This window comes from Dioscorea cayenensis, chromosome 5, assembly GCF_009730915.1.
Source record: "Dioscorea cayenensis subsp. rotundata cultivar TDr96_F1 chromosome 5, TDr96_F1_v2_PseudoChromosome.rev07_lg8_w22 25.fasta, whole genome shotgun sequence".
Classification (NCBI taxonomy): domain Eukaryota; kingdom Viridiplantae; phylum Streptophyta; class Magnoliopsida; order Dioscoreales; family Dioscoreaceae; genus Dioscorea; species Dioscorea cayenensis.
This window is the reverse complement of record NC_052475.1, coordinates 16803413-16875501: the sequence shown is the minus strand read 5'-3', so window position 1 is coordinate 16875501 and position 72089 is coordinate 16803413. Positions and strand designations below refer to the sequence as shown.

General features: G+C 34.3%; 7 protein-coding genes across 10 annotated transcripts in view; 5 read left to right on the top strand and 2 right to left on the bottom strand.

Annotated features, from left to right (window-relative positions):
* The window catches only part of LOC120259895 (immune-associated nucleotide-binding protein 9), a 4111-nt gene extending 185 nt beyond the window's left edge, over positions 1-3926 (top strand). The window contains exons 2-7 of one of the 2 annotated variants that reach the window (XM_039267353.1): positions 530-614; positions 916-1151; positions 2154-2431; positions 2579-2743; positions 2837-2971; positions 3512-3926. In XM_039267353.1, coding sequence (XP_039123287.1) covers positions 559-614; positions 916-1151; positions 2154-2431; positions 2579-2743; positions 2837-2971; positions 3512-3760 — 1119 coding nt within the window. In that variant the 5' untranslated portion in view covers positions 530-558 and the 3' untranslated portion in view covers positions 3761-3926. The remainder of the gene's footprint in view (positions 1-529; positions 615-915; positions 1152-2153; positions 2432-2578; positions 2744-2836; positions 2972-3511) is intronic. The other variant, XM_039267354.1, reaches the window with a different exon arrangement.
* A 9946-nt stretch (positions 3927-13872) lies between these two features.
* Positions 13873-20646, top strand: LOC120261400 (survival of motor neuron-related-splicing factor 30). Its single transcript, XM_039269283.1, has 8 exons — positions 13873-14055; positions 15089-15157; positions 15767-15895; positions 16851-16921; positions 17020-17095; positions 18402-18587; positions 19238-19366; positions 20277-20646. The coding sequence occupies exons 1-8, from the start codon at positions 13981-13983 to the stop codon at positions 20445-20447; spliced, it is 906 nt and encodes a 301-aa protein (XP_039125217.1). The 5' UTR covers positions 13873-13980; the 3' UTR covers positions 20448-20646.
* Positions 20647-30735: 10089 nt separating this feature from the next.
* Positions 30736-35538, top strand: LOC120262162. The gene is made up of 5 exons (XM_039270233.1): positions 30736-31185; positions 31434-31504; positions 33515-33620; positions 34122-34254; positions 35179-35538. The coding sequence occupies exons 1-5, from the start codon at positions 31109-31111 to the stop codon at positions 35341-35343; spliced, it is 552 nt and encodes a 183-aa protein (XP_039126167.1). The 5' UTR covers positions 30736-31108; the 3' UTR covers positions 35344-35538.
* A 1132-nt stretch (positions 35539-36670) lies between these two features.
* Positions 36671-41209, top strand: LOC120262438 (RING-H2 finger protein ATL58-like). The gene is made up of 3 exons (XM_039270541.1): positions 36671-37203; positions 37302-37387; positions 40584-41209. The coding sequence occupies exons 1-3, from the start codon at positions 36994-36996 to the stop codon at positions 40936-40938; spliced, it is 651 nt and encodes a 216-aa protein (XP_039126475.1). The 5' UTR covers positions 36671-36993; the 3' UTR covers positions 40939-41209.
* Positions 41210-42128: 919 nt separating this feature from the next.
* LOC120261112 (phytolongin Phyl1.1-like) lies at positions 42129-43172 on the top strand. The gene has a single exon (XM_039268817.1). The coding sequence runs from the start codon at positions 42351-42353 to the stop codon at positions 43071-43073; it is 723 nt and encodes a 240-aa protein (XP_039124751.1). The 5' UTR covers positions 42129-42350; the 3' UTR covers positions 43074-43172.
* A 159-nt stretch (positions 43173-43331) lies between these two features.
* On the bottom strand, positions 43332-46529 carry LOC120261111 (putative pentatricopeptide repeat-containing protein At5g08490). Its single transcript, XM_039268816.1, has one exon. It carries the CDS (start codon positions 46315-46317, stop codon positions 43540-43542), a length of 2778 nt encoding a protein of 925 aa, XP_039124750.1. The 5' UTR covers positions 46318-46529; the 3' UTR covers positions 43332-43539.
* A 7962-nt stretch (positions 46530-54491) lies between these two features.
* On the bottom strand, positions 54492-60881 carry LOC120260721 (auxin response factor 7). Of its 3 annotated transcripts, none has more exons than XM_039268279.1 (14): positions 60282-60881; positions 59788-59903; positions 59498-59593; positions 59334-59390; positions 58896-59048; positions 58721-58805; positions 58215-58305; positions 57936-58100; positions 57519-57638; positions 57347-57422; positions 57039-57207; positions 55585-56290; positions 55273-55495; positions 54492-55117 (listed from the first exon to the last, which is right to left on the bottom strand). In XM_039268279.1, the coding sequence occupies exons 1-13, from the start codon at positions 60307-60309 to the stop codon at positions 55300-55302; spliced, it is 2058 nt and encodes a 685-aa protein (XP_039124213.1). In that variant the 5' UTR covers positions 60310-60881; the 3' UTR covers positions 54492-55117; positions 55273-55299. The 3 variants fall into 3 exon arrangements, with proteins under 3 accessions (XP_039124213.1, XP_039124212.1, XP_039124214.1); XM_039268278.1 differs by having other exon boundaries at positions 54492-55124; positions 60282-60880; XM_039268280.1 differs by lacking the exons at positions 59788-59903; positions 60282-60881 and having other exon boundaries at positions 54492-55124; positions 59311-59390; positions 59498-59512.
* Between the last annotated feature and the right edge of the window lie 11208 nt (positions 60882-72089).

Genomic DNA, 72089 nt, shown 5'->3' with positions numbered 1-72089 from the left:
TTGTTGTATATTCTTTTGTTAGGACAAATATTCTGATTTTTTATCATCTAGGGTTTTTTTTTCTTTTTCTTTCTTGGGAAATTAGGGAAAAAGTATTTCAATAAGCAAACAGTTGAGATTCTTGCGTAGAAGTACTATATAGAAGAGCTTGTGGAAGATTGGGTTGTCCTTTGTCCTCTTTTCAATCATTACTGGGGTTTTAGGTTGAATTTTGGTGGAGATTTCTTATTATTGGCTTCAAATTACTCATCTTGACCGTTTTAATTCTATGCAATTGTTTGCCCTTTGTTGCATCCCTGTTTTTTTGGTTCAATTCAATGGAGGAAATTCCATATTTTGTTTTCCTAGACTTGAGAGCAGTTTTTTGTTATGTTTAATTCATCATTGTTTTGATACTCTTTGATTAAAACAAAAATTCTGATTCAGAAGCATATGTGGTCGTTTTTCTAGGAAAATTGTGTGGAAACTACTGTTTTAAATAGCTATGTAACAAAGTGGTGAACTTTATTCCCTCTTCAATCATATCTAGGTTTTAAGTTGAAATTTGATGGAGATACTATGATGGAGTCCAATCCACTTGTCTTAAGGGGTGGCTCGCTTTTTGTACATATAAAGTATGTGCTTTTAGTTTTTTTCCCCTATGGTTTGATTCGGATAAAATATCTTAGTCACATCATTTCCAGTAATTTGATTGCATCTGTGTTCTAAGAGCAATCTGCCTCTGTGCTTTTTCGTATTTACTAATTATCTACTGTCAAAAAGGTAATTAATATGTTTTTCAAAGAGTTTATTTTAGTGAATGTTGATATGCACTAAATTGTTAATGCAAACTCTATGTCATGAATAATTTTCTTGTTGAATGCTTATATAATTCTATTATCTAATTGTGCTTTTCTGTGATTTATTTAATTTCAGCCGCACAATTGATGAAAGTTACTTTGATGATGATTGGGAAGTTACTGTACCCAATACTGGCAGTACTGTGGTCTTAATAGGGAAGACAGGAAATGGAAAAAGTGCCACAGGGAACAGTATTTTAGGTAGGAAGGCATTCAAGTCACAGGCTGCTCCTTCTGGTGTGACTACTTCATGTGAACTACAGCAAACCGTATTTCAAGATGGTCGTATTCTGAATGTGATCGACACTCCCGGTATATCTTCTGACTTATGCTCTTTTAATTATTTTTGCTGTAGTTTGTAATGTAATTTTACTTCAATTCCCCCTCACCCACCCACCCACACACACACACACACAAAATTGCATGCATGCTCCCTATTTGGGGATTTATATTTTGAGAGATCTTATATTTATTGATATTAGGCTTGTTTTGTCCCCGATGAACTAAGCTTTTTAGTAGATGAGCTTCATCAATTTATTTCTCTAGGATTTTATCATCAAGCTATTATTTGAGGAATGTTTGGGGTAAAATGAGTTGCGCTTTCATCACAAAGTTGATAATATCGATGAAGTGATTTCTTCGGTTATGATGTAGTTAATTTGTCATCTTGTGTGCCATGAAGTTGGATGAATTAGTGTTATCATGCATGGTTACCTAATCCTGGCAAAACTAAAGGAAGTTCTGATATAGGTAAAGTTAATGGGTAATGAGTTGTTAGAAGCATGTGGCATATCTTTATTCATAGCGAGAATGGAGTTGCTGTCATACATCTGCCACACCCTGTGTTATGGAGAGCTCTAAGAACCGTGTTATGGCTAATTGTTCTAACTAGAAAAGGTGAAAAAAATGAAGACTCTTTGGTCATGAAGCTACTAAGATCTGAACAAGAGCTCAAAATTCAGGGAATTTAAACAATAAGGTCAAACCAAGCAAATTTTAGATAGATGCCGCTTGAAACATTTTGCTCTGCTTGGATCGAGACTTCATTCTATCGCAACATATGATATACTAGATTTGATAAGACCTATCCAAGCAAGAATTCAATGCATTACTTCTAGTCGCCCCTCAATGCATCTATTTGTCTTAAATAACTACAGCAATAGTGTGGAATGAGTATCCATTTATTTATTCAATTTATGATTTAGCTACTCCTTGTTCTATGTCCACAATCTTATTTCATACACAAAAGATTGTGCTAACAGTTTCTGTAATTGTGCTTAAGATTTAAAATAAACCCTTGGTATGTTTTTGCAGGACTATTTGATATTTCACCTGAGTCAAGGTCCATGGGTGAAGATATCACGAAGTTTTTAGAGTTGGCTAAGGATGGCATTCATGCTGTCCTTCTAGTACTTTCAGTTAGGTCTCGCTTTTCACAAGAAGAGGAGGCTGCACTTACTAAATTGCGAGCAGTTTTTGGGGAGAGAATAATCAAATACATGATTGTATTATTTACTGGTGGTGATGACTTAGAAGGAAATGATGATACGTTGGAAGATTATTTGGCGCGTGACTGCCCTGAGCCTTTGCAGGTGTTGACATTTTGACTTATCATCTCTTTTTTTTCCCTTAACTTATTCTTGATGTTTCATTGAAGAATTTGGTAACACAATATGCATGTTCTGTGCATGATGAACATAATGTACTAATTCTTTCTTCTTGTGGATGAATCTTTGCAGCAAATCATACAATTGTGTGAAAATAGGGTTGTGCTTTTCGATAACAGGTCTAGGGATCCATCTAAGAAAGCCCAGCAGCTGCATGAACTACTCACTCTGGTAGACTCAATAATAATGAGCAACAATAGGCGCCCATATTCTAATGAACTTTTTGCTGAAATCAAGGTAATGCTGTGGCTTCATTGATATAAAAAATCCTAGGTACTCTTATGGTTTAGTTTAAGTCAATGAATATGCACAAAAACATTCATTTTACAGAAAGAAGCTTTAAGGATGCAAGAGGCACTGAAAGACATTGAATCATTGGAAGGACATAATGAATCAGAGATAAATGGGTTGAAGGAACAAAATAACAAATCTTATGAAGAACAGATGCGTCAGATTTCCGAGATGGTATGCACTTGTGGTTTTTACATTTTGGTTACTTGGCATTCAAGAAGTCATTTTTCTTGCTTCTTATAATGTTTCTGAACTGTGCGCTCAGTTTATGTGCTTGCTATGTATACCTTGTTTTTATGCACAGTTAATTAGATTTTTCTTGAATATTTAATCTTTTTAGATATACATACCGTCACGTGAAACATTTATTTTATAATTACTTGTGTTGCCAAGCTCACGCATCTTTTTCAGTTTGTGCATTTGCACAAAAATGCTTGCAGCATTCCTTAAAATCAGGAGTGTGTAAACTATTCAATCTCATGATTTTCTTTCTTTTTTGTGATTGTGGCAATCCATTTTTCCTTACTCTGCAACTGTGAATTTGCTAGAGACTTTGTTGAAATTTGTTAATTTTCATTTTAACACCACAAGAACAAAATGCAAACCTCAATACAAAATCTACATTTCCATCCTAGAAAATTTGAATTTATGCTTGTCTGCACCTGTCCTTATTGTCCAATGAACTGATCATCATTCTTTTCCAAATGTTTGTAGGTGGATCAGAAGATGAATTACCATATAGAAAGTATCTACAAACTACTGGAAGAGGAGCAAAATGCTCGACGCGAAGTCGAAAGAATTTCACAGGAACTGTTGGCTGCCGAGCGCAAAGAACGAGTGGAAGAAGGAAACAGATCGAAAGAAGAGATCAGGAAACTCAAAGAGGAGTTACAACGTGCTCGCATGGAGAGTGCAAACATAGACATCCGAAAAGAATTTCTTAACAAATGTGCTATCTTGTAATCTTCTTAATAATTTAGGTCTAATTAGCAGTTTGCATTGCTACACTATGGGCTAAAATCAGCAGTAGTTGTTTTTTTTAGCTGTGTGCTTGTTGTGCATAATTTAGAAACAAATATAATACTTGAGAGATACATGCTATATAGATATATAGTGAACTTTTTTAAAATGAGTATTTGTCCTGATTTAGGTTGAATAATGGCTTTGGGCTTCACTTGCAAATGTGCAATTCCTGTTATACTACTGTAAAATCCATCTTTATTTGTTTCTGAGTTAAATAAATGAATATAGGGGTAGTAAATTACAAAGCTAGTTAAATAATAATATTTTTACAGAAGAATTAGAATTCAATGAAATCTTGACACATTATAATTTTATGTCTTTTTTTATAAAAAAATATAATTTTTTTTTATAATCTAAACATATAAACGCTAAACCGAAAACCTCTTCTCGAAACACTAAATTGTAAACCATAAACTTTAGAGGAGGTTTGTGGTTTATTATTTAGGGTTTAGGATTTAGGATTAAGGGTTTAGGATTTATAGTTTAGGATTTACGGTTTAGATTTTAGGATTTTAAATAATAATTATAATTAATTTAAATTAAACAATTAACTTTAAAAATTATTGTATAAGATAATGAATTAATAAGTAACTATAGATAATTATTGTATAAGTAAAAGATAAATTAAACAATTATCGTATAATAATTATTAAATCGTTATAATTTGTATAATTGAATTAGAAATAATTTTAAATAATAATTATTATTAATTTAAATTAAACAATTAACTTTAAAAATAATTATTATTATTAATTTAAATTAAACAATTAACTTTAAAATTTATTGTATAAGATAATGAAAAGAGAAAACCAAGTTTAAAGATGGGCAAAAGGGTAAATTTACCCCACATGAATCAGACTACCCCCAAATTTGGCATCAATGGGACTCCTCTACTATTGGACTTATCAATTCTTGGCCCATTCTATTGCACCCAACCAAATATGTGATAACAGTTGTGTAAGGAGTATCATTACCAATCCTTGGGAGTCAATGATCCATCCAAACGCACCCTTATAGTATTTGGGTTTATGATTTTAGGGTTTTAGGTAAGATTTTATACTTTTAAAAATTGAGATTTTATACTGTTTGAATTTAAAGTTTATAAAAAAAATAACGTGGATGATGACGTGCATACCAACTTGACATCCACATCATTTAAAAAACCAATGTGGTGATTAGGGATATAATCTAATTTGGCGTCATAGTTTCATATAATCCTTGAATACATTTCTCGAATAATGTGGACGTCAATTTGTATCCACGTAGTCATCCCACATTCTTTCTCTTTGTGTTTTTTTTTAATTACCTAGGATTTAAAATTTAAGGTTTAAGATTTAGAATTTAATGTTTAGTATTTATTATTTAGGGTTTAAGTTTTTAGATTATTTGGGTATATGATTTTGTAATATTTTGGTTTAAGGTTTTAGATATATATATAAAATTTATAAATTTCAGGATTTTAAATGTTTAAATTTGAAGTTTATATAAAAAAAAATAACGTGGACGACAAGTTGCCATCCACATTATTCGGAACCATATTTAGGAAATTTATTCTGTAAAAATAGCATCGCTGATATATATAAATTTTATATATGCGATAAGCGCATATACAACTAGAGCAGTGTGCACAAACTAAGAATTTAATTTTCTAGCTCATGCACCCTCACCAAATATTACCAAATTTAGACTGTAAGGTTGCACTGTGTCTAACAAGACTTAAACTCGGGGCTCATGTACCCTTTGACATGTATATATATATATCAATATTTAAAAGTGGAAATTGCCAAAAAAACCCTTTAAGTTTGTAAAATTGCCAAAAACACCCCGTTAGTTTTGCAATCCCCAAAATCCCCCTCCTTTTAAACTCTATGTTTTTCAAACCCCCAAACCCCTAGAACTGGATGTGAACGGAGTGAGTTTTAAATTTTTTTGGATGAAAATGCCCTTGCATGGGGGAGTCGTGGGTCGCAGCCCATCTCGGCGATTTGAGAGGAAGTGGGCGGTTTTCCGTGAGGGTAATCCCTAGAGACGAATTTATCTGAGCCTTTTACTTGCTTTTTTTCTCAACTCACGCCTTCGACTTTTCCATTTCCAAGTCGCCTCCGAAGTTGTCTCTACCGTAAGCCTCCGTAATTGGTATTTCATCGCCTTTTTCCCTTTCCACCCGAGATCTCGAAGGAGAAGTCCCCCAGCAACTAGTTGGCATTTCATCGCTTGCAATCTAAGGTATTGAGTATGGTTTTTATGTTAACTGCTCACTACAAAAGAAAGATTTTTTTCGGTTTTTGTTTTTGTGCTCCCTGCTTTTTGTTGGAAGATATTGAAGTCCTGCAGGGGATTTCTACTCGGGGTTTTGTTTTGTTTTTGCATTTTCAGTATGTATACACCATCGAAATAGTTTTTTTCGATTGTTATGATTTGTGTAATATTTATAATGTACATTTCCCTTTCGCTTTGATATGGTCTGCAGCTTTTACAAAAGGAGGTTAACGCTTTAAGAAATGAGATGTTACAGCTTTAAAAATTTGTTGTCTCTGCTTAAGTATTCTCGCCTCTGCTTAAAAAAAATGGGTCTCTGCTTTAACATTTTATATCATCGCTTTAATAACCGAGAGTTTACCGCTTTAAAACCTTATATTTCCGCTTAAACTTTTGTCAATCATCGCATGTTGAATGTGTTGTTATCGTCCCGAGCTTGTGATTACGAGCGGTCAACCCTAGTTAACGGGCGATGCTATTTGACACCGGTTGCTGGAGACCTTAGTCGAATTGAAAGATAACACGACCCTCGACACTCGGGAGATTATTCAAGGACACCGCTTGCGTGCGTCATCGAGTCGAAGCTATATACCAAGAGAGGGCCCTTCTGATTCTCTTTTGCAAAGGTACGATGGTCGCACTCAATAAATTCAGGATCGGGGAAAGCCCTCGCCGAAGTTTCGGACCTCAAGATGTGGCCCCTCGCTCTTGGTCTCGCGTTACGATGGCGACGCAGCTGGTCTTTCGTAAGAAGAAAACCAGTCGGCGTCAAGGGCGGTATCTATCAAAGACCTACGAGAGACACGGAGACTCCATCAAGAGCACTCAGCGCAACTTGTTCGACTGAGGGAGAAGAAGATAATTTTGTCAAACTCCCGATGGTGTACCTCATGGGGACGATCCCTCTTCCCAAATACATCATGCTCGGTTCCGAATCGGATCGTTGATTACGCCGATGATCTACCGACCCATGGGGCGATACGCACGGGCGCAGCGACGCACAAGTGGCTTATGGAGGATATTCCACAAGCGAAACGCCCGAGTGCAAGATAGATGCGCCGGGAAGAAGACCAACATAGGGTACATTAAGGGTTGCTCTGGTCGCGCTTAACGCTCCCGGGTTTTTACGAGATGACCTGAACGTGGAAGAAAGCCCGCTTTCGCAAGATCCCAAGGATGTCGTGCTACGGTGAAAGTACTTACCCGAAGCAAGCGACTGTAGAAACGAGCTTGTCATCGCTCGATGGAAAAAGAGGTAATAAATCATGGACAATGTTTAACATGAGTCTTTAATGTTTAAACATTTTTATTTAGCGCTTAACTTTAGTATTTACCGCTTTAAAAACTTATTCATACCGGGTTTAAATATTTTTGTTCTCCGCTTAATTATATTCTATAACGCTTTAAATATATAAACACTCTGCTTTAAATATAGTTTTTTTATAGTTTTAAAATGAATGATTTCACTGAAATTGTTTGGTTTACATATGTTAGTTTCCTGAAATGGTTCCGACTGAATCGTCAAGAAGAAATATTTGTTGGGGCCAATCGACTGGATGGATGCCATCGCTCCCGAAAACCACTTGCTCGAGGCGGGATGAGAGGGCGCCTCATCGCGGCGCTACCGGACGCCTGCTCTCCTACTTCCGACCCCACCACGCCGCACGCATTCCTCGACCGGAGAAGCCCTCCCCTACCACGGCAGATTGCAACAACCCCCCCTACCACGACAACGACAGTCCCCGATTGTGGCACCCGACCATGGCGCACCCTCCGACCGTGGCAAAACTCCCATCGGTGACATTAGGCGAAGATGTCACCGCAACTCTTATGCGAGCATGCCGATATTGACGACCGAAGTTTCCTCGGCTTGTCGCGCGTGTCGAGGCGACTGGAAGGGACGTTTCACAAACCGTGCCGCGCCATCCCTCGAAAGAATCAAGCACCCGGATGAACGAGGCGTCGGAATTTGACGACGACGACATCATCGGGAAGGTCATTCCAAGGCGACCACATTCGAAAAGACTTACGAAAAAGAGGAGAACAATATCGCCTCGCTCCACCGCCGGGTCGACGATGAAACAATAGCAACACCATCGGCGGTCGATGCTCGTTGTTGAGAAGGACATCGAGATGATGTGGCCGTTGCCACTGCTGAGAAGGTCGCTCGACTTCTTCTCGATGAAATCCTCGACCCGTGGAACCCGGTCTGCGAGATTGCGTGCATCAAAGATGGACACAATCCCTCAAGATCAAGAACAAGTTAAGGGTGTGTCTCCCAATGATGCTGCTGTCATCGGCCACGGTTGAGAAGATCGTCGAATCCGCTCGCTGCGGGCGTGGTCGCGGCCGACAAGATCGCTAGCCCAAGCGAGGACACAATCCCACCACAACAAGAACCATGTAAGGATGTGTCTGCGGTTGATGATGTCGCCGTCTGCTCCTCGATCGAGCCGAAACACAATCCCACAACAAGAACAACCATGTAAGGATGTGTTCGCAGTTGATGTCTGTCGCCATCGTCCCCCGCGATCGAAGGAAGATGCTATCAAGACCCCGACCGAGCAACGAGAGAGATGATCAAGGCCAATCAAAAAAATTGGACCGGACTGCTCGGAAAGCTTTTTATTCAAGAAGAAGAAATGGGTTGGCCTCGAGTCGTTTTAAATCAAATACGAAAGCAGGAGTTGATGAGGATCTTCCTCAACCGCTCTATGGACGAGTAAGTGTAAAGTTTTTTTATGATATTGTTTAAAGGTTTTATTATAGTGTTTAACTATTACCTAATAGTGTTTAATACCTTTTATGTTATCATTTAATTTGTCTACTTAACGCTTTAATTATATATAATATCATGTAACAATTGATAATATCATTTAAATATTTATAATATGGTCTTATTATATCTCATATCGTTTAACCTCAAAGACTGCTCGTAGTGGAAGAATGACGTTGTCGCGACCACACGCGACAAATTATACACCGCTTGAGGGGAAGGAGATGGTCATCGATGATGTGATGGGACGCTTTCGTATGCATAATACAAAAAGTCGCTGAGCAAAGAGCCATATCCTTACAAGAAGCGCCGCCTCATCACCGGATCGCTTACTGTTTATGTCAAAGCGGGACGACGCATCATGACATAATTATGGCTATGATCGGGGATGTCTGCGCAAAACCGCATGAAGTTCAAATTGTCATCCTCCTCGATAATCATGAATGGCCACTTCCATGTCGTCGTCCCCGGACAATGATAAACAAAAAAATACGACCATTATTCTTCATGTCCGGGAATACGATAAGGACGCGTTGGACATGGTAAGTTCTTTAATTATGTCCGATTAATATCCGTGTGGTATTTTAAATCGGGTATTCTAATCTCGACTTGCATATCTCGACAGCGGAATCTATTCGACATTTGTGTCGATATGGAGTTCGGTGAGTCGGCGACGGCAAAGTACCCACTCGTGCACGACATAGAAACCCCACGCCAAAAACAAGGAAGCGTCGATTGCGCCCGTCTATGTCATGCGGTTTATCGAGCAATTACTTTGGGGTGAGAAGTTACGGCCACTGCAGACGGGAGCGTTCCTTACCTCAGATTAAGGTATGTTACCCGTATACTTAAGGAGGGGAGGGCAGCCGGCGTCCATGACAAAGGGGGGTCATCACAAGCGAGTTAAATTTTGTTTTTGAAGAACATGTCCTGTATATCTGAATGTCAATTTTGTTTTCGAATGTAAATCTGGACAAATTCAATTCATTGTTTTCGTGTTCGAAGAGCATGACTTGTATATCTTAATGTAAATTTTGTTTGTTTTGAATTGTAAAGCAGGTTAAATTCCATTCAGTTTCATTTCATTGTTTAATTTACGTTCTAATTGTGTACATTTCACTTTCATTGTTTAAATATACTATATATCGTTTAAACATCAGTTGAAATATTTCAAATTACAGTGTATCCGTTTAAAATAACAATGTCTCCGTTTAAATATGGAAAGTTGCCCATCAATACACAATGTTTCCCTGTCATCGTCGGCTTATTAACAATGCCTAGTCGGCGACAGTTTCATTGCAAGATCGTCGATTGTGACCGGATCCATGGCAGCGACTGCAATGTAACGATCACCGTCTCTTTCCACGATCGCAATGCTGCCGGGATTTGTCTCAACCACCTTATCCACATACCAAAGCAAACAGTCGTAGCTAGAGATGTCACGCTGCGTCGAGGACCACCCTGGGCATGCTCTTTTTCCCAACCAAGCCTCGCTTGTATGGTATGTGGACACCATGTTCCCGTAACATGTCCTTCCCGAATGTCGATGGCCTCGTATAAGGGACGGTCCTCGAGCTTCGAATCACTCGTGCGCTAACCCATTTTTTGGACGCTTTCGGATGTGACGCTAAACCTATGCCACCACCGCAAGTGTGTGACGGGTTGATTGTCTTGATTCTGAAAGTATTTTTGTTATACTCTTTTTGATGCATGAAGGCGCTAACGACAACCATCGGCAGCAGCATTCCACGATCACCCGATGTTTTTTCGTTCTTTATGAATTTGAAGTCAAAAATTCCTTTTGATTGCATGATTTTGAAAGTACATCCTCGAAATCTTCGACACCGTCAAAAGCGTTGTCCAATATCCAACGACAGCCCTTCAGAATGATCTGACGAGGAAGGAAGACATCCCACACCGTCAGGGTCACCATGGGGATGAATGGGAGCACTCGCAGAATCTGAATTCCTGCCAACACTTCAGTCAAATGAAAAGATCAATATGTTAAGCGGAGAATATAATGTTTAAGTGATAATGACAATATTTAAACGTTAACTTAAATACTTAAGCAGTGACGAACATATTTAAACACTAATGGCCCCAGACAACTGGAACAATTAAAAGAGAAGGAACTTACAACGAGTAAAACTCATTTTCATTAGGATTCGGCAATCGCACATTTTCTGTCTCGACGACAAGATCAACTACAGCACATTTGAAGATGGAGTGCACGTGACACATCCGCTGGAAGTCAACATCGTTTTCTATTGGGCAAACCGTTTTATATCCATCTGGTGTGATGAACTTAACCCTGACAAGAGAAACTTCGAGACCCCATCGCTCACATATCTCAGCTAACACCAACTCCCAAGAAGTCTGAGCCGTGAACATTAGCACTCTTCCCTCCCCGTTGAATCTAGCAATACCACAAAAACTCTCCATAATATATCGGCCGAAAACCAAATCGTACAATTCAAATGAAATGAAGAACAAAAATAAGCCGAAGAAGAAGAAGAAGAAGATGTAAACAACAAAGCAGCGATCGGATAGGCAAAACAAGAAAAAGTGCATATATATATATATCACTCGTCGCGATGAAGACCAAAAAAAGTGCATAGAGGTTAGACTAGACGTGATGTGATTGGGCGGTATTTTTTTCCCTCCATCGGAAGGGCAAAAAAAGGAAAAAAATATGCCACTCGCATGCGATGAAGACGTATTGTCATCGCTCGACATGAATATCTGTTTAACCGTCAAGTTTTTTATGTTTAAACAGATACACATAGTATTTAACATAACGATTACCGGTTTAAATAAAGTCTATATCATGTAAATAATACATAAAACGTTTAAATATAGTGACTTAACTGTTTAAAATATTTGTTATTGTTTAAATTGAATGCTTTCACTGACATCGCGTTGAAGATGGGTACCTCCTAGGTCACTGATTAAACATCTTTACGTATTTTCTTAACACCGTTGTCATTGTTTAAAGAGTAACAGTCGTATTGTTTAACTTTTTCTATTGTTTACAATGACGTTCTTTTGTTTCCCACATTGTTTTTACTAGGTCTCTGTTTAAATTTCAGAAGTTCACATTCAAATAAAACATTCGTTTACAACATTTACAAAACATTTACAAAACATTTACAACATTTACAACATTTACAACATTTACAAGGACTTTGGACACTCACGACTCGACCCTCGTATAACGAAACAAGTGTCTGTACATTCGAATGCTCACAGCGGTTGCATAACATGCGCATCAACTTGAACCTGCACAACATACAACATTAAAAAAAAGGTTAAACAAACACATTCATGAAAACGACTATTAATCAATGTGTCATGGTCGGACTTAAGCGAAGATACTGGTAGTTAAACACAGAACGACATAGTTGTACACTGACGTAATGTTCTTAAACGGTAACAAAAAGTCTCAAGTGATAAATATCAACCCCGTCTTAAAGGATGTTTCCTGACCTCCCTCCTCTAGAGAATCCTCCGCAATCATGCAATACGTGAAAACTTTCTTTTCTTACCCAAGTCGAAAAGCTCGCATAATTGCTTCCCGTCATCCACCGCTGGAGAATCCTCTGCATTCAGGCAATTATGCGAGCATTTCGGCTTGGGCAAGAAAAGATAATTTAACTTGTTGCGTGATTACGGCTGATTGATTCTCAAGATAAGGAAGGAGATTCACGAAACATCCTTTCAGATAGAGTGGTTGTCCATGGGAAGAGGAGGAAGAGGAGGAGGGGGAGGAGGATGATGAGGACGACGAGGAGTGGTTGTCCATGGGAAGGGTTCTTCCTAGTTATTTATGGTGTGAAGTCCACAAGCAGGCTGACTCTTCATATCCGAGAAAAAAGTTAAACGCACAGTGGACCCACATTGACTGATGACAATGAACGGGTGTTCGGATATTTATGTTACCGTGCATAAGAATTAATGCCGTCATTAATTCTTATGCACGGGATACCATAACCTTACCACCTGCCACGTGGAATTGCCAACAATTCAGATCAAACGAAAAAGATCACCGTTTTACGCAGAGACTTTGAGAATTTACACGTTAATATGATTAGTTATACATATAAAGATAATGTTAAACGGAGATGACAATTATTAAACGGATATGACAATTATTAAACATATTAGTAATATATTTAAACGGATAATAGCACATATTTAAACATTATTTAAAATATACAAATAGATAACAATAAATGAGAAGAACTTTACAACGAAATGAACTCGTTTTCAAACGGAGACGACAATGGCACATGCTCTGCCTCGACAATAAAATCGACTACAGCTAATTTGAAGATAAAGTGCACTTGACCAATCCGATGGAAATCAACTTCATTTTCTGTTGGAGAAACCGATTTATATATTTCGGGTATGATAACCTTCACCTAGACTACCACAAATGAGCTGCCATAATAAACACCTGCGGAATGGTCAAACTGATAGCAACGAAGAGATTCTCACCGTATTACGAAACCGGCAGAACTGAAGTCGAACAAATCAAATGAGGAGAAATGAGGATAACAATAAGATGTAATGCAACCCCTAGGCATTGTCTAAGCAAAAAGCCCTTGAAAAGGTTGAACATGATGTGATTTGGCGCTATCCTTTCCCACCATTTTCAAGGCCAAAAATGAGATTTCACAACATGGACCCTTTTGAAGTGAACGGTAGGGGGTAAAAGGGAAGTTAAACACTAACGGAAGGGCTGTCCGGGGTGTGTAAAAGTAGGAGGGGGTTTTTGAGAAGTTTTGAATATTACGAGGGTGAACAGTAATTTTCCCTATTTAAAAATTAAAATTTTATCTATGAAAATTCATTTATAATGAAAATCCTTTTATAAACATAAAAATGCTAACTTTTTTTATAAAAAAACCGAACCGGTTCCAAGCCGCCACGGTTCGTCCGGATCAACTAAACCATCTAGGGTTAATTATGTCATTGCGCTTTCCAACCCACTTCTCCTCCCGAACAAGGGCTTCAATTTCGATTTCGATTCTTATCTTTGGACTCTCTAATCCCTAACAAGTCTATAAGACGAGAAGAGAGTGGGAAAAAAGTTCGATTTTTGTGGAGTTTTTCCGATTAAGAGATGCAAGGAGGTGAGGATTTGAGTATCCATGAGCTTGCCTCGAATCTCTCCGCCTATAAAGATCAGCTCCGCGAGGTATTCATCCTTTCCTCTTGTGATTCCTTTGATGGTTTTGTTGTTTTTGTTTTATTTTTCAAGATTATTAGGTTTTCTTTGCTTCTTTCGGTGATGATTTTGGTGGATTTGATTAAGGATTTGGTTATGGATTATTTGATATGCGGTATTTCTAGGGTTTTTACTTTTTAGGAGGTAGTTCTAATTTTTAATCCTTTTTATTCACTTCGTTTGATGTTTAAGGGTCTAAAAGTCTGTTTTTTTTTCTTCTTCTTCTCTTCAAATCCCTATATTATGGGGCTGTGGGACTGTTCATCATTTTGAATTTCCTTGTTGTAATCTAAGGTTGAGCTGCTAGTCGGTGGTTGGGTTGATTTTCTTGAAGATAATTTTTTTTTTATTTCATGTTGCTATGATTGTTATGTTGGGTTATGATTTAGTTTTAGATTATTTGATGCACATGCATATGGCGCCTGTAGTGCGTTTTAGTGGTAATTTTTGGAGTTGGGGTATATTTTCATTATTTTGTTGTAGTTTAATGTTGGTTTGTTATTAAATTTTGTATAATTCTTGTAGTGCTGTTATGTTTTTGAGTGAACTTGAAAATTGAATAAAGTGTGTTGGGCTTGGTGTGCATGGGCGTAGGATATTTGATGAGCCCCAAATTATGTCCCAACTCTTTGTTTAAGGTCATATTTTGTAGAAACTTAAATCTTTCGTAAATCTTTCCAGCTGCTGTCTTGGTTGTCATTATGAAAAGAATTGTTGCAGTCTGGTAGTCCAGATGATTCACCAAGTATATGAACTAGTAGTTTCATCTTTTTGACTCTCATTGAGGTTGGGTCATCCATGGTTGCATAAGCTCTTTCAAGGAGGCATTGCAGTTAGAAACCAAATCTCATAGTCTACACATTACCATTCCTAACTTCAGACAACCTTGTTTACGGGCATCTGTCATAATGGAATCTTGCCTTGTTGCTTGTGTTATATATTCGAACATGGTAGAAATCTGTCTTTAAGCAGAATTGACTATTTTTAAATCTTTGTGAATCAGGTTAGGAAGCTTTTGGCTGATGACCCCAGAAACTCTGAATATGCAGACATGGAAAAGGAGCTTAGAGAGGTAATTCACACATAGTTTTTGTTTATTTTTAATTTATAATTTTTTTGTTCTGTAGTTTTCAAGACAAAATTGAGCTTTTGGAAATTTGTCAAACCATTGCAACTTATCCATGAAAGGATAATCTGAAATAAAAAAACTGGCTTTGCGTTATGATTTATAAAATTTTCAAACATGGTAGTGCTTCCGCCTTTTTGTTCTTTGTTACAAGGATCAATGAGGTGTTGTTCAAGAATGGCAGCATGACCTCTCTGCATAAATGCAGATGGTTTTCAATGGCGATTCTAGTTTGTTTTTTACCTTGAAAGGTGAGAAGGGTGTTTTTGTTTCAGTGTAGTTCTTATTGCAGCTATTGGAGCTGTATTGGGAATTATGATATTCAGAAAGAAGAACAATATGAGAAAAATGTTAGCTTTGTCAAGGTGCCCATCACCCTTCGTCTTGGTTCCTTTGCAGGTGATATTTGTGTGGTGATGGCTTTCCTGCTCCCAAACTCCTGATTTCCGATCTTCACGCTGAGTTTCTAAGTTTGAAATTAATCTATAGTCCGGATTTTCATGATATTTGTCCATTTTCCGAAGCTAATTACAGTGTAACTGTTTGAGCGTGCAGGTTATTTCTCTTACAGAGGAACTTTTAGCAACTGCAAAACAAAGTGAAATTGCTGGCTTAGTTGATGAGTTAGATGCGGATGCATCACCCATTGAGGGACAGGCTGATAGGAAGTCACTATCTAACTTGGTAATAACCACTCTTAATCATAAAATGCACATTAAAAAACACTGCCATTGGCTCATGAAATCCCCTCATTATTCATTTAATTATAAATGCTTCTTGAAAGATATGTATCATGATTCATTTTGAAGTTTTATGATATGGGCATAATGCTTAAAATTATATAACTGTCTGTTATACTTTTTTTATGCAAGTTTTTTTTTTATTTCTTCTCAAAATGGCTTTGGGGTAGGATAGTCACAGTGAACAAACTAAAATGATGATTAATTTACCTGTTGTCATGAAACATGTCTAGAATTTATGATTTGAGAGATATGGCTAATTTATATATTTGTGGACAGTGATGTCCATATCCATGTGTGCGCATGGCTAATTAAGGTTGAGTTTCATCTTTCATAGAACAAAAAATGTGAAAAATGAAGGGACAAACGATTAGCTTGGCCACTCACAGAATTAGAAGAAATCAGAAAAGCCTAATGTTGAATGTGGTTTCATTCTCAGGTGGATGCTTTCTGGATATTTCCACGAAGGGGATAATTCTTATTATTCTTGTCTTGAGCCAATTTAGATGTTTGTGTTTTCTAGTATCAATTATTAGATGATTAACTATAATTTCAATCAGTGATAATATTCTAAGGAGTTTGCAGTTTGTTATAGCTTTTTGTAATTTGTATGCCACCCGTGTGACTTATGTCTAAACTGTTTTAAATATGACTTTTTCGTCTGAATGCCAGTTTACCAAGAAATTTAGGTTTCATCCTCTTTATGCTTTTAGAACACAAGAGCGCATCTGAATGCCTGAGTAAATTTTGAACCCTGTATTAGTTGGTTCTTATGCATGAATCTGTGTGCTTTATTTGTGTTTATGCTTGAGAGTTTGTTTCATGCTTAGTTTCAAGTAGTCCCAAATTCTTTCTGAAGAAGCATAATCCTGATTTTCTTCATTTGTTAATGCATTCAGGAAACAGGTCAAGATGATAGGTTTCCTGTAGGAACAAAAGTTCAAGCTGTTTGGAGTGAAGATGGGGAATGGTTAGTGAATGAATGATTGTTCAAGTTAAATTGGCAGTTTATGCTTGTCAATTGTTTTACCCTTTCTCTTTTATGTTTTTGATTAGCTGAATGTTTAGGTATGATGCGACGATTGAGGCTCTCACTCCTAATGGATACTTCGTCTCTTATGATGAATGGGGAAACAAGGAAGAGGTTCGTCTAACTTGGCTCAATTATGTTGTACTTAAGCCCGAGAGAGGCCTCTTGTTCTTTAATATTTATGTCCATTATTTTTACTAGAAAATTCAGTAACTGAAGCAACATTTCATGTTTTCATTGCAAAAGGTTTCCTGGATAAGGCTCTGATAGGCTTGCCCTCTCTTACAGCAGTCATGAATATTAATATTATTGTTATTGTTTGTGGTGGTATATTGTCTTGTCACAAGGTTTGGATGGAAGAACTTATTTCACACCTAACTTAGAAACTCTTATTGCCAGATGCTATTCTAATTAGTAAGGGTGCTCTGCTTTTAACAAAGTTTATTATGTAATTGAAATTCAATTGAAGCAGTAGATGATTTAGTCATTTGTCAACTTGCAGTGGTTCATTATTCTCTGATTCTTTTCATAATCTAATGTTGCACTTTTACAGGATATATGGTTGTTGGTCACTCGTAAGACCATTGCACATTCCGAGCATTGATTTTATAGAAATTGATTGCAAGTACACTAGTTTATGTTCAAATACTGACAATAGGACATTTTATTCATGTTTGATGTTTAACTTTCAGAAATAGCAGAGAGGAGCTATCTGTTCTGATCTAGTACTCATTATTTGCTTAAATATTTGTGTGGCTTGGGAGGTATACTTTGTTATCTAGATGGTTTTATTATTTATATTTTGTTTAAACCTAATGTCTTTGGAGAATTAAAAAAGGTTTAATGATTTCATCAAATCATTATGTTGCTTATCTGAAAGAAATTGTCTGAGGAATGTTTTAGAAGCCACATGGTTTTAAATGTTTATTAGGTCATATACCCCGTTACACAGCTGAGCAACTATGCTAGCTCGCATTATTAGATGACTATTTGTAAGTTGTCAGAGCTAATTTTAGGTTAACCCTGCTCACATTGCCAGGTAAATTTCTTCAACACTTTTGGTTTGGGGATGTAATGATTAGAACATTATTATTTGGAAAAGTGGATTGAGGTTTCTTATGGGATCTTGCTTCTTCTGTTGTTTTTCATTAGAGACTGTCATATTGTTCATTATTCTATTAAAAAGTTCCTGTTGTGTATTTGAATGGAAGAGGGCATATAAGGTTTGATGCCATGACTGTTGAGTATCCTAATCACATTCTGCAACTTTTTTTAAGATATTTCTGTAGCAACTGAACTGCAGCAACAGTGTTGAAGTATTACATCACCTCAGATAAACTTTATCCGGTTTTATGGTAGTGATCCCCTCTAATATCACAGATTTCTGAACTAATTTTCATTTTTATCTGTTTTATTTTAGGTTGATCCTGCTAATGTTAGGCCAATTAAAGAGGAGACTGTTAATGCTATGTTGGAAGCTGAAAAAGAAGCTGAGGCAACCAGACAAGCAATTAAGCGAAAGATTGCTCAAGCAGCTGTTTCTGACTTCCAAGCGCGTACCTTGCCTGCTAAGCTTCGTATTGATCCCAATGACCCTGATGATGTGGTAAGTGGAATTTGTTAAAATTGGATTTTTGTCATTGCAAAGCTATGCGTATATAGATCGGAACCAGGCTTGCAAGCAAGTTTGCTTTTATACATTTTTCAGATGTTTGTTATCCATGTTTTATCCATAAACCAGCTGTGCAGCTTACCCTTACTAGTTCGTGTTTTGTCACCCAACAAAGTGGAGATATTTCAATTGTCTCAGAAACTATGTTGTTTGATATTGTATTGGAACATTATGGGTGTAGATTGATTTGTCGATCAGGTTCTATACTTGAAATAATTGCAATATGAAGAACTAGGGATTTTCTATGATAACTTCTGCCGACTTTCCATTTAATACTTCCAACTTAAAATCAGTAGAGATATGTTACCACTTGAAATGCCAACCCAGCCAACCCAGCCTGAAAGGTTTGGAGGGAATGATGAGCTCGAGTCCTCTGTATTGAACATTGATGGTGTTTTTAAGTCATTAGGGTATAAGCACAAAAGGTGGTCATGCAAGGAAATGTTTTGCATTATGAAGTCACTTCTGGAAAAGGAGTTACTGTCTTACTGTGTACTTTTTTCTCCTGATATTTTCCTTGGAATGATTATTATTATTATTATTTTATTATTATTATTATTATTATTATTTTTTATTTTTTGCAGAAAGCTGCTAAAAAAAAGAAGATACATGCTTTTAAGTCAAAAGTCCGTCTCGAGCAGCAGGAAGTAGTTCAAAATAAGCGGCAGAATGCTTGGCAGCAGTTTCAAACAACAAAAGGGAAAGCTAAGAAGGTAATGCTGACAAAAATTCTTGCATTTTAAGCATGAACTTTTATTTCCAAGTATATGAGATACTATTCAATCCTATCCCAAATGCATTCAGGAACTTAAATATTGTTTATATCCAGTCATTTCATGTCTCCTTGCTATTGCCATGAAATGTATTTTTGACATTTCACATGCTTTAGCTTCAACTTATGCATGCATTCTTCATGACGCTCTAACTTTGTGGCAAGTGTGATGTAGCTGGTACCCCTAGTGCCCTACTGTTTGTATGATGTTTCCTGTTTACTTCCTTTTGTTACTCGACCATATGATTTAATTAGACAAATTTGTGTTGTCAAACACAGAATTAGCTTAGTTTTTACTCATTAACATGGCTAGTTTTTTCTTTGCCAGTGAAACCAAAAATTGTAGACAGTGATATTGTAGATGATTTTCTGCTCTAACATTACTCAATGAAGTTCCGGTTTGACAAGTTATTGCCTTGACAGTGAATTCTAAAATTGTAGACCTAGTGATGGTGTGTATTGTAGATCTGATCTTAGACCTGTAGGGAAACTTTCCTGTTAAAACAGAACTTTGTGCATTCTTCTTGAAGTCATCATTAAAGTAATACCTATAGTTGTGGATTAGTCCTCGTTATCCATTTGTCTTAATTAAAACAGTTAAATATTTTAATTTTGATGTGAATCACTCCTGGAAATTGGTTTACCATTTGAAACATCTGCCATCTTGTTATTGATTACTGTGAGATATATATGGCTGATGGATGAAAAAAGCAATCTTTTCCTTCATCTCCTAAATTTATTCCGAAAATTCCTCACTTGCCCAAAGCACAAACAAAACCCGAAGCAGATAAACCAAATGGCAGGTCTCATTTTGCCTTTTCTGATAATTTTTCAATCTTTTGTGATGACAGATTGGGTTCTTCTCCGGGCGCAAGAGGGAGAGCATCTTCAAATCCCCTGACGATCCAAAGGGAAAGGTTGGTGTCACAGGCAGTGGGAAAGGATTGACCGAATTCCAAAAGCGAGAAAAACACTTGCATCTCAAGGCCGGAGGATCGGCAGACACCGAGGAAGAAGAATAAACTTGTGTGTCATTTATCGCTTAAATCACTTGAATACATTTGATATACTTTAGCTTTGAATTCTGTACCTAAAGGTTTTACAAGCAGAGTATTTTCTAATGAACTGCACTATGACTTGAAGGTGATCTGTTGGCAAATTTTTGTGTCATGTTCTTCTTTTAGTGACTAAAATAGAAGGATTACCATGTGCAATTATCAATTTTTCCAAAGCTATTAGTTTAGCTTATTATCAAATATATGTTTTTCTTGGATGTTTCATGGCAGTTGCAATGTTCTTTCATTCAGGTGGTGCCCTAATATCAATTTAGGTTTGAAATTCTCAACTTTTTTCACTTGCCCGTCCTAATTTTAGTTTAATATTGTTTAAATAAATTCCTTTTTCCTTAGATAAGATAATTTTAAAAAAAAAATTATTATACCCTTTCTGTCTTTCTCTTTGAATATTTAGTATTTATCAAATATACCTTTTATGGGAGCTGGCTCTTTTTATATAATTTACTATATTTTCATTTTTATATCCATTTCTATAAAAGTTATATATATATATATATATATATACTCTTCAAACTATAATTCTTCCCGAGAAATCCTCACAAAGAATTATTAAATAAATGTTACTCAAATTAGTTGGTAATCTAAATTTTATAAAAAATTGTATTATTTTTTTTAAAATTATCTTTATTTAAAATATGTTTTAAAAAATATGTAGTTGAATGTAATTTATTAAAAATTATAGAGGTATATAAAGGTTAAATTAAAAATATATATATTTAATATTTTACAAATTTTCTAAATAAATAAGTAAAAAGACCAAAGGGAATATTTCTTATACATGCTACTATATTTATTGGCATTTTGTTGTTTTATGTTATCATGATTCTATATTTACAAAATATATACAAGAACAATCAAATTGTTAATGTGATCTTCAATGTTAGGGATCCACAATCATTTCATTATTTTATCTTAGTCTCACTGTACAATTAAAATTTTAACAGGAGGTTTATTTTGAGAGAACTAAATGATCATTTTTGTAAATAATAAAAATAAATAAATAAAAATATATATTCTTTTTATCAAGAAGCAACCCTTAACCTTCTCAACTAAAATTTGAAATCTCATGTCCCTTGTTAAAGCAAATGTGCATTGGAAGCCATCAATATTCTTATAATAATAGGTTGGATAATTATCAACAAGTCATACACCAATTTAACTTGTCAATTAAGCATTATCAATTTCAGTGTGTGTTTGGATGGGGATAATGGAATGAGGGGGAATGAAGTAATGATAGAGAGGGGAAAAAAATGGGTAGGGGATGATAATGAAAAAAGTGTTTGGTTTGAGGGTGTAATTCATTGGGAATGAAAAAAAGTAAAAAGTGGAGTTGTGATAAGATTATATTTTTACCCCTAATATAAATAAATTATAGTTATTTCTAATAATTATTATTTATAAATAAGTATAACATAAATATTTATTTTATTATTATTATTATTATTATTATTAATTAATGTTTAATCCAAAATTAATTTTAAATAAGTATTCATTTAATTCTGTAATTAAAATTAATTAATGAATTTCAAATGAAATTTATTTTAAATAACTATTATGTATATAATAATTAATACATAAATATTTATTGATGTTTAACTAGAAATTAATTTTAAATAAATATTAATTTCATTCCGTACCTTATATATTTTAATGATATATATGTAAATATTTATTAATTATAAAATAATTAAAACATAAATATTTATTTTATTATTATTTAATGTTTAATTAGATATGATATTTATTTTAAATAATTATTATCTATAAATAATTAAAACATAAATATCAATAGAAAATAACAATTTTAACATTTTCACGCAAGTTAAAATCAAACAAGATTGTATCTCTTCAATATCTCAAGAAAATAACAAATAAAAATCAATTTTAACTAATTATTCATCATACAATTAACCATTCAAAACAACAACTACAACACATCAAAAAAGAAATCTAAAAAATCACCTCATGAACAAGATTGTTCCTCTTCAATATCTCCACAACAAAAACCTCCACAATCCTTAAATCAAGAAATCAAGAACCCAAGCAAGCACCTTAACCAAAAAAAAAAAAATCAAGAACTCACCATTCATCATCTTAAACACTTGAACTACAACAACTTAAAAACCAAAAACTAGCTCATTGTTTTTTCAACATGCATTCACAATACTAGCTGATTGTTCTTCAATGACATTCATATACCTTTAACATTTGCATGGATTTAAAGGCTCATCACTAATGAGCAATTAAGAAGAAGTTGTTGCAATTTTTCAACATGCATTCACAATACTAGCTCATTGTTCTTCAATGGCATACATAAAGTAAAGAATACTAGAAAACATCAATTAAAGCAAAAATTCCAACCAAATTCCAACCATTCATTATCTCAACATGCATTCACAATACTAGCTCATTGTTCTTCAATGACATTCATAAACCACCAAAGTTGCTCAAACAATTCACCAAACCATAAATAGTAAAACATCATAAACGTCAACTATGATCATAGGTCCAAGACTTTCGGGTTCTTCCACAAAGTTCTATTCAAAATGATAAGTAGTACCAACATAAAAACCAACTCCTTTCCGTACTCGTCTCCTCATTCTAACACTTGTCTATCAAATGGATAAACCTGCAAAAGCACAATGTTAAATATACATGTAATGAACACTAATTAATCATCAAAGTTACATTGCTAAAATGTTAAATTCTTACCAAGATGAGTCAAGCATTGGGTGGGCAATATGACATCCTTGACAAGAAAACCCGGCAAAAGCGCAATTTTCTTTCAGCTGGAAGGTCCCAAAATACTGTCAGCTGATCTTCAAGTTTAAAACATTGACTTATAACATCATTTGTATTCTTGGCAAGACATCATAGAATAATTGACAATAAGTTTGAATATAAATTGGCAAACATAGACTAACCATTCATGTTGATATCAGATTGCCAGTGAATGAAGGAATAATGATTTTGTGCATATGTTTAGACATGTTCATCAAAAGCTCTCACACTCACAAAGCACAATAATTGCACAAGTGGTGATTCACAGGGCATTTCAAACAGAGGCAGTGCAGGTCATAATGATGAAGCTATGATAAGGAGGAGATTAGCCTGTAAAAATTGGTAATTTGATTGGCGGAGCAACAAAAAGATGAGTTAGACAAATGGTTGGATCTGGGAAAATGCAATTGAATCATGCATACAACATAAACTAGCTGTAGTTGAGGTTTACCATCCCAGGGAAAAACCAAACTATCATAACAATAATTCAAAAAAAAAAAAAACAACAACACTGACACAAGAATGGTGACCTAATGGCGGCGTTGGTGATGCCGATGTCGGACGGACACTCACCAGTGATGATGACAAGCGCAGGAACCCGAGCTCAAGAGCCTTGCCAACAGGGATGTGCAGCTTCTCAAAAGGATGATGATGGCAAGCTTCCATGGGGCAAGGGTTTGGTTATTTAACTTTTATAATGTGTCTTTTTTTTATTTGTCAAAGGCAAAATAGTTATTTCGCAGGGGGGAATGAACCATTCCCCCATATTGGGGGAATACTTTATTACCCTATGGGGGTTAATAGTGACCCCCTCAAGGTAATGGTGACCCCCCAAAAAAATTTCCCAAACAAAAGCATGGGAATGTGTAAGTAATGGTTCCCCTCTTGGGGAGGGGAACTATTACCCCTATCCAAACACACTCATTTTGTTTGTTTTTTGTTTTTTGTTTTTTTTTTCCTTTTGTGTTTGGAAATAATTTCTTTTGGAAATGGATCTTTGAACTTGTTGCAATAACAACTCTAATTTTAACACTCCTTTAATTGCTAATGCCTTACTGATATGAGCAAAATAATTATTTTTAATTTTAAAATTTTATTAATTTATCCTTAATAAAATTTATAATGACCAAATGGAATATATTGATCAAATTGTTCACTTGTTGATGGACAACTAACATAAGATGTATGAAAAAGAATTTTTTTTATCTTTATACTCTTGATAAAATAATATAATTACTTCTGTACCCTCAAAAAGCTGAATACCATATGTACCCTCAAAAAATCCATTCAAATGCATCATTAAAACATATTATTAATTATATAAATATTTATTTGTAACAATAAAAATAAAATTTATTCAAATTCTTAAGCAATGTTAATTTTTATTTAAATATAATGAAAAAAACTAATTTAAATATTTGTAGGGATATATATGCAAAAACATTGACTAAATCACTATTAGAAGTTTTTAGAATTTAGATCTAATGCATAAAATTAGTTTTTCTGGGGTATATTTGTAAAAAATATTAACTTATTAACTTTTAGAAATTTTTAAGCACAAGTTTTTTTTGGGAAAATTATTTAAAAGTCCCTATGAAGTTTTATTTTTTCTCTGCAGTCCCTCTGGCATTTGCACTTCCTATGTAGTCCCTCCTTTTTAAACATATTCCTTATAAGTCCCTGGCGTTACAGATGTTAGTGAGTATTCTCTGAAATGCCAGAAATGCCTCTCTCCCGCCCAATCACATCAGCCTTTTTGGGTAGGTGATGGCAGAGATCTCCATCCCCTTTTAGTGTACTTCGTCTTCTTCTTCATCTTCATTCTTTGTGTCTTGTTCTTCTTCTCCTTGTCATTGTTCTTCTGCCAGAAATGCCTCTCTCCCGCCCAATCACATCAGCCATTTTGGGTAGGTAATGGCAGAGATCTCCATTCCCTTTTAGTGTACTTCGTCTACTTCTTCATCTTCATTCTTTGTGTTTTGTTCTTCTTCTCCTTGTTCTTATTTTTCTTCTTTGCGACCTTCTTTCTATCGTTCAGGTAAGCAATATCTTCATTCAATTTAGCTTACTTCCTCCTTTGGGGCTTTTTTTAACCTATATATGGGTTTGTCCACTGTGTACGCAGGTGTTAGTCATCATGGAGACATATTGTGCTGTGGCTCATTTCAAAGGCGACGGACGGCTACTCCAATTCACGGTCCTCACTGCATGGGAGGTTGTTATGGCCGAGATATGTGAGCGTTGGTCACTGGATGCTTCTCGAGTCATTGTGAAGTTTGTGACACCTGATTTATACGGCACGGTTTGCCCAATTGAGTCAGATGCTGATTTCCAACGTATGTGCCACATACACCACACTTATAAGAAGAATGTGGTGGACATTATCTTTGAAGAAGTCAGTGGGGCAACGGAAGCAACCATTAACAACTCCTTACCAACATTGTAATTCAGCGACATACACCACACTTATTATGTCGTGTGTCGTCCTGTATATTATCTCTAATTTTCCATGTAGTTGTATATGTTTCTGCGTATTACAATATCTTTCATGTGTATTATACGCGTGTTCTGTGTATTATATTGATTTTGTGGGTATTCATTTACAATATCTTTCATGTATATTGTTCGTGACTTGTTTCCTACCTTATGTGTTGGCATCTGCAGGGAGTCAATCTCAGAAAGCCTGAATGCGGACATGGGGCTGTTTCTGTCCGAACATCATCTTGTAAGTGCGCTTAGTATTGCTTTATGTTCACAAACATCTGATGGACCGACATTGCAAGTAGGACACACAGTTCGAGAGTGTGGATAAGTTCAAAGATGCATTGCGCAACCACGCCATACGGCACAATTTTGATTTCACATTCATAAAAAATGACAGACTTCGCTTGACTGTGAGGTGTACTTCTCTGGATTGCCAGTGGTGTGTCCAAGCATCTAAAGAGAGGAATGATGAGACGTTCCGAGTAAAGACAATGCAAGCGACACACACTTGTGGTAGGGCCATAGGTACGACAACCCACCAGAAAGCCAATAAGAAATGGATCGACGACCGTAATATACAGAGACTGAAGGAGCGACCATTGTATCTAGCCATTGATATATAGAAAGACATCCTTCGAGAACACTACGTACGATTACCATATAAGCTTACATGAATGGGTAGGAAGGTTGCTCGGTTTACTATTCATGGTAGTAAGGTGAGTAGGTACGATTTGTTGTTGTGGTACGCCGATAAGGTGGCGAAGATGAATCCCGAAAGCATTGTGGCAGTTGAGAAAGACAGAGCGATTCAAATGCTCTTTCTTCTCTTTCCATGCGTCTTTGGTTGGTTTCTAAAAAGCGTGTAGACCATTGCTATTTGTTGATGGAACTCATTTGCTCTATAAGTACAGTGGGATTCTATTGGGGGTAACCGACAAAGACGGGAACAAGGGTATCTTCTATGTGGCATTTGTTATAGTCGACAACGAAATAGACGACAGTTGGACCTAGCTTATCACCACACTCGATGGGGCAATATACGGTGAAGACGATTATTGTGACATTATTACTTTCATATCAGATCGGTTGAAGGGCCTTATAAACTTGATTGCGAGAGTGTTCCCGTCATCGCCGCATGGTTATTGCCGCCGACATTTGGAGTCAAACTTCATGAAAGTAAACGCTAAACTTGTCAAAACATTGCGCAAGTAATATTGGGTTATAATTGTAAGAATTACATACGCTTACACAGGTAAAGAGTTTGATAACACCATTACAAAACTTGCGATGACATCGCGGAGGCACATAATTGGTTACTATACAAGTCTGACGTCAATCACTGGGCTAATTATTTATTTAAGGATATGTGCTGGTGTGAGATGTACTCCAACAATACAGAGGTATTCAATGCCTGGATCAAAGAGGCGCGTCATCTACCGGTGACAAGCCTAGTTGACTCAATAAGGTATGCTTTCATGTGTAATTCTCCTTACTTCCCTTGTATTATATTCTGTTGTGTGTGAAATCATGACATTTATGTGAATTAGGTTTTATTAATCGTGTAACATCGTCTTTGTTGTGTATTATTCTTTGATTTTTGTGTAATATAATTGATTTTTGTGTAAAATAATGAAATAACTGTGTAGTATACATATTTCTGCACACATGGATTTTACTAAGTGAGAGTGTATGTTTACAAGTTCAAACTAATGAATATGATGGTTAATAGATGCGCACAATCAAACAGGTGGGATACGCATTTTTGTCGGGAGATACACAAAAAGGTTGAATTGATTATTGAAGATAGAAGGTTCTTGAGGGTGGGTCGTTCAACGACTAACACTTACGAAATAGTTGACAATGACACCAATGTTGTCAGTCCCCTTCAATCGCTTGTTCACTTTCTAACGCGGCCGCCGGCTCTTGCCCCTGGACTTCTAATTGACCTTTTGTTGGCATTGCAGGATCCGGGTACTCGGCCTCAGTCGCCGTCTCAGGGGTTGACTTGTCGGCGCTGTGCTGTCCAACAATCTTTCGCGCCACCCTTTTGAAAGGCAAACCCGACCGAGGACGGGTACAGGAAGGAGGCGGACAGAACTCGTCTTCATGCCGGTTCACTACGTCTTCAACTGGCGAGGTCCGCTCGTCGGGCTTATCCCGCCGAGCATCTTTGGTATCACGCTCATCCATACGGGCGCGCGCAGCACATCGAACTCGGCAAGTAGGCGATGAAGTAAACCATGCACATCATCATCACCGCTCGGAGCATCAGCAGCTCTGTCAGGCCTGTCGGTCGTCGACTGCGGCCGAGACCTTTTTGGGAGATTGACTTCGGGGGAATGGTCCTCATCCCGTTTTCTGACACCTTGTCGGCTCTTCTTCTTTGGAACCTTTTCTCTATTTTCCGTTGTTGGGCCTGCTTGTTTACTTGTTGAACTCCTTGGAGGGGAATGCCGTCGGACCCTCTTCTTTGAGTCACCCAATTGGGACGACCTCACAAAAGTTTCCTTGGTCGTTCCTCCTCCATGGCCAATAAGTGCAATTTCCTCATCATTGGCTGGGACAAGAGCATAGATTTGCAAAGCAAGCAGGAGATAAGATGTCAACCTAACAATATATTACACATAAAGCTAGTATGTTAGACACTACTAGAGTTTATTACACAGAACGACATGATATTACACATAAAGCTAGTATATTACACAGTAATAGAGTATATTACACAGAATGGGACATATCTTGAATAGGAAGTTAAATATATTACACAATAAACAAGATATTACACAATAATTACAACAACAAAATAGACAGACAGTAAACGGGGTGTCCGACCAACAAATTAGCCAGCTTCAACATTACACAAGATTAAAAGAAAACCTTACCTCTTTCCCGTCGAGGGATTTTAAAAGCGAATCGATTGATGATGCTTTGATGAATGTACTCTCCCTATAACACAGAATACAGGGTGTCTGACCAACGCGCTGCTTCTTCACGTTTTCGATTACCTCGTAGAACCAGATAATGAGGGCGATTGAGCACCCTTTCAGGTATGCGGCGCTGTGGTACTTCCCCTTACAGCGCAGCTGCACCTGTGCGGCCGTTTTGGGAAGATCGTCCATCAGCCACCTATGGATGGCATGCGCCTAGGCGTAGTTGCCGATAGTCTTCAGGTTGTCCGCATACCTGGCCAAGAAGGTGGGCGCATTGAGAGAGGTGTTCGGGAAGAAGACGGTGGTCATGAAGAACACGACGAGGAGCTTCACAAAAGTCTCCTTTGTTCTGGACTTCCCTCGAACATGTTTGAACAAGTTATCCTTGATGGTATCGCGATGCCGGTTGTATATTTTGTTTAGTTAGGCAAGATTAAATTCAGATGAGACCCCCTTCCCCTCGTACCTGAAGGAGACAATCTCTCCCACGCATGGGACGCCCATAACAATGGCGACATTCTCGGGCCTAAACGGTAATATGTTGTCACCAATCTTGAACCTTTCGGATCAACCAACATATATACGGAGCAGTGCATCCACCACCCCCCTTTCTTAGGCCACGGCTGCCAAGTCCATCATGTGCGCAAAAAGGGTCCAGCAGAGGATCTGCCAGTGCGTTTTGTTCATTACTTTCTTCAATCCCTCTATCATCTCCACAACATGGGCTAGGTAACACTTAGCATTGACCAGAGTGGTAGCCATTTCTGTATTCAATTGAAATTACACAAAATGATCACATTTTACACAAAAGAAGGATATGTTACACAGGACATAATGTATATTACACAGAAAAAATCCAAAAACCCAAAATAATACACACGAAAGCATGAAATCCACACCGCCAAATGTCAGATTCTACACATGAAATCCACAAAAACACACACGAAAAGCACACAAAAGTCGACCGACTTCTCCTTACCTTTTTGCTTGTGTTTTTGTTTCCAGGAAGGCTCACGATTTTCTGGGAAGTCGAGAGTGCGAAGAGAAGAATAAGCTCGTCGGCGAACGAACAAGGAGAACTCAGTCCTAGGCACAAGAACAAGAACAAGAAAGGTTTACAGTGCGACCACGCTTATAAGAAGAACACAAAGAGTCACCTAGTCGGTTTACAGTGCATTAACATTTGGTTTCATTGAAACGCATGCTCATAGTTAGGTGAATTTTCAAGGTTTTACGCCCGACCCTTGCTTTATTTATAACCAATCTAAATGATTTTTACTTTTTGTGTGTGTGTTTTTTTGTCACCTAATTAATTTAAAAAAAAATTATTTTATCTCTTATTTTTAATTTTTTTTATAATTTAATCACTCAAGTATATACGATTAATAGCTATCACATGATGCCAGTTTTAAGAAATAAAATATATTATGTAGTATATCACATATGATAGTCATCAGCGATGTATGTTTGAGTGATCAAATTACAATAAAAACTACAATTAATGATCAAATCATAATTTTATAAGGCTAAGTGGCTTGAATGTTAATCACACAAAAATGTTGAGAGTTGTTTATCCTATAATTTTTTAAAAAAAAATTGTTAATTTTTTCTTTGACGATTGTAGTGCACTAAAAAGTAAAGTTTTCATTACTTGTTCTAATTTTAATATCTATTTTTTGCAATGAAAGTAAAGTTTTCATTATTATTGTGGTGCAATAATAATAATAATGAAAAACTACCAAAAAAAAAACTCATTGCACATTTTGATTTTGTTCACTTCTCACTCTTTTATTTACTTTTCAGCTCTTCTTTTTTTATTATTTATTTTTAACCAATCCTGTGCTTTTTTACTCCTCATCAAAGTTTATCAAACTCCAAACTTGGAGTAGTTTTTTTTAGAAATCAAAATGAGTTAGAGGGACCTTCTCCTACTTTCCTTTAAAAATACATAAAAAAAGTGCATTTTTATATAACACTTTGTTGGAATTCTAATTTTTTTTCCCAAAATAAAATCAAAGATATATTCGATGGATAAAAAACAATCCCTATAAAAAAACCATCCCTATTTCTTGCTCCTGGCTGGATCTCAGCTCTTGAAAGAAAACACGCAAGCGCCATTAATGGCATCCTTGGGAAAAAGAAAAGCAAGCCAGTGAGAGAGATCAACCGATTCCAGTTCCTTCTTTGAGAAATCACAACTGGGAACAAATTGGAGTGGGACGCACCGATCATTCCAATCCAAAGATCGTTGTTTTTATCTTCTTTTTCGTGTTCTCTTTGCGTTGATTCAGTGCTGGATTGAGATTCAGTAAAAAGCGCCGATCTTTTCTTTGATTCAGCCTTTGTGGTGAGGGATTCCAGCCTCAAAATCAAGTCTTGAGACTTTGTTATTTGGGGAATTTGGTGTGCGACATGGCGATTGGGAAGTCTGGTCTACTGTCTTGGTTCAATAAGAAGGTGATTGATCCACTCCTGCTGATTGTCAGAAGGTAGTCCTTTCCCCCTTGTTTTTCCTTTTTTTATTTGTTGTAGGATTTCATGCAGTCATATGATATGCTGGGAGATATATAAAGTTTTTTTTTTATATATATTTGGTATGGATTTGAGATATTTATAATTGGATGTAATACAGTGGTGATGATCCGAACTCCATGTTCTCTGCTGACTATTCAAATCTGTAATTTTTTTCCTCATTTATCTTTCTGCTGAGTATTTTTTGTTTGCTTTTTTTGTGTAGGGGTGCTGAACCTAAGCAATTGGCATTTTCTACTGCTCTTGGATTTACTTTGGGTGTGTTCCCAATTTGTGGTATGACGACTGCAACTGTACTGATCTTTGTGCTTATGGAGTGAATTATGACTTGTTTTACTTCTGTTTTGGTTGGGGATGATGAAGCTGATCTCTTGGCTGAGTTTATGAGATGTAGAATTTTTTGGAAATTTAGCTTCTTGAAACTTAGGTTGTGCTTGAAATTAATTATTTTGAAAACTTTGGGGGATGACAAAGTGAATTCATGCATTGCCTACACGTTCTGATTTCAGCATCTTTTACATCTATATGTTGCTCTTTCTTCCTATATTTTCTCTTTATTTATATTTGTTCAAAGCCTTTCTTTCTTTGTTCTTTCCTTTACCTCTATAGTTCTATCTCTGTTCCTTTTCATCTTGTTGTTCTTCTTATTGGTTTTTGCTCAAGTAATAGTTTTGTCTGGAGTATATTCTGTGCTGTCTCTCTCTTTCTTAACTTATGGTTTAGGTTAGAATGTATTCATGTTAAATTTTCTCTGCTGTTTTCTTCTAACTTGATCTTTGAACTTATCCAATAAATCAAGATTATTGTTTTTATTTTATTCTTGGCATTCTTGTTTAGGTTACATATGATGAAACTTTTGTTTAAAGAATGTTTAGTTCTTTACCATTAAAAAGTGGTGCTTTTGTCACAAAAAGGAGATTGAGTTTACAATCTGAGTCAAGGGATTCTTCCAGCATATCAGTTATTGTCTTTTGAAAGACTAAGTTTAAAACTATACAATTACTAAATAATTTTTTCCAGGTGAAATGACATTTTTAACTCTAAAGCTATGTTTGGGTTGTGGGAAAATAGTGTTGAAGAGGAGACGATGTGGAAGATTGTTGTCTTCTGGTGTTTACAAATGCTTATACTTAAACAAAAAAAATGGAGTAGTGAAATCTTCTTTTCTTTCCTCTCGACATTTTCCATTCCTGGCTTTCCTTCTATTTCCCTCATCTGAAACATTCTATAGAGCATGAATGCAGATTAGTATACATTTTATTTGGTTTTAGTGTATTCAATTAATGTGAATGCTCTCTGGGGAAAAAATAAAATTTAAGAGGGGCATAGCATAACTGGCATTTTATCCCCAATTTAATAGATTTTGTGGACGGGTCTTAAAACTTTACTACCAATACATAATTATATTGCTAAAGTTTCAGAGCTGGACCACTTGATGATTTTTAACCAAGAGTTGGTCATCAGGCATTAACTTCCAATTAACAAAAATTGAAACTTATACTCCTCTTTTATTTTATACATAAAATTTTTCCCTCATGCTATTTCCTAGAGTTTTGGAAGTTTCTAGACCATTTCCAATTTGTGGTATTCCAATAACCTGACTTTTGTATCACTTTTAAGTGGAATGTTGCAGGCGAGTATTTCCAGAAGGTCCATTCTCGGTCAAATAGTAATGGTTTAAAACACTTCATTTTACATTACGTTGTTTCAAAAGCCAAAGAATTCGATCCAATGGGCATTTAAGACTTAGTATTTCCAATTCTAGCAATTGGAGGCATAAACAAGTCTTGTTCCCAATGTGTATTTTTTTTGTAATTTAAATCTTCTTTTCCCAGTTTGTAACTTATTTAACTTCAATACCAGAACTCTCCAAGTTTGTCCTAGATACATTTTCATGCATCAAAGGCTTTAACAACCTTGGAAATATAAATCAGTTTTAGAAGAAGTTTAAAATGCTGTTGGTCCAGGTCCAAATTTACTGGATTGCCATCACTACTTACAAAAAATAATTATTAATAAAACCATATTCATATGGAAAAACCAATTCTTCTCATCATGAAATTTTATTTAGGTTTACAGTTTATTATTTAGCTCTTCCATTCTTTTCCTTTCTTGTACTTTTATGGTGATGGATTCTTCTCCAACTGTGATTTACATTTCAGTAAGCGGAGTAAATATGAAGAACATTGAGCAAACATTTAGTTATTAATTTTTACATGCATCTGTTTTCCCCCCTCCTTCTTAAATTTTAATTTGGATTATTTATTCTTTTTGGGTCTCTGACAGGAGTCACTGTTATCCTATGTGGCATGGCTATTGCATTAATTGGAAATCGCTGCCATACTCCAAGTGTGATGCTAGCAAATTTTGTTGCAACTCCAATTGAGTTTAGGTAATTCTGCCTGTGTATCAGCAAAATGTATCACCTTGTTCCCTAAGTGTGCGATATATTTTTCATTGTTGATGATAGCACGAAACCACATTTTACAGTTGCATGCCATGACACTGACAATTTTTGGACGACTTATTTTTTCAGATATTATTTATTTTCACCAAATTTGCTAAGTCTGTGTGTTAAGAATGTTGAATTTTTCTTGTTAAATCCTAACATAAAAGATTTTATCTAATGTTGAAGAAGCAGATTTGTCAATGACTCTGTGAATTTACTACAAAGCAGTTTATGCATAAAATCTGTGCAATTGTGTGTTTCTTGTGTTCTTTGAAGTCATGCCTGCTAATTTTATTATTTCGGAGTATCATCATCCCTTTAATGCTTTTGAATTTGATGGCCAGTATTTCTTGTGTGGTGTGTTCTGATTCCTTTGAAATTTGAGTTTGTTTTAAAAGTTAAATAAATGTCCTAAATGTTTTCTGGTTGTTGGATGTTGAGTAGTCTGGTGATACCTTTCCTGCGCTTGGGTGAAATCATTTCTGGAGGGCCTCATTTTCCATTAACATCGGATGCACTGAGAAAGGTTTTCACAGGCCAAGCCACAAGAGACGTACTGCTTAGTATCTTCCATGCGGTTGGTTCTCAAAACTCAGATTTTGCTTTCTTAACTTCATGTGATCCACGCTTTTGCAAAAATATCGTTTTCACTGATATTGTTTCACGAGGAGTTAAACTTCAATAACGATGTAGTTGTTTTATCATCAACCCACATGGGATCATGATACTAGTGGGCTTCCATGAATGCATATTCAAACATGTAGAATGGGTTTATTGAGTTATGTTGAATGGAAGGTATTAGTGCACTTTTGGTCCTTGAAGTATACCCAAGAATTCATTTTGGTCCTCATAATTTAAAAAGAAAAAAGGTTCAGTCCATTAATTCTTCTTTCCTTTTATTTATTTATTTATTTATTTATTTGTTGAATGAGGGCTCAAAATTTCTGTCATAGTTCAAACATAGGATATAAAAGTATAGATCATGGTCCAAAATTGCAGTTTTACCTAAATGAAACAATATAACATGTTTTATTTAACTAGTTGTATTCATTTTTTTTTTAAAACACCTCCCAAAGCCCTGTTTCACAGGGACATTGGACTGTTAATGTCTTCCAAGTTCTAAACTTTGATAAGGCTGTATTTTGGTCTTTGCCTCTATTATTTTCTATTCAGTGATTAGGATACATCTTGGTCAATTAAATAAGTTGATATATCACTATATGAGAGTTTTTGTTTAAACTCTCATAAGAATATAAACATATTCCATTTTCTAACTTTTTGCTATAATCCATCATGTAATTAATGTATGTGTTAGAAGTTGTTATCTTTTATCCCTGAAATTTCTGAAAACATGCAATCATATTGTTCTGACAATGCTCTCTATGTTTTGCTCTAAATTTCCGTATTTTCTTATTGAATGCATACAGATTATCGCTACTTGTGTTTATCGTCATCATTTAAACTCTTCACTATATCATTCTTATCACTTCTCATCATGCAGTTATTAGGATGGTTTGTTGCAGCACCATTCATTCTCGGCATACTTTATGTTTTTTTCTTGCCATGTTTCAAGTTCCTCATTCAGAAGTTCAGTAGTCTTCCGCCCAGCCCGAAAAAGCCGGTTTATCCTCAGGCAGAGATCAAGGTTAAAATGAGAAATGTGTAGATTTCTTTGCAGGAAGATGATGACTTTTGTTGGCAAATTTGTTTTACAATATCTGTAAATATTCATGCATCATTTAACGATGATATGTTGTTGTTTACTCGTGTTTTTCGTTTAACATACATCATCGATGGTGACATAACGATGTTGTGTTAACAAGCTTAATGCACTAAAATCCTTTGTTGGTATGTTTATGCATACTTTGATCTTAATTTGTTGGTTTTTATTGTGAAAATAGGCTTGTTGAGGACATGTTTATGTGTTAGTCCCTTGGTAGCAAAATTTTTCTGAATGGTTTATTATAACTCAAGTGAATTTCGCTTTACTATTAACTAATTGACCTTAAAAAAAAATAATTTTTTTTCCTTGCGTGAATATTTACTTTATTCTCTCAAACATTTATTTGTTTTAATATTGACGTAGAGAATCCTAAGAAATTGTATAATGAACATAGATTAATTAATACTTCATGATTATCCTTAAAAATTATTACTTCTTTTTTAATACAGTATGGTGAAGGTGACATATTTATATATAGGCCCAAAAATGGAAGACCAATTTTTAAATAGTAATAATAAAAATAAATGCATAATTATGTATATATTTTTTGTGGTTATAAAAAACCATCCTTTTTTTTTTTTTAAGTTTTATTTCATTTATTATAAAGTTTACATATACAACCCCATAAAAATTCCAAACCACCATTGCTTACATATACACCCTTGTGACAAAAAAAATAATAAAAAAAAATAACAAAAACTTTTTTAAAATAACTTTACCCTCATTTGATTACCAAAATTTAACATAATAGAAAATAGGATGATAAATTAAGATTTATTTTATAAAATCCATAAATATTGATATTTATTGCTCAATCACACAAAACACCACTCAAGTCCAGTCATTAATTCACCTCAATAAAAAAGATCACCCAATAAAGGTGTTTGACTCCTATTCCCATCTTAAAACTTTATTAATCTCTTTTTAAAAAAACATTATCAATATATTTTATTTCAATTATTTATAAATATCACTACAATTATTAAAAAAATAATAATAATAATAATAATTCCACATTATTCACCATGCTACATCTTCAGACAAAATATATAGAGAGAGTGAGAGCAACTGATCTCAATTAAAATAATAATAATAAATAATAATTCATAATAATAATAATAATAATAATAATTGGATAACCGGAAATAAACAAAAATCCTTCCAAAGTTCAGTATTCACAAAAAAAACCCTACTAATAATAATAATAAACTTAATATTTTTCTTAAAAATAAAAAATAAATAGTAACCAAACACAAATCCTGCTAACAACAACACCTCTTATGTTCCAATCTACTGACAAAAATCTCTTTCACTTTCATCTTCCCCTTTTTTGGCAATCTGATCACTGGCACTCACTGCCATTGCTTTTAGCAATCTAAGATCTATTGCAAAATTACCCCCTTTTTTCTGTTCAATTTCATGCTTTTTATGTGTTTTTCTTCAAGATGCATGAGCACATTTGTTGTTGTTCTTGTTTAGTTTCATTGTTCTTGTAGTGCAACTAATTGTTTTGCATTGCTGATGATTTTTGTTGTTGATTTGGTTCCATTGTTTGTGCTTTTGTTTATACTGTGAGATTCAAGAAGATTGGTGATGTCTTGTAGTTCTTCAAACCCTCCTAGCCATTGCTCAGCTGCTTCACCTGAGCTAAAGCTTTACCAAACCTTCATCTTTTCAGTTCCAGTTTTCTTTACATTTATACTTCTTTTCTTGTTCTATTTGTTCTATTTGAGAAGAAGGAGAGCAAACTGGCAGTCTCTGAGGATGAGAGCTTCATACTTGAGCAGAGCAGATGCTCCAAGAGTAAGGGTTGTTGATGTGGATGGAGTTTCATAATGTTCTGTTAATTTTTCATCTCTTTGTTTATTTGTTTATTTATTTATTTGTGAATGGAAGTATAGATCTCAGAGCCAGGCATCAAGAAGGAAGTCAGGGAAATGCTTCCGATTGTCGTGTTCAAAGAAAGCTTCTTGATTAGAGAAACACAGTGAGTGATCTTACATCTAGATTTATTCATGTTTATGTCTTGCATTGAATGTGCTAGGTTTGTTTTTACTGCTTTGGCAATGTGCACTTGTTGTGTTTTGAAAACTTTAATCTGTTTGTAGATGATGTTGACCTCATCTTTTTCTCCCTTGAGCTTTGATGGGGATGTAAAATAAGTCTTTGCTTAGTTCATGCTTGTTTGTCACTTAGATTTGGATAAATCTTTAAGGAAAGTGAAATTATGGCCTATTTCACCATCTGCTAGTATTTCTTGTACTTGCGCTGACTATTTGGGGATAATTGTTAATGTTCCATATTAACGCCAGTGATGCTATATCCAGTTAATTTTCCTTCCCACCTTCTTAAAATGTCATCATATTTAACTTACCTTCGTACTATCAAGAGTTTTTAAATGCATGATGAAAAATTGTCACTGCATACTTGCATTATATATTAATATTCTATTGATTTCTTTCAACTGACTAATTTAATTTTGTGTTCTATACTCAAATGATGAGGCAAGGTCCATAATTGTATCAGGAATCAAGAGAGGATAAACAGGTGCTCCTTGTGTTGTCCTGTATGTCATATTTCCCTGCTACAATATCTCTCTTATCTGTTGGTATATCCTTAGACTTCCAACTCGGCATAGAACCAGATCTTTTGAAACACCTTTTTTTCTTGTTTCTTCTAACAATTAGTTGTATGTATGCTTTAGGTCTGGTTTTACCTATTCCTTTATACATGTTCATCTGATTCTGAAAATGATCATCAGTGATGTGAAGTATCATTTGAAATATGGGAAGGTTTTGATCTGAGAGTTTCTATGTTGCCGTGGTCAGATGATGAGTTATGCCCAAAGATAGCCATTGAAAATCCTAGCTAAATTACTTTACCTGTTTAATAGAACCGATGTAGAAAGAAAAAATAGAAGCCTGTCATTTATGCTTGAAGATTGTTAAAAAAATTTTGCTTACAAAGAGGATTTTGTATCAAACATTTTGCTCTTGGACTGTTTTGGATACTTCAATGTGTAACAGAATTTAAAATCTTAGCCTTTTGTTGTAAATATGGCCATATTATTTGTGTGCAAGTCTGCCTTTGTTTGTATATTTATTCTACTTTGACTGAATGAGGTTTTCATAATTTTCAACTTATTAAGAGTATGGTTGAAGAGTGAGTTAGCATTCATAGTTTCACAACTTCCCATAATATTCACGTACAACAACATAACAAGCCGTTAGTTCCAACTATTTGGGGTAGGCTGCATAAATCTTTCCCTTCCATGTTACTTCATCAAGGGCCAAAAGACTAGATCAACGAAACTTAGATATGTCATTTTATAAAGTTTTTGCTAAAACGCTTTTTACGTCTTCTCCTACGACCATTCACTTGAAGAGCTTCCACCTTACTTATAGGGCATCTACCAGTCATCTAAAGACATATCCATACTATCTTAAGCAGTTCGTTCTTTACTTGTCAGTAATAGGTATTGCTCCTAACATATTTTAGATAAATTCATTCTTTAATTGGTCCTTCCTAATAATGTTTGTCATCCATCTCAACATTCTCATCTCAACCATGCTTATCAAAGTTTCTTATCCGCCCAACTTTCTGCCTTGTACATCATAGTTTGCTTAACAACAGTTGTATAAAACTTACCTTTCAATGTAAGAGGTATTATGTAATCATGTAAAACTCTAGAAGCTCCCTATCATTCTACTAGGCTTACTTTAATACTATTTGTGACATCTTCTACAACTTCCCTGTTTTCTTGGATTATAGAGCCTAGGTATTGGAAATTTCTACTTCTATCTATCTCAGTATCATCTATCCGAACCCTCCTTTATTCTACTTGCTTTGTTACTAAAATTATGTTCCAGATATTCTATCTTTACCCTACTTAACTTGAACTCTTTACTTCTAAAGTGTTTCTCCACATCACTAACTTTAAGTTGGCACCTTCTCTACTTGCATCAACTAAGATCTCATCATCGCCAAATGGCATGTGGGTTTTGTTATTTCTTAAGTATTACTTGCTATAATTTAACACATTTATGTAACTATGAAACATGGTTTTCAAGACTCTTATTTTCATGCAATCATCTTAAAAAAGAGGTTTAGACTGTGGCTCCATGTTATTGGTATTGAAAATATGTACTAGACCGTTTTGTTCAAACTTCAGAGCACATATATATAAAGATTCAACAAATTGAAGATGGCTTTCTCCAAAATAACCTTTATTTCTGCCATATCACACTGCCTAGATATATAGTAGTTCAGAGCAGACTCCATGAGGCCAAAATTGAAGTGTTTGAAATGTTTAATGTGAACTTAAACTAGAATACGGTTTGTAGGGTTCCTTATGGAAATATAATAAATGGTTTTCATTATTTTTATTGTATTTAAGTTCATGGAATTGAGGATCAGTAATCTATGTATCCAAAAATAACAGTCAATCTTATGATTTTGCATCTGCATTATTCTGTTAGGTTTTATAGAATGGATGTAGAGGACAACCATAATTGATAGTTTTATGGAAAATATTGGTTTCTAATTGTTTCTACTAGTGAATATCTGGTTGCTGTTATTAGTGTTTTAATTCATCTTCTTTTTAATTCATTGCCACTAGTAAATGTTGGCATGGATATAAAAACACAATTGAGAAGTGTTTAATCGGATGATTTATAAAACATAGGTAAGATGGATGTGGTATCTCTAGAGAAAAGAGAATGTCTTAACATTAGATGATAGAAGCACATGAAAATATGCAATGTTTGATTATGGATGTCTTTGTTAGTTCCACCATCGACCCAGTTGTCATTCTTCATTTGTACCAAAATGAAATTGCCAATTTATTTGAGATAATAAATGATGCCAAATTTCGAAGTTTTGGATAAAGACTAAATTTAGAATCAGTTACCATACTTCTATACTTTTCAGATAGAGTAATTGTAGTATGATCGAAGATGACTGGTATGTTTTTTGTTGAAAAATACACACACAAATGTATCTACATATAATCAGCTGAATTTATTGTAACAATCTCATCGCTTGACGTGAAGGAATAGAACATGGCCATCGAAAACCTTTTATCATACCAATCAAATATGACAATTGCCTTTTGTATTCTATTCTGTTATTCTTTATCGCGTAACGAAATCTTTTCTCCAAAGAATTAAACCACTGTTTTTCAGATGTTCTGTCTGCTTAAACGACTACCAATCAGATGAACAGCTTCAGAGAATACCTCATTGTGGGCATACCTTTCACGTGGATTGCATCGATCATTGGCTCACCGCGAATACCACGTGTCCCCTTTGTCGAGTCTCTCTTCTTCCAGAAAACAAAACAAAAGCCGACCTCACAAACAATGAAGGACAAATCAATGCGGTGACAGAAACCGAACAACAATCCTCCGAAAGACACATAAACGACAGAGTTCTGCAAGACAACCAAGTTGGCTCTGTATCAATAAGAAGAGAAGTCTCCGAGTCAGTTGTTATTGATGTTGAAACCAGTGATGCTGCTGAGGTGAACCAAAGAGTGTAAACAATCAGTTACCAATTGTAAATTCTTTAGTGTCATGACTTGCAAATGACTTGGTTTACTTCCATCTATCGGCAACAGCTCTATATCATGTATTGCTCGAAATACTAGTGTCGAGTGTCGTGTATGTAAATAAGACCATGTTTGTCTGATTTTTTTACTTTGCGAGGCGATTTTCTATGTATAAACAGGTGTGAAACTGCAAGAAATGTCAATACAAAGACTGTATCAAACCTGCATTATGCACGACAACGATATATTGAATTTTCTTATCGATTGCTGTTGAGTTTTTTCTGTAAGATATTCATTCAAAGAGTTAATAATTTTGGCTTCACTAGCAAAGTGTCGAACTTGTTTGTTTGATATCAAACAGTAGACGGAGAAGATTCCTTTATTCATATCGACATTATTGTTCGCGAACTTATCGGTTAATTTGAAAGATTGTTTGTTTCTGTCTGTGATGCATAAATTAGGTTTTGTTGCTATCAGTGGCATAAAATATGGATCACTGTCTTGCTTGCTTGTGTTTATTGCATACTTTATTTTGACCAACTTGTGCTTCATTCATACTCATTCATATTGTTAGATTTTGCACTTCCATTTCATCCAAGAAAATGAAAAGATATAAATAAAATACAAGTACTTACAAGTACTAATAAAAAAATTTTATCAGTTCTTTTCTCAATAAATAAAAATAGGAAAAAAAAAAACTTTGATTACTTTGTAGATAAATTAACCAGTGAAAGAGAAATGAAATATGGACCCCAAATCTCATAATTTCTATGAATTTTTAATAATTTTATTCTCAATAACAATCACTAATCATAATATAAAGATGAGATAATGACCTATCTATCATTCAAAAGCATAACAACATTTCATTCATTTGAGAGCATTTTTAGAATTTACTGAAATTATTGCTCTATTTAACTAATCTTGCTTATTTTGACATAAATTCACATTTTTAACTTGCATGAATTTAAATTAAATTTTCCATTAAATTCACAACTCAATTGATCAAATTAGATATATATCAAATAACAAAGTTAATTATATCTTGCTAAAATATATATACCATATATATATAAATGAATTAATATTATTTTTTAAAAAATAAATAAATTTGCAGCAATACCCCCAACAATCTCAACTATCTACAAATACACCACAAAATTATCTAAATAATGAAAAAGAAGCAAACAAAGCGAAGCAATACCAGGCTTCATCTTGGCTTCCAATGGATCTGATCTGAATCTCCAATTCAGCGATTCCAAACCCTAACCCTAATCCAAGAATTCCAAACCCTAGAGATTAGGTTTTCGATTTCAGATTGCTTCCACTGCGAGCTTCTTTTCAATCCCTGGATTCGGATGGTGGTGTAGGTCCAAACACTATTAGAAGAACTCTGAGCGGCGATGGATAAGGCTCCCATGGCGTCTTCCATACCCACCACGGTTTACTGCTCCGTTTCCAAGGCCGGCAAGGTCCTCTACTCCTACAATGGCGGTGACCGTGAGCTGGAGACGCTCGCTGCCCTTTGCCTTGAGAACGCCCCGAATTTCCATTCATGGTACTCTCACACTGTCGGAAACCGCACCTTCGGCTTCTTGATGGACGAGGGATGCATCTACTTTGCCATCGTCGATCCCTGCGACAGCAGCGCGAGCGTTCACCGATTCTTGCAGCTCATCCGGGATGGATTCAAGAAAAACTCAAAGAATGGATTGCAAGATGAGCTTTTTCCGATTATCCGCCATTTAATGGCGTCGCTGGAGAGCGTGAATAATCCGGTGGTGAGTGCTGAGGAACGGTCACTGGAGGTTTGGGTTTCCATTGATACATCGCCGTCGACGAAAGCGCCGTTGTTGGGGAAGCATGATAAGAAGGGAAAGATGAAGGAAAGAGTGGTTGAGGTTAGGGATAGTGAGGAGGAGCATGTGGATAGAGTGAGGATTGATTCATCCCCGGAGCAGCCAGTGCATGGGTTTTCGCTGCAGAAGAGTGCGTCAATGAGGGCAAAGGGGCAGAGGTTGTGGTGTAGGCATGTTAAGATTGTGGCTGCCATTGATGCATTCCTTTGCTTGTTGCTGTTCGGCATTTGGCTTGCTGTTTGCCGAGGTTTTCATTGTGTTTCATAAGAACAGTCTGCGGATTTGCTTGTATATATATACATATGCTGTACATCTTGCTTCTGATTTCCAACTTGATGTTGCTGCTCAGTGTTCGTTTGAATTCAATCTGTCTTTGTGTTACATTGTTCATGTTGAGTGCTGGCCTGCCTGGTTTGAGATTAGCTAACATTTCTAGCAGCATTGCAGGCGATTTGTTACTAGTTATGAGTTGCAGCTGAATTGTGTTGAAGTTTGGTATTCATGGATGTTCATTGGATTTCAACCAGGTACCAGGTACCATGAATTTCAGCAGCTTCTCCGGGTGTTAATTTCTGTATATATATATATATATATATGTATGAGTACTTTGATGATTCGAAGATTTAGTCTCAAATTCACAACTTGATGTCCGGCTTCAAGTTCAACTGATTTCAGGATAAATATATCAGGACGAACCTTTTGCAACATTTGATCTAGTAGATGTTGAACCAATTCAGAAAGAAGGACAACCATCTATTGCTGATGAATATAGTTCTTTGATCTGTTGATCCAGAGTTACAAGAATATCATAAATGGAGGACCTGTTTGGATGAGAGAGATCAGCGGCCACAAAGACATGCCTTTTGCTATCAACTTCAATCCAACTGCACCCCGCTGGTTTCTTGAGATCCTTGGCTTTCATCATCTTCCTCATCTGCTCAACACTGTTCCATTTCCCTCCTGCGGCATATATGTTTGACATCACCACATAATTTCCGATATTTCCGCCCTCTACATTAAGTAAGTTATCTGCTGCAAGCTGTCCAACCTCAACCTCTCCGTGCATCTTGCAAGCACCCAGCAGACTGCCCCATACACTTGCATTCGGCTTGCAAGGCATGTCCATTATGAATTCATAAGCTTCTCGAAGCCTTCCTCTCCGAGCAAGAAGATCCACCATACATGCATAGTGCTCCATTGTGGGCCTAATGTTGAATGTCGTATCTATCGATCTGAAAAGTTTGCATCCTTCATCCACCAAGCCAGCATGACTGCATGCTGAGAGTAATGTTGTGAAGATAACATGATCAGGCTTTATGTTCAACTCAAGCATGTCAAAGAAGATAATGAGTGCTTCTCCTGCCATTCCATGCATGGCATAACAGCCAATCATCGCAGTGAAGGTGATTAGATCCTTTTGAGGACTTGTATGAAATAGCTTGTATGCATCATTTACACTTCCGCATTTTGAGTAAGCATCAAGCAGAGCTCCTTCTAGTTGAAGGTCATCAAAAGAAGCCCTAGCTTTGTACCCATGGCATTGCCTTACTAAGCAGACGGAGGCTAATCGAGCACAAGCAGGAAGGATGCTCATAATGCTGACTGTATCAGGTCTCATGCCTTTGGCTTGAAACTCCCTGAACAGACATATAGCTCTATCATTGAAGTCATGTTGAGCGTAACCTTGAACCATTAGATTCCAAGAGGTGAGATCTCTGTCACACATATCATTAAATATCCTCTCTGCATCATCTGAAAAACCATGCTTCAAATAACCGGAAATCATAGTGTTGCCTGTTATCACATTCTTTCCTGTCAAACTCATGAAGATTCTAAATGCACTCTCAATGCTACCGCACTTAGCATATGCATCAAGTATTGCATTTCCAACAGTTAATTTGCTTATAATACCTGTTCTCAAGGAATAGCCATGAACTTCTCTAACCTTTTCAATACCAAGAAAAGTGCTTCCCTGAAGAACACTTAGTATGGTTACCGAGTCAGGTTGAACTCTTTCATTACTCATTTTATTTAAAAGTTCTGCAAGCTTCTCCCATTGGTCTTTATCTGCGTAAGCTGTCGTCATAGAATTCCATGATATCAAGTCCCTCCTTTGCATCCCCATGAAGGTCTTTAGTGCGTCATCTAGTTTGTCGCATTTGGCATAAAAACTAATGAGAGCATTTCCTATTGATGTTTCTAGACAGAGCTTTGGATGCTGAAGAACATAATTGTGGATTTTCTTTCCTTCTTTGACATTGTGCAACTGAGTGCAAGCTGAAAGCACACCTATGAGAGTGATTGAGTCGGGCTCCATCCCAGTTAAAAGCAATTCATGAAGCAATCCTAGTGTCCTCAGTGGGTGTCCATCCATGGCATATCCAGTGATCATAGTGTTCCAAGACACAAGATCTCTGACTTCCATGTTCGCAAAGATGGATTCAGCAATACACATATCTCTGATTTTGGAATAATATGTCAGCAGTGCATTGTTAGAGGAGAGATCATTCTCTAAGCCAGAATGCAGCACATAAGAATGGATCTCCTTTCCACAGAGATAGCCATTCTCTACAAGTGCACAGATGGGAAGAATAGTAGCAACTGTGGCATGATTAGGCTTGAAACTGCTGGAGATCATCTGCTTAAACATTTGAAAAGCTTCAGCAAAGAATCCCTGTTCAGAATACCCAGAGATCATGGAATTCCAAGAGATGACATCCTTGCAACCAATGTGATTAAAAACATAATGTGCCTCGTCTCTGACACTGCCGCATTTTGCATACATAGACAAGAGTGCATTCCCCACCAGTGTCTCAGATTCTAAACCAGTTCTGATAGCATAAACATGGACAATTTGCCCAGACTTCAAACTCCTCATCTTTGCACAAACAGGGAGAACAACCGCAATGGTTATCGCAGTTGGCTTAGCATCTTCATCTCCTTGGGCATGCATCAAACAAAAGAGATTCATCACTTGCACATTAAGCTCGGCACGGGCATATCCAGATAACAAGATGTTCCAGGAGACAGAGTCCCTCCAATCCATTTCAGCAAATAGCCGATGAGCATCATGCAACTCATCAAACCTGGCATACATATCCATCAGTGCTTTCGCAACAGCTGCAATCATCACATAACCACCTTTAACAGCAAATCCATGAAGGGACCTTCCAAATCCATGAAGCAAAAGCACAGCAGATGACTTGACAACTGCGGCCAACGCAAGACAATCCGGTCTTACCACATCACAATGCATCCGGTGAAAAACTATAACCGATTCATTGTATTGATGATTCATCGTGCAACTCCTAATCAATGCATTCTGTGCTCTATAATCTCGGTCAGGCATTTTACCAGGCACCTGGTATGCATCCAAGTCATGGTGCATGTCTTTGTCTGGATGATGCATTTTTTTGAAAGATTCATGGGTGCATTTTAGAGCATGGAAGGATGAGAACTTGGAATTCAAATGTATGATGGAGATGAGTCTTAGGCAGGTGTGTGGAAGCATCAAATTGGGAGGAGAGTTCAACAAATGGGAAGGGATATGTTTGAATCTCAATTCAATCAGAGCAATTGAAGAAGAGTCCTTGACAGGGAGTTGATGTTTTTCCCTTTGGGGGGGGGGGGTTGATTTGAAGGTCTTCTGGAATTTTTGCAATAAACCCCCTCAGTTTTGCCTATTTTGCATGATTCCAATTAGGGTTTTTTCTTTTTTGGGCTTATATATCCTCTCAATAATAATAAATGTTTTGCATATCCTTAAAAAGATATGTATTTTTATCCTTATACACTATTATAATATATTATTATATATTAATTGATAATATATATATAAGGGCCATGTATTCTAGGAATGTGCGTAGATTTTGAATCTACTCACATCTTTAAGGGTCATTGGATTAAATCCAGTGACCCTTCTATACGCAACATTTTTCTTCTCCTTTCTCACCGATCCCTCTCAAATTATTAAATGCCCTCACCTATCACCTCTCCCCTCAAATTAATTCTTTCTTTTATTTTTTATTTTTGGGTGGTCATCATTCGCAAACGGTGAATTGTAATATATGTTCATCTGCATTGTGATATGTATATATATATATGCATGTATATCTTAAAAAAATTTGTAATGTTATTAAATTAATATTTTTCATGTACATTCTTAAAAAAATAAGTTGATTTTATTTATTATATTTAAATTTTAAAATTTTTTAATAGTGATTTGAAGGTCTTCTGGAATTTTTGCAATAAACCCCCTAAGTTTTGCCTATTTTGCATGATTCCAATTAGGGTTTTTTCTTTTTTGGGCTTATATATTCTCTCAATAATAATAAATGTTTTGCATATCCTTAAAAAGATATGTATTTTTATCCTTATACACTATTATAATATATTATTATATATTAATTGATAATATATATATAAGGGCCATGTATTCTAGGAATGTGCGTAGATTTTGAATCTACTCACATCTTTAAGGGTCATTGGATTAAATCCAGTGACCCTTCTATACGCAACATTTTTCTTCTCCTTTCTCACCGATCCCTCTCAAATTATTAAATGCCCTCACCTGTCACCTCTCCCCTCAAATTAATTCTTTCTTTTATTTTTTATTTTTGGGTGGTCATCATTCGCAAACGGTGAATTGTAATATATGTTCATCTACATTGTGATATGTATATATATATATGCATGTATATCTTAAAAAAATTTGTAATGTTATTAAATTAATATTTTTCATGTACATTCTTAAAAAAATAAGTTGATTTTATTTATTATATTTAAATTTTAAAATTTTTTAATAGTGATTAAGTCAATATTATTATGTATATACTCTAAAAAATTAATTATTTTTATTAATTATACTTAAATAAAAATTAACATTTTCATGGAATTTTAAATTTCTATTTTTATTATTATAAAAAATCAATATTTTTATAATTTATAATTTATAATATATTTTAAAATGGCCCATGGATATACATCAAATTTTCTTGGGTATACAAGTAAAAAACCTTCATGAGTTACTATTGTTGTGGACATTTACAATAGTGCACTTTGGTAGGGAGATATCCATTGTTAACATAAATCTCTCTTGATTATCATAAGAATTTATTTTGCATAATGAAAATAATTAATTAATATTACTATCTAGTTTGACAATATTAACCACAAACTAATAAATGCTTGATCTTTTTTAAAACAAATAAAATAAAATAATTTATGATAAAGTAAACATTATTGTTGAGAAATACAGGGTATTTTTTAGATTCACTAATAAGGAGAATTTTTTAAAATATAAAGGGTATTTTAGTCCATAAAAAATATAAGTTTCTCAAAATCTCCCTAACCCACCACTAGACCTGTCCAAGGGCCGGGCTACCCGCCCAAGCCCGAAGGCCCGTCTGAAAAATGGGAGGGCTTGGACAATATATAAGGCCTGATGTGTGGGCCTTGGACAAAAAAAGAAGCCCATTTTAAAAATGGTCCGGGTTTGGTTTTCATAATTAAAAGCCCGACCCGGCCCGGCCTGGACCGAATTATAAAATATATTTATTAATTAGTTTTGTATATACTTATATATAATTGTTTGAATTTCCATTGATTATTTATTAATTAGTTTTATATATACTTATATAATATATATATATTTATTGTTGATTGTCATTGATTATAATGGTTTGAATTTTAGTTGTTGTAATTGTATAAATATTTGCATTTGGTATTTTAATTTTTAAGTGTTTTGTAGAATAATATTTGGTCATATTCATATATTAATATTATTTTTAAGTTTTTTTTATAACTTATATATTATTTGATGAAAAACCTATTTGGACGGGCTTGGGTGGGGCTTGGGTAGAGGTCATTAAATTTGGGCGGGTTCTGGCAAGGGTTAAGCCAGATTTTCGGGCCGCGTCAGGCTTGGACAAACTTAAATTTTAGTAATTATGGATAAAGTCTGGCCCGAATCCGGCCCGGCCCGGCTCAGATCTACCCACCACTTCAGAGGGTTGAGAAATGGAGATTAAATAGAGGTTTTAAACCTCCATTTAACCCCCTAAACCCTTATATCTCTTAAAAAAAAAACATCCCTCCAAACATGGATTTTTAAAAATCTTTATCTTACCTTACCTCCAAACAAGCATACTCTTATCAACTTTGTAAATAGTATGTTATTAAAGCCTTAGATTTTTATTTTTTTTAATGCATAAATATCACATGAATATAGCGTTATAATTTAGTTTATCAGACTGGAATATGAAGACAAAAAATATGAAATGATTCTTTTGGGTTTTATCCATATCTCTCCCCCAAAATCCAAATTGTCATAATTTGCATGTTGTCTTTTCAAATTTTCAAATCAAAATAATTTTTATTAATTATTTTAAAAATTATATCCTCATCTTTTCAGAACCTCATTTCTCTAACAAGCTCAATTGTATTGCAAGCTCGTTTATTAAATAAATAAAAGTCATATGAAAAATAAGGATTAGAAAAAAGAATTGAAATTTTCTAAAAAGACTTATTTATTTTTCAATAAATATCAAATCTAAGTCATATTATCATATATATGGGTGAGCTGGCCTAACCTTTAATTTTAATTCCGAAAGACCCCTAAATCTATCCAAATTCACAAAACAGGCCATAACCATGAAGGACCCATATCCACATGACAGGTTTCCATTGCTATCAACAAGGACAGCCACTTTTCCATTTTTACCCCTATAATTTATCTTGGTTACAGGCACACGCAAACAAAAAAAACCCGAATTATTTAAAATTTGAGAAACATTTTGTAAATTACTTTTAAAAAAAAAATAGATATTTATATATTTTATCGTTAACTTAATTTATATATATATATATATATGAATCATGCGTTTAACTCAAATTAGTCTTCTAAATTTTTACTTTTAAAAAATTAGCATAAATAATTTAATTATAAGTATACCCTATAGCACAAATGACTTGAAATAATTATGTCAATATTTAGTAATAGTCAAACTCAAACTTAAAGTTTTTACTATGATAGCATGCTTTGTTGTGTCAGGAAAAAAATTATTTTTCATTTGAAGATGATATTTAGATTTTCTTAGAAAATTCCTCAAATTTTTAATCATTTAATTTATTGGGCAAACAAGGATAAATAATTTTTTTTTAACTAAATAGACAAAGTCACCATAAAAGCATATACAAACTTTTTAATTATACCACAAAATCTTATCATTATCTTAAGACAATGAGGACTATGGCCTCACTCATGTTCAGGGGACCCAAATGCCATTAGACCAAGAGGTATTGGCAAATCACTCATGTTGTAATTATAATAAATAATATCTCGATTTCATTTTTTTTTTAATTTATGCTCAAATTTCCTAAACAATTGAATTGGGATTACACAAGCAACTTATTTTAATAATGGCCCTCTATTTTTTTTATATTTAAATATATTAAAATTAATGGTAATAACTCCCTTCCTTCGTAATAAGAGGTCAATAGATTAATTCCCTCTCGCAACAGTTGAGATGAGTGACTTATTCATTTTATCCAAAAAAAAAACACTAATAAAAAGTGATCGTATAATTTTTTTAATCAGAATATTTTTCGGATATCGAACAAATGTTTTTCTTAGGTATGCTATGCAAAAAGCTGATCAGTGATCAAATAATAGATCAGCATGCAATATGATATAATGCAGATATAGATAATGTATCATTAATATAATATTACTAAGAGGATTTCTCATCGTTATTAGGTGTATGTATGATGTATCTAATAAAAATTATATATGAATATTCCCATAAATAAAAGTTGGTGTTTTTATGAGAATATTTATACATGTATGAATTTGCATCGGTATATATATATATATTCAAATTTGCCTATTATTATTGTAACCAACAAGATTTAACTACGTATTAAATAGAGATATAATGTTTAATAGATGGAATCATATTACAATAATAATAAGATATTAAGAATATGTAATGTTAAATAAAGAAAAGGAAGATGATTGAACATGCAACCACTCATTTGTTTAATTAATGTAAAATCAAATCAGTCATTTATGATCATCAAGTAATTTGCCTTCCCTCTATCAATACTACAACAACAACAACAACAACAACAACAACAGAAATGGGTGTTCATTATCATCATGTCTCTGTGGGAACACCTCTTGCACATAAAACAACCAACAAAGTTCCAAATGCCAGATGAGCTTGTGTTGTCCAAATATGATTGTTAAACATTAAAAATTAATTCAATAAATAAATGGTCTATATATATATATATATATATCATTCATGAGATAAGGATCATTTTCCAAAATATGCAATTATGATGAAGGCAAAAAGAGTAAAAGAAATAAAAAAAAAGCAAAGAGATGTAATTTTCTTTTTTTTGTCTAAAAAAAAAATTGTTGAATTATCAAGAATGGTATCAAATCAAATATGTTGCCTCTACTCCTCTAACTACGGCTATCAACCTCATCACTCCTCAGCTAGAATCCTAAATTGTACACGTAGCAATCTCCCAATCACCTACTTAGGAGTACCTCTTTCTGGTCGTAGACCCAAACGTATCGATTGGGTGAAACTCATCAACATGGTTCGCTCCAGGCTCACCTCTTGGAAAGCGAATTACCTTTCACTTGGTGGACGCTTAACGCTCATTAATTCTGTCCTCTCAACCGTCCATGTTTACTGGATGTCAGTTTTCAAGCTTCCCACTTGGGTGATCAAAGATATTGATAAAATCCGGAGAGATTTTCTTTGGAAAGACCCCAATCTGGGACCCAAAGGAGTCAGATTGATTGCTTGGAGTAGGATCACTAGACCGCGGGATATGGGAGGCTGGGGAATCCTTAACCTTCAGACCTTCAATAACGCTTTACTTGGAAAGTGGTGGTGGAAATTAACTTGCAATCCTAATAGCAGTTGGGCCAAAATCATCCACGCTAATTATTCCATAAGTGACATTGTTGGAGTCCTCTCTCATACCCCACCCAGAAACAAGTCCTTCTTTTGGGCAGGGGTGACTTCCACATTATCTCCCTTCCGTTCATGCATCACGAAATCCATCAGAAATGGCCCTAACACTTCACTTTGGTCTGATCGTTGGCATGCTGGACTTCGTCTTAAAGATTGCTGGCCCGATCTATTCAATGATTGCATTGCTCCATGGATAACCATCAGACAATTCACTCAGTATCTAAACAACCCCGAACTCTTATTTCCTACTTCCACCCCCAACATGTTATCTGCTCTTCTTGAAATTATCCCTGATTGCTCCCAGACTCAAGATGATGTTCACACTTGGACCCTTGACAAAAGTGGCACGTTCACTGTTAAATCCTTTTATAAATTTCTCATTGATGGTGGAACACGCAGCTCGCTTTATCCCCTTTTCTTGAAAAATCACTGCCCAAGCAAAATTACTCTCTTCTGTTGGCTTGCTGGGGAGGACAAAATCCTCACTCTCTCAAATCTCTTCAAAAAAGGTTACAATTTCCAAAATTCCACCGACAAATGTGTCCTTTGCCACAATGCATCTGAAAATCTTCAACATCTCTTCATCGACTGTGAATTTTCTAAACGCATCTGGGCACTCTTTTCACAAATTTTAGAAGCAAACTATCTTCCACAGACAATTCCCTCACTGTGGACCATTTGGATACCATCCTTAGCCCCTCAGCACCGAATCCTCTGGGACCTCACGTCCCGTGCAATCCTGTGGAATATCTGGCTTGAAAGAAATATTCACATCTTTCAATTGACTGCATCTTCGCATCTCAATATTATTCATAAAACTGCTAACATGCTTCTTTCCTGGTTCTCAACAACAGCCGACAGACATCAACAAAGCCTCAATGAAGCTTCACAATCAATCAAGCGCTCACTCAACTTTTTTAGCGCTAGAGCCTCAAATCCTACTGGCGATCACGACCACGACACTGCTCCGGCATAGTTACTTCTACTACATCTCTAATGAGGCCTGAGATGCCAGACGACAACTTCCGCCTGATTAGACTTCCCTCTACTTTCTGGCTCTTTGCTTTCTCCTCTGTACTTTATCCCTCTCACTTCTGGTGAGAGGATTTAGCTCTTTGTGCTTTTGTTCCCCTTTTAATAAATCAGTGGTTTATCCACTTTTATTCAAAAAAAATATGTTGCCAAATGCTAGTGACCGTCAAACTTCTCAGTGATTTGCAAGCCATAGGAAATAAAAAGAGTGTTGTGTGCTTGTGAGACTTTGAATTGAAAGAGATGCTTATGGTTCTGATTTTAAGAATATTTTTTTCCCGTAAAAGAAAGAAATTTCTACATATATATATTTATATATATTCCCACAAAATATATATATATATATATATATATATATGCTAATTCAAATCTTGCAAATTGATTGACATTGAGAGACGTTTGCAAGCATTTAGTTTTACCACATAACAATAATTAATAATAATAATAATAATAATAAAGTGTTTAATGTATATAATAAATATTTTTATTTTTAAAACATGGTAGTACGAAAGTATTTATAAAAACAAATAAAAACAAAAAGACAATAGTTTGTGTTTTGTTAAAAAGCACATGACATATGCCTTGTTTGGATTGGCTTTTGGAAAACCCAAAAGTGTTTTTTTATAAGTTAAAGACTTTTGGGTTCCAAAAATGTTGTTTGTATTGGTTTTTCTGAAAAAGCAGAAGATGTAAAAAAAACTGAAGAATAGCTTTTTTTTAAAAGCTAGTCATAACCAGCTTATGAAAAAAACTGTTTTTTAGCTTATTTTTACAGTTTCTGCTTCTACATAAAAGCTAATCCAAACAGAAAATATAAAAGTTCTTTGGATTGGCTTTTGGAAAACCCAAAAGTATTTTTTTATAAATTAAGCACTTCTGGATTCCAAAAATGTTATTTATATTGAACTTTTCGAAAAAAGCGTAAAAAAGAAAAAGAAAAAAAAGCTAAAAATTAGTTTTTTTTCAAAAAATAATAATGAAAAAAAGTTGTTTTTTAGCTTATTTTAACAATTTCTGCTTCTGCATAAAAACTAATCCAAACAAAAATATAAAAAGTACTTAACGTACTCTGGAGAAACACTTTTTTTAAGAAGCACTTCTACTAAACTAAAAAAACACTTTTTTAATAAACCAATCTAAACAACACCATTATCTTCCTCTGAAAGCGCTTTTAGGATGACAAAAGCACTTTTTTTTAACCAAAACACATTTATAAACTTAGGTAGTTGATCCTTTTGTTTTATTGACTGGATTTTTTTTTCTCTTCAAAATTCTTGAAATTTATCATAATTTTATATGAATAAAATACTGGAAGATGCTCCACAAATTATTTTTAAAAAAATACATAAAACTAAAAAAAAACTATAATTCATTAAAATAATAATTCAAAAATATAATTCCAACACCTCAAATACTACAACATGCATACATCCAAATAAATCTAACAAAACAATAATACATTTATATATGTCCATTCAAATATGCAATATCTTATTTTAAGTACCATAGTAGTAGTATATAACCAATTATCCACTTCTACAAGGCTATATATGCAAAATCACAATTTTAAAAAAAAACATCAACAGTCCCACCAAAATAAATAAATAAATAAAGATTAGACAGCAAGCTCAATCAAGATAAGCATCAACTCAAAATAAAATAACACAAAAGCTTCCAGATGATGCATCATTTCATTATTCTAAAACCCCTTTTCAACTCAAGTCAGTAGCAAAACAAACAAACACATTTAAATGTTTTCAGAGTGAACAACAAAATATCACTTCCTCCCTCCCAAAAACAAAAAAACAAAGAAAAAAAAAAGAAACTAAACAAACAAAACAAGTTTGCTTGTTTGACAATTCTACAACAAATACAACATCATATGGCAGTAATACACTATATAAACATCATATACTACCTTTAGCACAAAGAAATGGGAATTAACAATGAGTAACTGACAACAAAGGGGATGTTGTGATACCATGCACACACTCAATTCTCAAATACTTGAATTGGAAATCAAAGAAGACTCCATAACCAGCCACAGCCACAGCCACAGCCACAGTCAAACCTTTTTCCGGTCAGCCACGCCACTCGTTTCCTTAGAACTGGCCTGCCTAACAATAAAAGGGAAAATGGAAAAGAAAATGTGATTGAAAAGACGCAACCAACTCCATATGGCCACATGCACATTCATATCTCCTTCACCAACATCACTTTCTTGCTTAGCCTCAATTGGCCCACGGCATTGCAAGGAACCACCTGATCTTCACACCATCAATGTCCCTACAAGCTTTTAGGAAAGCAAACTTAGGTAGCAGACATGAATGGTCCCAGCATTGCACACGATAATAATATCTACGTAGTACGATAGAATGAGATTTCTTTTTTTTCTTTTTTCCCCCTTTTTTTTTTTTTGGTTAAATCCTTTGATTGCTTACCTTTTTCTTCCTTATTATATTATGAAGTCAGCTATCCTTATCTGCAATTGAGACTTGGTCATCACCACCATTGCAAGTGACATCTGTAGTGTCAGACGGGGCTTCCTTGGAGGCTTTAGATTTGATAAGCTTGCTGAGGACAGGCAGCTTGGCCTTCGGGGACAGCCTCTTGGCCTCCTCGCATGTGTAGATGTGGATCTTTCTCACAACATTGCAGAATTCACTGTTGAAGCACATATCCACAATAAGTAAATAAGAAATACTTAAGGTAGACTTCAAAAATTAATTTAAACCAGAGCTTGAGAGCATTACTGCCAGTGATTATCGCCAACCAGCATAATGTCATCCTCATCATCAGTATAGACCACCTGCCATTTTTTTATGGACCCTGTTAGCTCACCGGTAATGCTGAACATCTCCTCCAGTTTTCTAAGGAGGTCATCATAATCCTTCAATCGTGTCAGGTCTACCGCCCTCCCAACTGCCATGCCTTGCATATGGACCTTAGTGCAGCTTCTAAGCTGCCGGCTCTGTGTCTCTTGGGGGGACCTCAAGCATGACTTCTCAGGCTCACTGCTGACTGCAGGGGCTTCTGATTTATTGACATATGATGGCTGGGACTGCCGATCAGAGTCCACATCTTGGGATGGAGCTGGTTGATCCTCTGCGCAAGCAGAAACAGCCACCACTGGTGAGATTTCCTCTACCACAGAACTTTCAATCAACTGGATCCCAAAGAGTCTATAGCCATTGTTGCCTGTATCTTGTTTCCTTTCATTTGGTTCCTTATTAATGCATGGAGAGTATAACTCATCCTGGTTAGCTGCCTTGATTGGCCAGTAAACAGGATTACCAGTGAGAGCTGATGGTGTGCTGTTTCCATTGAATGCAATGGACCCAGCAGTAGATGCAGATGAGAACAAAGATGTGGGGCTGGATGAGCGATACAAGTCTTGACCATGATGCATCCCTGAAAATGAAAAAGTTTGGGTGGCCTCCGCCGGAGATTTCCAACGACCTGCCAAATAAAATGTACGTTAGGGTGCTAAGCGCCAGAAATTTAAGGAAACGGTGTAGGAAATATCAACGCTGATAATGAAGAAATATGCAGCATCATTCAGATAATTAATTAGTATAGGTGGTTGTCCTCTTGATGCTAACAGACTTTTACTGAAATGGATGCTATCCGCTAAAGAGAAAGCTGTGATTTATTAAATGAGATGTGCTAATTGATAAAATCTCTAAATATCCCACTACCAACGTAAGGACCACCAACTCCGATAATAATTTCAGCCATCTAAATATCGATTAGGTTCCAAGAGCATCTAATTGATAAAAGATCTATATATCCCACTACCAACATAAGGACCCCCAACTACGATAATAATTTCAGCCATCTAAATATCAATTAGGTTCCAAGAGCATTATTTTTAACAGCAAGCATGGCAAAGATAGGCATGTAACAATAATAACCAACAAACAACTTCATGTGTGATCTGATCTAATCCAAGAAACTAGTGATACCATTCACGGGTTGGTATAACCAAGTATGCCATAAAGGATGTTACTGTCAAGTCACAGATAGGCCTTGAGAGGTTCTCAGAGTTGGAGAAACAATCGACAAGCAGCAAATGATGATTTGATTTGTCATTCAAGTAGCAGATCAGAGTTGTAAATGATAAATTAAGAAGTGGAATAGGAAGCAAATGGATATGTAGAATCCATATAAGATCATTCATAAGGGAAATATAAATAAGCATTCATACCAAACATTTGAGGAAGATTCGGTGCTATGGAGGCTGAAACTGGAGGCCTTGCTCGCTTGTTTCGTGAAACTGGATGAGTAGTTGCAGGAGTAGATGCAACAAGTGGTTCCAATTCCCATGGTGAAACCCTATCCGGCCTTGGAATAGATGAAGGTTCATCCCACTGAACCTGAAGATCAAGCCAATATCCACGTGAGATTATAAAGGGCACAAATATCTAAAGATGGAGAATAGAGTTGAAAACAGAATTCAAAATGATTAATACAAACTAAAAGAAATTATTTAAAGCAGTAGGCAAGATAATCGACCTTCAAAGATCTCCATTCTGAATCTGCCCATCGTGATGATCCTGTGTCCACGGTGCCAATTATAGTACCATTAAATCTGTAAAGTTGCATAAAATAGAATTATGGATTCATGACAGAAGAGATAATAACAACAATTTCTACATTCAGTTCTTCAATAATCCATCAAGCATACCTCCTCTCTGGGGCTTCATCACCCTCAAATCTCATTTTAAACCTCATCCCCACAGATAATTTGTTGTTCCTCGCTTCAAGATACTTGTTGACACTTACTATAAACTCAGAACGGCTTGTCCTGAGATAGCAGGAGAATAACTTAGATTTCCACTCGGAAGCAAATTTATGTCACATGATAAACGAACTTGAGCATTACCCGAGAATAAATAGTAAATGTAAATCAACAAAAAATATACCAAAAAACTGGAAAGTCAGCTTTTTCCAATAGCATATACTTGTGTCTAGTTATAGCAGATGACGTTGCGAAAGAACAAACCCTTAAGTTGTTTAGTACTAGATGAATCCTATAAGTGAATACAGTACACCAAAGTCCGTAAAACACAAATAGCAAAATTAAGTTGAAGTAACAATTTACCTTGGCTTGTAAAAGACAGAGAAGAGAGTCCCAGTGGATATAGCATGGGATGCAGTTGCTAAAACCCCAAGATGCATGCTGTGGCTGGATATTACAGATGACGGCATATTACTCAGTTGTCTCATGAGCCGCCTAACACCAACCCGCAGTTCCCCATCCTCCCCTCTACAAAATGTCACAAGCAGATGTTTGTAAAAGCCAAAACAAAGAGAAAAAAAGGAGGATCTCAACCAAGATGAAATCAAGGGAAGAATGGATCAATTCTATCACAAGACAGACCTCAAAAAGATAAATGCATCCCCAGCAACAAGTCTCTTTGAGCTAACAAAAACACTCCACCCAGTCGTTAGAAGATGCCGCCTTGGTTGCCCTGTGAAAAATGAGTAAGAAAGAAGTTAATGTGTTTGCGATGAGCATCTAGCTGTGAGTGCCATTCATAAGAAAACTGTATGATATAATCACTTGTTTTATTCAAAAAAGGAGCCCGATGTTTTGTCTTTGCATCTCATGATACTTATATGTCAAACTTCTAGAGCTTTGTTAATGGGAAACAGCTTATAACATCTCATGGAACTTACATATCAAATTTCTAGCAGCTTTGATAATAGGAAACACCTTATAAAATCTCATGAATTGATACGATAATGACGATGAAAGCAGAATTAATGTATTTACCAGGAGCCATCCAATTCTCGCAGGATAGCTACCCATTCAGATCATATGAGACTGATCAAAACAATTTTGAACTTCAGAATAAATTAGAAATACATTTCAGAAAAACACACCTCGAAATATATGACGGAAATGCCATTCATTCCCATGAAGATCAGTGGCAACCAATTCTTGCCAAGGTGGATGCTGGGACATATCCTGCACACCGAAAAATGAATCAGGATAGGTATGATATGAAGAAGTTGAGATGATGAGTATAGGATTAAATGCTGAAACTTAAACCCTCACCAGAGGAGGAAGGCACTCATCTGCATGCCTTCTCAAAACCGAGAATCCACCATGGGTGCTTGTGTCTGATGCAGTAAGCGTCTTGCAAAAGGAATGAACAATACATCTCTCTGGTTCCGGAAGTGGAGGATCTGGGCTAGTGATTTCACCTTGCTGGTAAAATTACAGAGAAAAGGTAAGCAACATAAATTTAAAGGTCTGCAGCAAAGTAGACAAGCAAGTAACATACTATTGTTTTGAACACGGAGTACACAAAGTTTGTGCTAAAACACTCTTCGACAAAAAACTACAACAACTCTAAAACTCCGGGTATAACATTAAAAAAGAATTAAATTTAAAAGAAAAAAAGGACAAGTATTTGTCAAAAGATAAATCTGACAGCAAATTGCCCAAGTAACAACCAAATTTAACATACATAACAACTCAACATTGGACCACCTCGAGCTCAGGCTGTAGAGTGATCTGAGCATATACTTCATCAGTGTCTGGTTCTGCCTGCAAGCATCCCAAAAACTACTAAGCATACAAAGGATGTAAACAAATCAAAGACAAAGGTATTAAGAAATAGTAGTTAAAGCAAGAAATGGTCAAGAAGGGCTTACTCGAAGATCAACATTAACTACCCTGCAGAGAATCTTTGATGGTAGATTGAATGAAGGCACCTGCTGGTCCAGCCCTTGATGAGTTGAAGCTTCAAGCTATGGAAAAACAAAAGAAAAATTATATCACACTATGCATCACCCAATTAGTAGATCCTATAGGAAATTAAGTTTCTTAAATTCCTATTCTGGTTCTATTATTGGAAGATAACATCTAATATTTGCAAAATCTGCATAATTAGAAACCATGCCAAAAGAACTCCATCAAGGAAAAGATGAAACACATGGAATACCTGCTCCATGTGACCTTGAGGAAAGTAATAAACCCGTTCGCCTTGGCGCGGCACAGAGACCAGTGGTCCCGCACAGGCATGCCACAGCTCCCTGTACAAGGCATCCGCGGAGGCACCTTAAGAGTAAAAAAGAATCCCAAGTATTAGTCCAAAGAACCTTGGTTATCTTTTCTCCAACTTCAAAGGTCAAAGCTTTCAAACATTTGAATGAATTTATCAAACCCAAGCTAAATCCTTTTCCAAAGCACCAGATCAAGCCATAAAACTCTTAAAAACCAAGTAAAGATTTTTTCCCCCAAGAAGATCTCTCGCTTTATTGAAGACCCAGATCTCAAAGCAACAAGGCCCAGATACAAAACTCAGAAACGCTTTGAGCCAAAACAAATAATTTAAGAAAAACTCAAACAAGCATAACAGGGAAGAACAACAAACCGTGAAATTCTGCCATACAAGGGCAAAAAAACCAGAATAGATTTCACAGACAAAACACAAACCTGGACGATTCGGTGGTGCAAGCGCCATCGAAAGTGAAGGGAACTCCTTGCAAGCTCCAAATCCGCCACCGACGAACTATAACCAAAAAACCAGAGCTAAAATCTCTACATGACCTCAACTACCCCATTCCCCCACCAATAAACAACCCAAAACTCAAACTTTCAAACAAATTATACAAAACAACACCGCAAGATCGCCTCAGTCTCTCAAATCCCCAAAACCATTCCGATCCACGCCCCAACACCACCACCACCACCACCTTCACTATATGCGATACCCCAGAAAGGAAAACAACCAATAAGAAGCCAAGATCAAGGCGTAAAAAAGCCTAAACACCCAAAAAAACACCAACCCCTCTCACTATCCCACCACTCCTCCCAAAAAACCACTTCAACAACTCCAAACACGCAATTTCCTCCCAGATCTCCACCGATCTCAACCTCACCACCCCAAACTCCCTTCAAGAACGCCGTCCAGAGCCCCCAAACCCTCCCAACCGAGCTCCAGCGGTCCAAGATTCGAGTGCTGGGGATCGAGAGACCAAGAATTCCAAGCAATGAAAAAAAAAGATGGGGATGAGTGGAAGGTGTTCGCCGCTTTGCCAGGTGAGTTTAAGCTTTTACTGCTTTCCCAGCCGCTCAGATCTCGCTTCTACTACACCTTCCCCACAATTTACCATTCCCTGTTCCCACACCATCCAACGGTCACGATTCACTCTATGTTTTAACCCCTGTTGTCTTATTGAGACTTTAGATCGGTTATCGTCGTCCAGCGGGTCAGGGGACCTGGTTTGGGATGGAGCGGTGCACCGATCCGTAGCGCGCCCTGAATTCCCTACAAGCTTCCCTCGCTTGACGCAATATAGAAAAAAAAAATTAAATAATTACCCCGAGATTGCCCCTGGTTTGGCACTTATTTACGATACTGCCACTGGATTTTGTATGAAAAAATCAAGTAGGAATTGGAATGGGGATGGACAAGACAGTCAAAAGTGAGTGGGTTGGCGGGACTTTTACCAATATTCTATTTGAACAAATGACCCGTTGACGCGTGTTTAATGTTGGTCTGTGTTTGTCGTTTAAAACGGGTTTCGGACCTTTTACGAGGGTCCGAATCCGATAATCACTTTTCAACTGATTACACTAAAAAAAACTATGGAAAATAAACCAGTGGACTCAGTTTAGTTATACTCCCTCCAATTCTTTTTTACTTATCAAATTCATCTACTTTACCCCATTAAAAAAATCAGTTAAAGTTTATTAATAATCTAAATTTTATAAAAAATTCTATTATTTTTCAAAACTACTCCTATTAAAACTCCACTAAATGGAATATATTCCTTCCGTTTCTAAATACATGTCGTTTAAGGATGTTGCACAAAAATTAAAGATGGCATTAAGGGGCCGTTTGGTTGCAAGGAGTGGAATGGAAAGGAGTGAAAGAGTAATGAGAATGAGAGAGATTGGAAAAGGAATGGGAATGAAAACTATGTTTGGTTGGAAGGATTAAAGAGGTAGTTTATTGGGAATGAGAAAAGTAAAAAAAGGGAAATATGATAAAATGACTATTATGCCCTTTATACAAATGAGTTGTGAGGATTATGTTTTTAAAAGATATTTAAATATTAAAGTAAATTAATTATTATAAATAAATATTTAATTTTAATAAGTCACCAAATCTCAAAATTTTTTTGTTAACATCAATAATTAGCAAATAATTAACTATAATAATTAATTAATTACCAATTTTAATATACTTTTAAATAAATATATTATGAATAATAATTATTATTTTTTTAGCCGTTAATATTGATTAATTTCCACATTTATTATTAATATTATAATAAATAATTAATTAGCTAATCTATATAACCAATTATAAATTGGAGATATGTATTTACACAAGGACAATATAGTCATTTCATGAGTAAGGAATGAAGAATCCCCCCATTTTTCTCATGATTGTGAATACCCCTCCACAACCCCTTCACTCCTTCCTCAATCCTCTCCCACTCCCATTACTCCACATCCAAACAAATGTTTACCCAATGTAAAGAATCATTCCCACTCCACTACTCCAAACCAAACACCCCCTAAATTATCTAAACTTTAACATAAAAAACAACCAAATTACTAAACTATATCTCTCTTGAAACCATGTATTTTTTTTTACTATAAATATTACTCTCTTCATTTATATAACTTAGAAAATTGAAGATGAGTAAAATTAAAAAAAAAAAACAAATATTGCCTTGATATTGTAAAACGACAACTACTTTTGAATAAAAAAAATTTCTTAAAACAACATGTATTTTGGAATGGAGGGAGTATGGTTTAATGCTTAGTTAATTGTAATCTATTGAAAACTATACAAGTACATTAAATTAAAGGGTAATTTTGAAGAAAAAATTATTTAATGATATACAAAATTTTTAATGTGACAAATAAAAAAGAACTGAAGGAGTAACTATCCCGGAGCCAGTAAGTGGCTCTTTATTAACCATGGATTTATAAAATTTATTATTGATTTATTTATTATATAATATAGGTATAATACCCGAATTGGTCTCTCTATTTTTCTCTCTCTTCTCTTTTGGTCCCTCTACTCAGAAATGCACCCCACTAATCCCTCTACTCTTGAAAATGACCCAATATAGTCCTTCTACTCTTAATCTCTTCCATCTAGTCCCTCTACTCTTAAAAATATAGCCAAATAATTAACATATTTTAGAGTAGAAGGGACTAAATAAAACTATTTACGAGAGTAGAGGGACTACTTGGGAGCATTTCTAAGTAGAGGACCAAAAGGAAAAGAGAGAAAAGTAGAGGGACCAATCCAGGTATTATACCTATAATATGATGATATGTTGGTAATTATATTAAAAGATTGTCATTTTTTATTTTATAAATTATTAAATTAAGGAAAATCTAACATGTGAAAATGAGTCACATCTCGATTTGTAGTAACCAGGATTTTTGCTAGTGGGAAAAACATTTTAACTATGTATACAATAATGGTTTTAAGGGGATAATGGATTTTTTAAAGTTTTAGTGGGGGCAACTGTCTCCATTAGCTCTCATATAGATCCATCTTTGATCATAACCATTATGAAACTTTGTCCGTGGGATCATTTCTCCTTAACAAATGACATGTATGGTTGAGAAAATAAAAATATATTAAAATTTCTTTTAAATGATAAAGAGTTTAATTTAGTTAATATTTTTTTAAAAATAGTGATCGTTATTTTATTGTTAATATTTTTTTAGAAAAATAAATGTTAAATATTTTTGTTTAAATGATTGTTTTTTTATGAGATAGTTGTATAGTGCCTATCCACCCAAATAAAGTGTTAAAAGGATGTTTAGTTGAAGGATGATAATTTTGGGTAAATGAATTTTTTTAGATGTTTATTTGAGTTGTCTAATGTTGAATTTATTGATACTAATAAATATTAATTTTTTAAGTTAATTACGGTATATATACTTATTTTAATAATTATATATATATATTTATAAATTAAAATACCATGTGATGTTTGTTCTGAAAAAGTGGTCACCTCAATCAAATATGGTCAGAGGGTACAAGAATCATGTGATTTATTTTTATAAAAAATCAATTTTTATTTTTTGAAAATGGACTCAAACGTTTCTTTGAGATTTAACAATAATTCAAAATAATAAACAATAATCTTCATAAATTTTTTTAAATGAATAAATAAATTTTAAAAAACAAATGACTTTAATATTATTAGAAATAGAGATAGTCTATAGTTATAAAATTTATATCAATATCACTCTTAATTTATCCATATTTCTACAAAAGCATAAGATTAACCATATAATTAAAATTTAAAATAGTGAGACAAAGGGTTTACTTTAAAAAAATAAAAAATAAAAAATCAAGTGACACATTTCATATACTGTCTACTCAATTATATTTATGTTAATAAATGATCAAACATATAAATTATGTCGGAATTCACTTAATTTACCATTTATGGCTAATAATTTTTAAATTACAATTAAAAAACTAAGTTTATATTTTAAAATTTATAGATATTTAATTAAAAATAAATATTTTCTATTTGCCAAATCCATGATCAATATCATATAGTTTGAGTACTAGTATATATATATATATGTGTGTGTGTGTGTGTGTGTGTAACTTTTAAGATAATAAATAAAAAATAAAATAAAATTTTGGAAAGAGTTTTTTAACATGTATTCATTTGAAGAATAATCCTTGACTACTAGTTTGATGTATTTATCACAACTAAATATATGAATAATAATCTTAGAGATAATTTCCAGGTTGTATTGATTCTTTTTTTTATTGTGATTTTTATTAGATGGGATGGTTTGGAAATAATAAATTATTATTTATTAAATTAAATAATATGTGAAAATTCACATAAATCTATTGTCCTTATGTACAATTCCATCATAAACAATATGGTGAGTTAATGATGGTGGCTATAGTTCAATAAGATGTGAAAAGCAACAGGAGATCCCTCAAATTCTTTTAATTTTATAAAAATTTCTTAAATTTTTATATTCCTAAAATGCCCACATTTTTAAAATTATTTAGTTTTAAAATCAGATTTATATAAAATTACCAAATTACCCATAATGTTAGGAATAAACTAGATGTGTAAAGAACTCACCAATATGTTTATGACCAAATATGTGGAAGATGAGCTCATCTTTTCAATAAGTCTATTATTAGAAACTAAATGCAGGGCTGACCTCACCGTGTGGGTTAAGTAGGGATATTTTTAGTACTATAAAAATTATTTAGATTATATAGATTAAAAAACAATAAAAAAAAAGAGAGATTTAAAGGTATGAGAAAAATGTTAGAGGGATTGATTGAGCAAGTTGCAAACTTACAGGGATTGATAGATAATTTTATTTACATACCTTTAAAATCATAACCTAAAAAAAAAAGAAAATTTTAATTAATTCCCAAATAAATTTGTAAGTCAACGGAACTTAGACTTGATATGGGTATTATCAAAATTACTAAATTGAACTAAAACTATTACTATATTTGAATTAAACTATAATTATTTTTAAAGTTCTAATTTGAAATTAGAATCTTAAACCAGAATTTTAAAATTTCGGTTAAGGTTTTCTCTAAGTTACAAACCAAAACTGAATCATCAAATCATGTTCGTTTTAAATTTTTTAAAATACAATTTATATAATATATAATATAATTTTAAAAAAAATAATATATTTTAATTAGCCAGAACCGAATAGTTTAGAACTTTAGAATAAAACAATATCTTTTAGATTTCAAGGTTTCACGAGTTCAGAATCAGAGCCGAATCCGGTCAAGTTTGACAAAATTTGAGATGCAATATTGACATATACTATCCCACATGTGATGGGCATGGTCACATGAGGTCCATTAGCTGTGAAAGTGACCTAGGAACATTGATATATATATATATATAAAATTCATATTTATATATCTCGATATGAAAATCACTTGATTCAAATAGTCAGTGACAATAAAAATAAATTTCTCGTATTATGTATGGACTGATGAGAGTTTAAATTTTTGTTGGAAGAATTAATTCATGCCCACACTCACGCGTCATACATACAGATGTTTATCATTATTTAAAAAAAATATACCCTAATAAATATTAAAATTAAATGTACTTTCAAAAACCAAAAATCCCGATGCCCATACTTTTTTTTATCATAGTAACGAGCTCAATTTTTTTACAATATATCAACCATTTTATTGGCACAGTTATTGTAAATAAAATATTAAAAATACAAAGTATTAATAAAGCCTTGTTTTTTACAAAGAGTTGAATTATCAATTTAATTTTTGAAGATAATTGAAAGCAATTAATTATTTGATTTAATTAAGTTTGGTTGAAGTGTCTCATTCGTAAAGGTCATGTTTTGGTGTCAAAAGAGTTATTCTTTCTAATGTTTTTATGTTAATTTTATTTTATTTATTCAAATAAATAATAGTGATACACAATTTTCTCATTTATCACAACATTGACTTTGAACAAAAAAAAAATTATCGAAGTGATTGTATTTTGAAAACTTGTTGGTAAAATATTCACATTCAATGTATGAAACTGACTTTTTAGATAAAATTAATTAATTAAATCATCTTCTTTTTTATTGGTGATTTTGCTTTAAGCTAAACAACAAAACACTAAAATATGGCTCATGGTTTTGTAAAATTAAGAATAAACACATGAAAACACAAATTTTTAATTCGATTTTTTAACTTTGAAAAAAACTATAAAAAAAAAAGCCAGAAAAGTGCTTTACCTTCCACCATCTTACTTTTCTTGTTTTATAAATGTATTTTGGTTAATAATAATTTAGGTAAACAACTTAAATAGTCTTAGATAATTTTGTGTGTTTTTATTTTAGTCACACAGCTATAAAAAATTATGACTTGGTTTTTACATTTAGTTTTCATTACAATGACTACTAGGGTTTATAGTATTAATGGCGATCATACATAGCTGTCGGTATTGTAAGCCGGGTTACTATTTGATTTCTTGCATTTAGTTTTTGTTATAATAAGGTCACATGAGTTTATGGTGTTAACGACGATCATGCTAGCCAAACATACGATTTGGTCACCTACGTTTAATTTTGTTACAATAAGATCATTTGGGTTTATGGCGTTTACAACAATCATACTTGGTTTACAATAAAATTGCCCTTAAATAGTATACGTAGTTTACGATATTGTAAACTACATATTATCGGACAACCTTATTATAATAAAAACTTAAATGAGTGACTGAAATAGAAATACGCAAAAAGGTAAAAAATATTTCAGTTGTTTAGCTTAAAAATAAAAATCTTCCAGGTAAAATATATATATATATATATATTTTTAAATCACAAAGCATCCAATATGTTATTTTTGTTAATTTGTAATTTTATTTATTTATTTATTATTTTGACAAAAAAAACTCCTAGGTTTATTGTTGAGCTATACCAACATTGGTATTTGTAATTTTATTTTTAAATAATTAATAGTCAAGGATTAATCTATTTAAAAGAAAAACAAGAAGTCAGAGTTTTCATATCTTTTATTAACAAATAATACATTAGAGTTTGAATGTTAGGTATCTTGTTTTATTTATTTATTTATTTATTGAAAAAAAAACATGACCAAGCAAATAAAAAACCACGACAAAAAAGGGTGTTCGGCAAATATTATTATTATTATTTTAATTAGCAATTTGAAGGCCTAGACCATTCTTACCTCATCAATCATTTTCAATTTTCTTTATATAGTATTGAATAAAAAAGGGGGAGAAATAAGTTATATTTTTATGATTATTCATGTGTACCAAACAAAATGTAAGCAACTTTAACTTCTGAACATTTGCCATCAAATTAATTTTAAAATATAAATCCCAGACCAAATGAAATTTAGCATTATATTATAGTTTGAATAGCTTTATAAAAAAGCGCTCTTTTAAATTTTGGTGGAAGGATTTGTTTATTATTATAATTATTATTTAAAAGTGACTTACCGGTTTTTTTAAAATCATGAGATCTAAACCAAAGAGAGATTAAAATAAATAAATAAATAAATAAATAAACTATTTGCCTTAAATAGGAGGGTATAAAGAGAGTTACAACAAGACAATTAGTACAAAAATAGACTAATAGGACACACATACATTAGATCCACTAAAGGTGGATTTTACATCAAGGGCGCACAGTACAAAACTCCCTAGAGAATGAAAATGAGGGTCCTTAGGGTGAAAATGCACAATGAAGATGCTAGCAAGTATCCTTGGTGGAAGCTGTTTTGTTAGCATCACTCGCTCCAATTGTTTCACAATAAGATTCCATGAACTCCAAACTGTGCTAACGGTCACAATAAAATACTCAAATTTCACTTTCTTCCCATTCAGAATTGCAGATAACCACAATAATAGCATATTATTAGTCTTTATGACAATAGAAGTTAGATAGAGAGACTTTGTATCAAAAATATGCATAATCTGCTCAAGCCAAATATTCAAAGTAATAGCTCAAGATAGGACATCCTTGATTTCCCTCATAGGGGACTTGAAGATTGTTTTTCACAAGCACCACATCTCTCTTAGTGACTTCAGAATGACTGGTAACCCAAAAAAATAACTAACATGACTCCAAACAAATGTGCATTAAAGATAAAGGTGGCCCATTATTTGGATTGGCGAATGATTGATTGATCACAAACATTATAGTCTGTAATTTATTAAACATCCTCTTCGCTAGGTTTTCAAGAGCAAGTATTTTGTTTTCCCATGCAAACCATTTAAAGAGGTTTATTTTTCATGGGCATAAACTCTTCCAAAAGAAATGAGACACATGACAATATAGACTCATATCATTCAAGAAGCCATAAAAAGGTTTGATAGAGAATCTGCCATTGGATGTGAGGTACCAGTGTACCACCATTTTGTGTCCCCTCTTTCAAAAAATTGGCTATTGATCATTGATAGACATCAACAGCCTTGGGTTCCAAGTCCAAGAAACACGTAGCTAAAAAATGAGTGAGGTTTCTTATTGTATTTTAGGATTGCTGAGAGGTTTAGAAGCTGTTTGGCCATATGTTCACTTGGGCATGACGGTTGAACCAATGATCCCAGAATAGAATGATGGCTCCATCTCAAATAACCTGTGTGATACACACCCTAAATGCATGCAAGAAGCAATGTTTTAATAACCGGACCGGTTGTCAAACCGGTTAAGCAACCGGTTCCGGTCCAACCGGTTGAACCGGCCCAAATAAATAAATATTTAAAAATTTAAAAAACATTAAAAATAAGTAAAAAATAATTTCAAAAATAAAGAAAAAATAATAAAAAAAGATACAAAATTACATATTGCAAATTTAAATTACCTTTATAAGGTCATAAAGTTTTAACTTTACATAAAATTAAAATTTTCAAAATACAAATATACAAAAATACAACTATACAACAAATATTGAAAAATAAAGAATTAAATAAAATATAAGTCTACAAGTATACAACAACAACAATAATGATTAAAAAATTAAAACCAAACCGTTCAAATATTTGGTTTAACACTTTAACTTTAATGAGTTTAATTATTGATTAGTGTAAAATTATAAGTTAATCATAATAAATTAATAATAATAAATTATAATATATTGATATTTTTTATGCATTTTGTTTTTTATTTTTTTGACTTTTTTGTCTTTTTAAAATTTGGACGGAGTTAATTAGTTTATTAAGTTGATATAAGTTTTTAATTATAAAATAAATTAATTAAATAAATTAATTAAATCAATAAATTAACCGGTCCGGTCCAACCGGTTCACCGGTTGACCGGTTGAACCGGCCGGTCCGGTCCGGTTTTTAAATCATTGGCAAGAAGCTAAAAATTTGATAGGAAATTTATAAACAAATTCCAACGAGGTTATCGTGATAGTAGTTGAACAAAATTACTTTGGAGTGGCACCGATGGCACCTATAACAATCTTCCACCACAATTTTCCTATTAAAACATGTGTGGGCCCCACACTTTTTATTTTATTTTATTGTACATGCATGACAGTTACGGAATTTTATTTATTTTTCTTTATATTTTATTTAGGGTTTTCAAAACCCCAGTCGTCAACTCTTCATTTCTTCCGTTATAGATCTTTGTTTGGATTAAGAAGAGGGAGAGACTTAGTTTTTTTTCTTTTCTCCTCTTTTTCTTTTTGTTTTGGTGTGTGGTACCGGCGGCGAGGATCAGGATAGGTCTCTTCGTCAAGGGTTTTGTGTCACTTACATTGTGAGGTAAGCATACCCTTCATCGGATCTTTTGCCGAGTGTAGAATTGTCTCTATTCTCTTTTAGATCTTGATAATTATTTTTCTATTTTTCTTTAGAAAAAGCTTGCATTTGTGTAGATCCTTGATATTCCATGCTTTGTGTTATAAGCCTCTTTGCATGCAAATTTCGATGTTCCTGTGGTGGTAACTTTTGTTTATTGACCATCCTTACTTGGAATTCCGTGTATGAGAGACTTGTGTGTTAAATCTATGATCATGTTCACCTCTTCGGCTCTATTGATGGATATATATAAAAAAAGGGGTTGTTTTGGCATGATCACTATAGCTTAGGTTTTATTCTAGAAAGCATAATGTATTGATTCTAATGTCTGCTTCGATATGAGTGTTATTAATGTTTTGTTTAGCATGAGATAGGCTACCAAATTTCATACATTTAAAATTTTTTTTATACATTGTTGATTTTGATTGTAGCGTGGCACACTTAAAGATTTTTTTTTTATTCTTTTCTTTATCTAATCTTTAAGCAAAGGGTTTTGTTATTATTATAGGAGCATGTTTATAGTCATGTTTATAGTTGAACTGTACGGCTTAGTTTTGTCAAAATCAGTGTTAACCCTATGTCTCTGTGAAATGGTTGTCTTATTGATTTTAAGTATTTTCAAATTTATATCCTAGAGAGATAAGTTAGTTTGGTCTAGATTTTAATGCTTGTGGGTATCATATTAATTCAGTGAGTTTTGATCTTGGCATGCATGTCTATAGATTCCAACGAGCAAATTTGACCTATCATAGGATTTTGGGGGTTTTGAGCGATAGACAGGTAAATAAACCACATATAAATACCCTTATATGTATATGTTAATGATATTTTTTAATCATTGAGAAAATTTTTAGTTTATATTTATAAACTTTCTCATTGTTTGTATTTTATTTGTTATTTAATTATTAGTTTTAAAATTCTGGTTATTTAATGGATGTTTAAATTGATTATTTAAATGGTTTTTTAATAGTTGTTATGTGAGCATCTATGAAAAAGATTTTATTTAACTTTTATCAAATCTTCAATTAGCTATTATGACTTTTGTGGGCTTTAATGAAAAATTCATTTTGTTTAATTTTTTATCAAATTCCAGTTACCATATTTCCCTCTATAATGGAAACTAATGAATTATTTTATATACTTGTTAAATATTAATTATTGTTGTCACATGATTGATTAAATTTCTAAAATATTGTTGTAAGACATGAGCATTATCTTATTTTGAAATAATTAGAATTAATTTCATTAGAAAACGGGATCACCGAATTTTTCATTTTTTCTGCATTGACAATAATTTTGGTTGTACAGATATATTTTTGTATAGAAATTCGTAGTCCCCAATTAACAATGCAATAACCCTGTCACTGGGGGTTGAACACTGACCGTGTCGACACGCACTTCTGATATGGAAACTATATTTTTGCACCGTTCCATCGGTGAAGAATAACGGCTTCTGATATTCTGGCTCAGGTCACTGAGGGTAAACATATGAGCTTTGAAATCTGACTTGGGTCACCGAATTTAAATAAATGAGTTCTGATGTTTTGTTTTGGCATAGTTGTTTGGAGGACTTATATGTTCGTTATTTTGGTAAATTAAATATGTTTTGAATTATTTCTGATTTCTGGGTTCATTTTGATATTTAATTCATTATGTTATATTTTTTGTACGTTTTTAAAGATTATTGAACATTTTGTGATCCCGATATTTTTAGTGGTTACTTACTGGGCTCCCAAGTTCATTAAGTTGTTCTCATTTCCTTTCAGATCAGGAGTAGGGTTGAGTGGTGGACAGCTTAGCGAGGTCATGAGCAAGTCGCCATCTAGTGTTTATCAAGTTAATGAACTTCTTTTATTGTGGACTTAGAACTTCTTGTTTTTTGTTTAATTGTCGAGTGAGACACGGTTATTTGTTTTCATTGTATTTCAAGATTTGTGCTTCTCTGTTGCTTTTGAAAGTTAGTGTC

Coding starts and splice junctions, on each gene's coding strand:
- LOC120261111 (XM_039268816.1), bottom strand. CDS start 46,317: ATGCTTCCACACACCTGCCTAAGACTCATCTCCATCATACATTTGAAT.
- LOC120261112 (XM_039268817.1), top strand. CDS start 42,351: ATGGATAAGGCTCCCATGGCGTCTTCCATACCCACCACGGTTTACTGC.
- LOC120262438 (XM_039270541.1), top strand. CDS start 36,994: ATGTCTTGTAGTTCTTCAAACCCTCCTAGCCATTGCTCAGCTGCTTCA. Junction 37,204..37,301: donor GCAGAGCAGATGCTCCAAGA/GTAAGGGTTGTT, acceptor ATGGAAGTATAG/ATCTCAGAGCCAGGCATCAA. Junction 37,388..40,583: donor TTCTTGATTAGAGAAACACA/GTGAGTGATCTT, acceptor ACTGTTTTTCAG/ATGTTCTGTCTGCTTAAACG.
- LOC120261400 (XM_039269283.1), top strand. CDS start 13,981: ATGCAAGGAGGTGAGGATTTGAGTATCCATGAGCTTGCCTCGAATCTC. Junction 15,896..16,850: donor GGAAGTCACTATCTAACTTG/GTAATAACCACT, acceptor TAATGCATTCAG/GAAACAGGTCAAGATGATAG. Junction 18,588..19,237: donor CCAATGACCCTGATGATGTG/GTAAGTGGAATT, acceptor TATTTTTTGCAG/AAAGCTGCTAAAAAAAAGAA.
- LOC120260721 (XM_039268279.1), bottom strand. CDS start 60,309: ATGGCGCTTGCACCACCGAATCGTCCAG. Junction 58,306..58,720: donor TTTCCGTCATATATTTCGAG/GTGTGTTTTTCT, acceptor CATTTTTCACAG/GGCAACCAAGGCGGCATCTT. Junction 55,496..55,584: donor GTTGGCGATAATCACTGGCA/GTAATGCTCTCA, acceptor GTGCTTCAACAG/TGAATTCTGCAATGTTGTGA.
- LOC120262162 (XM_039270233.1), top strand. CDS start 31,109: ATGGCGATTGGGAAGTCTGGTCTACTGTCTTGGTTCAATAAGAAGGTG. Junction 31,186..31,433: donor CTCCTGCTGATTGTCAGAAG/GTAGTCCTTTCC, acceptor TTTTTTGTGTAG/GGGTGCTGAACCTAAGCAAT. Junction 33,621..34,121: donor GCAACTCCAATTGAGTTTAG/GTAATTCTGCCT, acceptor GATGTTGAGTAG/TCTGGTGATACCTTTCCTGC.